Below are 60,586 nucleotides of genomic sequence, written 5' to 3' on the forward strand. Positions count from 1 at the left end.
AAAACAAATTTTCGAAAAATGTGTCAAAACTGCCAAATAAGATCGAAAAGACAGTTTTTTTGTACTTTTAATGAGCAGGTATCATCTTTGGAACATTTTTGACAATAAATAAAAATTAAAAACATATATAAAAGTTTTGTTCTTCAAGTTTAGCGAAAAAAAAAACAAAAAAGGTGGAAGACACTTTGGACCGCTCTTTAAACTGAATTTCATTTTGCTTGACCAATATTATGTGGTAACTAAATAAACAAAAACAGTAGATAGTGAAACAAAGAAGAAAAGAATTTTTAAAAATTAAAAATACGGGAAAAGTATAACAAACGGAAGGTTAAAAGTGAACCTATCTATTAGAAATAGTTTAAATCAGTAGAATCGCTCTCCGCAAAAGTGAAAAAGCATATTCCAATAAAACCGTAAAGGATTTAACGAAATTTTCTTTGAGTGAAGGATCAAAATGTATAAAAGATTAAGTTCTGATCCTCTGGAACCACTAAACCACTGGAATTTTCAACTAATGAGGCATTATCATTGATGAATGATGCTTTTCTATCGGAACACCTAAACAAGTTAAATGCAAAAATCAAGCAAGTGTAAAAGGCCAGAAATAGGGTCACGAAGAAATTTAGAGAATTATTAGCTTGAAAAACATCGAAGGTAGTATAAACACAGCTGTTTTTAATAGGCCCTTATGTTTCAAGTTTGCATCGCACAAAAAGAAGTTACTTTTTTAAATTATCTGCAGATATTTTTAAATGTGATGCCATTTTTTATGATTGTGAAGCATATTTAATTAAAATCATTGCTAAAATTTTAATTTAAAGCATGATATTGAGAAAATAAATCATGTATGTAACCTGTCAAAAACATGTGTAAAAGTTTTATTTCTTAATAAAAACTAATTATTCTGCCTCTCTTTTTTCGTGAATAGCAATAGAGTTTTTATTTATTGAGGTTTTTCAAACGTTTTTTAAAATAATTAAGTATATCCAATCATAGAATATGTTTACGGAAACATAAATTCAAAAATGCATTTTCTTCATCACTATTTTGACGCACTTTTTGCAGAAATTATAGATTTCTTTTTAAAAAATCTTTCTTTTTTATAGAATTTTATCTATTCACATTCATTTGTTTAAAACTGTTTAGAAAAAAAGTAGATTTAACGCGAGTTATTAATTTTGTCCAGCTAGATTCGTGATTGGCCACACTGTGCGGTGGTAATAAAAAACACACCTAATATATATTACATCATTAGGTGTGTTTTTTATTACCACCGGTCTTAACTGGACAAAAAAAAAACGCAGTCGGGGCTAAGCAATTTACATTTTAAGCCTGGTACGCTGCTCGCGCTAAATTTTAGCTCCCATACAAATTATCGATAACTTGTATGGGAATTTTATCTCAGCTAAAATTTAGCGCGAGCAGCGTACCAGGCTTTAAATGCAAAAACACTTTAGCCCCTTGGGCTTAGTTGTTTAGCCCGGAGAATTCTCTGAGCTGCGTTCTTTTTCTAACAATAGTCAACTATAGTTGTTATGTCAAAAAATATTGTTGATGTGTCATTGTTAGAAATTGTTGGGTTTTTTACAAATCATTTAGGAACGATTTATTGTTAGATATTGTTAAACTGTCAAACCACAAAAAAAAATTGTTTCGAGAATATTTTTATTTCCATAATTATAACAAAAATCATGTTTTTTTAGTCAAAATAAATTCTCTCTTATCATAAAATTACAAATTTCTGTTTTTATTTTCATTTTTTTCCACTTATTTCCGAAAAAAAAAACTTAAGGTTGGTTTTGTAAACAAAACATCCACTTTGACACATCAACAATCTCATGAGCAGGGATAGGATGTTGTGGAATTTGCCTTTTTTTCTTGCTCAATCGTACGACACTATAGATTAAAAACAAACACGTTTCACGTCCCCCTCGTGCCAAATATATGTATTTTATTTTGCCTTTTTTTTGCCTTTTCTTACGTTTTTGCATTTTTTTGCCTTTTCTCTTGTTATTCCCTTTTTTTGCCTTTTTCTATGTTTTTTTTTTTAATCTTTTTTAAAGTAATGCCTACACACAAAACACTCAAATACAAACAAAAAGATAACTTACTCAATATATCTATATTAAGGATCTACCTATGCAACTTGTTTGTCTGCTATTGTTACCATTCATTGCTATGTTCTTTAGCGCGGCCGGCAACCGACACGTATCATGGTTCAAAAGCTAACTTACTCAATTTAAAATATTCGATTGGAGAAGTTCTCCAGATTTTGAAAATCAAGAGAGATTTGGAAGCCGCGAAAAGGGCAGTCGCAAAAGATGTTGTTGAGAAGTACAAATCAGTTTTTTTGGGCAATAAGGGACTCGAGAGAGTTGAACAAGTAAATTGAGTAATAAATGGGAACACAAATCAAGAGCTTCCGGCAAATGTTGAAGTGGGTGATGTCGAGTGCTTTAATTAATTAATTAGTTTAATCTTTAGCTCCTTTAAAGCACTTATGACGACTTTTCACGAGTCGATTTTAGCCGCGCGATATGTCGCACGATTTGCAGCTTACGTTCACACGAGTTGAAAAGCTTGGCCGCACGGCAAAAATCAACTCGTGAAAAGTCTCCAATAAGGGACAATCAAAGGCGCTTGTTACCTGAAAATTTAAAAAATCTCATGATTGTTCAAAATTACTACAATTAATTTTTATATTACATGCTTTCTCTCAATAAATGCCTTTTTATGCCTTTTTTAAAGTTTTATTTTGCCTTTTTTTTAAGTTTTTAGGTCCACAACATCCTATCCCTGCTCATGAGTGTTCAACTCATATCATGGAGGTGAGTTGGAAATAGTTACGATTTGCAACTATTTGACACTTAAAAACGAGTTTAGGAACGATGTTCATCTGTCAAATAGTTACAAATCGTAACTATTTTGTAGTTTAGGAACGACAAAAGTTAACGATAGTTAACAATAGGTGTGTTTTTTATTACAACCGGTCTTAACTGGACAAAAAAACGCAGTCTGGGCTAAGCAATTTACATGTTAAAGCCTGGTACGCTGCTCGCGCTAAATTTTAGCTGAGATAAAATTCCCATACAAGTTATCGATAACTTGTATGGGATCCATTTTATCTCGGCTAAAAATTTTCGATAATTTGTATGGGAGCTAAAATTTAGCGCGAGCAGCGTACCAGGCTTAAGATCAGACCTAGATATTTTGCCTCGTCAGAGAATTTAAGTGGTATACCGTTAATGGAAGGGGGTTCTATATGAGGAATTTTGTATTTCCTGTATAAGAGGATAAGATCTGTTTTGTGGGGATTTACATCTAGTCCACATCGATCGGTCCATCTTGTTAGCTTGTTTAAGGCATGTTGAAAGAGATCTTTAAGCGTACTGGGGTGCCTTCCTGATACGGCAATAGCAATATCATCCGCATATGCAATCACTCTGTAACTCTCCGCCTCTAAGTTTCTCAACAGTTCATTTACTACCAAGTTCCATAAACTTAAAAAAAAAAAAAAAAAACAAAACAAAAGCATCTGCAAAAAAAATTTAACTCAAATTTAACCAGGTCCTAGAGCCCAATAAATTTTTAACAGCTGAAAATTTTTTACTCACCTCAATAGTTTCAAAAATTGTACACGGTGTTAACTATTTAACGCAATTCACACACGGCCTTAGCTCAAGCCTGGTACGCTGTTCGCTCTAAATTTTGGCCGAGATAAAATTCCCATACAAGTTATCGATAATTTGTGTGGGATCCATTTAAGCTCGGCTAAAATTTTTTGATAATTTGTATGGGAGCTAAAATTTAACGCGAGGTGCGTACCAGGCTTAAAGCCTGGTACGCTGCTCGCGCTAAATTTTAGCTGAGATAAAATTCCCATACAAGTTATCGATAGCTTGTATGGGATCCATTTTATCTCGGCTAAAAATTTTCGATAATTTGTATGGGAGCTAAAATTTAGCGCGAGCAGCGTACCAGGCTTAAGCCTTAAAGCCTGGTACGCTGTTCGAGATAAATCCATTTTAGCTCAGATAAAATATTTCGATAATTTGTATGGGAGCTAAAATTTAGCGCGAGCAGCGTACCAGGCTTAAAATTTAGCGCGAGCAGCGTTTCAGGCTTCAAGCCTGGTACAGCGTACCAGTCTTAAGCCTGGTACGCTGCTCGCGCTAAATTTTAGCCGAGATAAAATTCCCATACAAGTTATCGATAATTTGTATGGGATCCATTTTAGCGCAGATAAAATTTTTCGATAATTTGTATGGGAGCTAAAATTTAGCGCGAGCTGCGTACCAGGCTTTAAAAAAAGAGCCAACTTCTCCTATGTTGAAATTATGCTGGCACAAAAAGTACTGAGATGTAAAAGTATACCAAGTTCTAAAGTTTGGGTTCAAATTCGTATCAATAAAATTTTTATTGTTTAACTTGGCAATTTTTGAAATAACTTAAAAAATCGGTAATTAAAGAAAAATTGTCAAGAGAACAATCAAAATTTTATTGATACGAATTTGAACCCAAACTTTAGAACTTGGTACACATCTCAGTACTTTTTGTGCCAGAATAATTTTAACATAGGAGAACTTGGCTCTTTTTTTTTAACAGTAATGTTTTTGTTGTGTATATTCTACAATAGCATCTGTAAAGCTTTATAGAACCAAAATTGTTTGTCGTGATGGGCACATCAGTCTATTTAACATTACTTTGGGAGACAGACGGAAGCACCCATGTTTTGTCATTTCGCATCTCTTTCTCATTCAATAGGTGTGTTTTGTATTACAACCGGTCTTAACTAGACAAAAAAAAAACGCAGTCTGGGCTAAGCAATTTACATGTCTAATACAACAACACCTTAGCCCCTTGGGCTTAGTTGTTTAGCCCGGAGATTTCTCTGGGCTTAACTTTTTGAAGAGTTTTAAATCTGTGCTACCAAACTATTTGTTTTATAAATTGTTTAGAATTTCTTTAAAAACGTGAAAACTGACGTTTGGAAGGACAAAATGTATTTAACTAGTTTTGCTAACATACATTCTTGTATCTCTTTGTAAAACATACATGAAAAATACAAGAAAATAAGGACGAAAGCGAAAAATATGACAACTCTAAATTTTTGTTGTGTCTGCTCGGAACATTCGATATACAGTGCTGCCAAGATTTCAGGTTAAGCCCCGAGGCGTTTTTTCTGTCCAGTTAAGACCGGTGCACAGTGTGGTAATTCGCCAATCTGACTGGACAAAATAGAAAAAAAAAAGTTTAGCAACATGATTTTAAATCATGAGTTGAGCTTCTCAATACAATGGGTAACTGTAATTCATGTTTGGTTTTTTTGTTTTCATCTCGGATTAGCGTAAGCTAAGCTTGAAAGTTGGTTCTTGTCAAGAGTTGGATGGAGATAATAGAAAGTATTCTATTTTTCGCTTGAGTTTGGTTGACGATTAAAAACGCTGTGGTAGTTTTATTGTTATAATTGTTTTTTTTTTTATTGTTAATCTACATTTGGAGGTAAAGTATTATAATTTTTATTTATTAACTACCATTGCAACTATTTAAAAAAAAAAATAAATTCTATAAGAAGGCTAGGAAGTGCAAAAAAAAATATCTTTGTTTTTCAAATAGAGGTAAAGTTAATTTTTCCGCATTTTTCCGGTCTGAAATTAATTAATTAATGTATTGTGGAGTGTTGTCATTAAGATTAGCTATTTACATGTCTCGCGTTTTCTCGACCGCCATACAACTTTTTTCACTTTTCACCAAAAATGAAGTCAAGATTTTCAAAAAAACAAATTTTCGAAAAATGTGTCAAAACTGCCAAATAAGATCGAAAAGACAGTTTTTTTGTACTTTTAATGAGCAGGTATCATCTTTGGAACATTTTTGACAATAAATAAAAATTAAAAACATATATAAAAGTTTTGTTCTTCAAGTTTAGCGAAAAAAAAAACAAAAAAGGTGGAAGACACTTTGGACCGCTCTTTAAACTGAATTTCATTTTGCTTGACCAATATTATGTGGTAACTAAATAAACAAAAACAGTAGATAGTGAAACAAAGAAGAAAAGAATTTTTAAAAATTAAAAATACGGGAAAAGTATAACAAACGGAAGGTTAAAAGTGAACCTATCTATTAGAAATAGTTTAAATCAGTAGAATCGCTCTCCGCAAAAGTGAAAAAGCATATTCCAATAAAACCGTAAAGGATTTAACGAAATTTTCTTTGAGTGAAGGATCAAAATGTATAAAAGATTAAGTTCTGATCCTCTGGAACCACTAAACCACTGGAATTTTCAACTAATGAGGCATTATCATTGATGAATGATGCTTTTCTATCGGAACACCTAAACAAGTTAAATGCAAAAATCAAGCAAGTGTAAAAGGCCAGAAATAGGGTCACGAAGAAATTTAGAGAATTATTAGCTTGAAAAACATCGAAGGTAGTATAAACACAGCTGTTTTTAATAGGCCCTTATGTTTCAAGTTTGCATCGCACAAAAAGAAGTTACTTTTTTAAATTATCTGCAGATATTTTTAAATGTGATGCCATTTTTTATGATTGTGAAGCATATTTAATTAAAATCATTGCTAAAATTTTAATTTAAAGCATGATATTGAGAAAATAAATCATGTATGTAACCTGTCAAAAACATGTGTAAAAGTTTTATTTCTTAATAAAAACTAATTATTCTGCCTCTCTTTTTTCGTGAATAGCAATAGAGTTTTTATTTATTGAGGTTTTTCAAGCGTTTTTTAAAATAATTAAGTATATCCAATCATAGAATATGTTTACGGAAACATAAATTCAAAAATGCATTTTCTTCATCACTATTTTGACCCACTTTTTGCAGAAATTATAGATTTCTTTTTAAAAAATCTTTCTTTTTTATAGAATTTTATCTATTCACATTCATTTGTTTAAAACTGTTTAGAAAAAAAGTAGATTTAACGCGAGTTATTAATTTTGTCCAGCTAGATTCGTGATTGGCCACACTGTGCGGTGGTAATAAAAAACACACCTAATATATATTACATCATTAGGTGTGTTTTTTATTACCACCGGTCTTAACTGGACAAAAAAAAAACGCAGTCGGGGCTAAGCAATTTACATTTTAAGCCTGGTACGCTGCTCGCGCTAAATTTTAGCTCCCATACAAATTATCGATAACTTGTATGGGAATTTTATCTCAGCTAAAATTTAGCGCGAGCAGCGTACCAGGCTTTAAATGCAAAAACACTTTAGCCCCTTGGGCTTAGTTGTTTAGCCCGGAGAATTCTCTGAGCTGCGTTCTTTTTCTAACAATAGTCAACTATAGTTGTTATGTCAAAAAATATTGTTGATGTGTCATTGTTAGAAATTGTTGGGTTTTTTACAAATCATTTAGGAACGATTTATTGTTAGATATTGTTAAACTGTCAAACCACAAAAAAAAATTGTTTCGAGAATATTTTTATTTCCATAATTATAACAAAAATCATGTTTTTTTAGTCAAAATAAATTCTCTCTTATCATAAAATTACAAATTTCTGTTTTTATTTTCATTTTTTTCCACTTATTTCCGAAAAAAAAAACTTAAGGTTGGTTTTGTAAACAAAACATCCACTTTGACACATCAACAATCTCATGAGCAGGGATAGGATGTTGTGGAATTTGCCTTTTTTTCTTGCTCAATCGTACGACACTATAGATTAAAAACAAACACGTTTCACGTCCCCCTCGTGCCAAATATATGTATTTTATTTTGCCTTTTTTTTGCCTTTTCTTACGTTTTTGCATTTTTTTGCCTTTTCTCTTGTTATTCCCTTTTTTTGCCTTTTTCTATGTTTTTTAAAGTAATGCCTACACACAAAACACTCAAATACAAACAAAAAGATAACTTACTCAATATATCTATATTAAGGATCTACCTATGCAACTTGTTTGTCTGCTATTGTTACCATTCATTGCTATGTTCTTTAGCGCGGCCGGCAACCGACACGTATCATGGTTCAAAAGCTAACTTACTCAATTTAAAATATTCGATTGGAGAAGTTCTCCAGATTTTGAAAATCAAGAGAGATTTGGAAGCCGCGAAAAGGGCAGTCGCAAAAGATGTTGTTGAGAAGTACAAATCAGTTTTTTTGGGCAATAAGGGACTCGAGAGAGTTGAACAAGTAAATTGAGTAATAAATGGGAACACAAATCAAGAGCTTCCGGCAAATGTTGAAGTGGGTGATGTCGAGTGCTTTAATTAATTAATTAGTTTAATCTTTAGCTCCTTTAAAGCACTTATGACGACTTTTCACGAGTCGATTTTAGCCGCGCGATATGTCGCACGATTTGCAGCTTACGTTCACACGAGTTGAAAAGCTTGGCCGCACGGCAAAAATCAACTCGTGAAAAGTCTCCAATAAGGGACAATCAAAGGCGCTTGTTACCTGAAAATTTAAAAAATCTCATGATTGTTCAAAATTACTACAATTAATTTTTATATTACATGCTTTCTCTCAATAAATGCCTTTTTATGCCTTTTTTAAAGTTTTATTTTGCCTTTTTTTTAAGTTTTTAGGTCCACAACATCCTATCCCTGCTCATGAGTGTTCAACTCATATCATGGAGGTGAGTTGGAAATAGTTACGATTTGCAACTATTTGACACTTAAAAACGAGTTTAGGAACGATGTTCATCTGTCAAATAGTTACATATCGTAACTATTTTGTAGTTTTGGAACGACAAAAGTTAACGATAGTTAACAATAGGTGTGTTTTTTATTACAACCGGTCTTAACTGGACAAAAAAACGCAGTCTGGGCTAAGCAATTTACATGTTAAAGCCTGGTACGCTGCTCGCGCTAAATTTTAGCTGAGATAAAATTCCCATACAAGTTATCGATAACTTGTATGGGATCCATTTTATCTCGGCTAAAAATTTTCGATAATTTGTATGGGAGCTAAAATTTAGAGCGAGCTGCGTACCAGGCTTAAGCCTGGTACGCTGCTCGCGCTAAATTTTAACCGAGATAAAATTCTCATATAAGTTATCGATAATTTGTATGGGATCCATTTTAGCTCGGCTAAAAATTTTCGATAATTTGTATGGGAGCTAAAATTTAGCGCGAGCTGCGTACCAGGCTTTAAACACAACAACACCTTAGCCCCTTGGGCTTAGTTGTTTAGCCCGGAGATTTCTCTGTGCTTAACTTTTTGAACAGTTTTAAATCTGTGCTTAATTATTTTATAAATTGCTTAGAATTTGTTTACAAACGTGAAAACTGACGTTTGGAAAGACAAAATGTATTTAACTAGTTTTTGCTAGCATACATTTTTTATCTGTTTGTAAAACATACATGAAAAATACAAGAAAATGACGAAAGCGAAAAATATGATAACTCTAAATTTTTGTTGTGTCTGCTGTTTTCGGAACATTCAATATACAGTGCTGCCAAGATTTCAGGTTAAGCCCCGAGGCGTTTTTTTTGTCCAGTTAAGACCGGTGGTAATAAAAAACACACCTAATAGTTAACTATTGTTAGAAAAAGAACGCACCTCTGGGCTTAACTTTTTCAACAGATTTAAATCTGTGCTACCAAATTAACTTGTTCGTAAATTGTTTAGAATTTGTTTAAAAACATCAAAACTGATGTTTGGAATGACAATTATTATTTTAAATATTTATTTAATAGTTAGTTAAACTTTTTTTTTTTCAAAAACACACAAGAAAACCCAAAAGCGAAAAATATACCAACTTTATATATTTTTGTGTCAGCTCATTTCGGAACATTTAATATGCGGCGCTGTCAATTTTTCTCGCTAAGCCCCGAGGCGTTTTTTTTTAACCAGTTAAGCCTAGTCGCAGATCGGGAAAAATTTTATTTCTCATACAAATTTTTTCTCGGGACAAATTTTGTCTTGAATATTTTTCCAAGCAGTACGCAGTTCATGCGCAAAATTTAAATACTTAGAGCTGCTGTAAAGAAAAAGTCTCCACATAATTCTGAGCGGACAAATAATGTTCGAAGCATTATTCTGCCGGCAAAAATTATGACAAGGAAAAAAAAAATAAAACAAAATTGAAAATTATTCAAACAAAATTAAGGTGGACTCTTTAATAAAATACTTGGAAAGTGAAGACGAAGCAAATACAACGCACAATCAAATAAAAAAAAAAATAATTTAATTTGAAGGAAGAAAAAACTATTGTAAGGGCGTGTGCGAATTGCGTTAAAATGTTGGTTAAAATTTCTACCACGATTAAAATTTGACGTTTGGTTAAAAAAGGGATCAAATTTATTTTTTTTGCTGTGCGAATTGGGTTAAAATGTATTAAATGGGACTTTTTTCTTGGTACTACTTTGAATAAAATTCCCTCAAGATAAAACAAAATTACCCTCAAAAATGGTTTTTCTTATATTCAATTAACTATTTTTTTTAACAAAACCCAGTTGAAAATATATCAAGTTAAATATTCTAGTATGAAAATTCTCAAGAAATTCTCAATTTCACATACTTTTTTTTATTTTATCGATAAATTCCCATTTCATTATGATCAAAAAGAAATGTATTAATTCAGTCTTCTAACACTAATTCGTAGTTCACCAGCTGCCAACAAAATAGAAATATAAAAAATAAAAAACAAACAAACAATTAGTAGATTTTCAATTTTTTAAGATGAATATTAATTTGAGGAAGTACTTTGTATTAATACTTTTAACATTTCTTAAAATATCAACGCATTATAACAAAAATAATTTCAAATCTATCTTGATCTTTCTATCTTGAGAAACGTCAAATTTTAACCACTAGTGTAAAATTTTACCCTGCTCCGCAGCTGGGTAAATTTTAACCCATTTTATTCACCATGCTAGTGTCAAATTTTAACCAAATTTTAATACTTTTAACATTTCTTAAAATATCAACGCATTATAACAAAAATAATTTCAAATCTATCTTGATCTTTCTATCTTGAGAAACGTCAAATTTTAACCACTTGTGTCAAATTTTACCCTGCTCCGCAGCTGGGTAAATTTTAACCCATTTTATTCACCATGCTAGTGTCAAATTTTAACCAAACGTCATATTTTAACCAACATTTTAACGCAATTCGCACACGGCCTAAGAATAGTTTACAGCTACTATTTTTATTTTTTGTTTAAAAATTCACTCTTTCCGCCTTTTTTGGCGTATTCTTAGCAAACGAGATATTAGCTGCGTTCCTTTGGAAATATTTATCTACTTTTTAGTACTTAAAACTACTTTGATCTACTTTGCTATACTGAAAAAGTAGTTCAAAGCAGCTTTAAGTACTAAAAAGTAGATAAATATTTCCAAAGGAACGCAGCTATTGATAATTACAAAAAAAAGTATTAATAATAGTTTTATGCTATACGGAAAAAAACTGCGAACTGAAGTTGGTGCGACAGTTGCGCAGGATTAAAAAATGTTTTGTTTAAATGTTTAAAATTGTAGAGATAAAATTTGTTTTTTCCCGATCTGCGTACTAAGCCCAGTACGCAGATCGCGCTAAACTAAATTTTATCTCGACAATTTTTATCTCTACACGCGTTCGCTAAAAGACAAGATAAATTTAAATTTAAAAATAACGGCTGAGTCACAGTTTCATTTACTTATACCAGCTTACATTCAATATTACATTACATATTTTTTTTTACCTGCAGAATACCTTTTTTACGCTCTCATTTTTTTTTTATTCCTCTTCTTTTATATATTCCAAGGTTTTTTTTGCCTCTGAAGCCTGGTACGCTGCTCGCGCTAAATTTTAGCTCCCATACAAATTATCGAAACATTTTAGCTGAGCTAAAATGGATCCCATACAAATTATCGATAACTTGTATGGGAATTTTATCTCGGCTAAAATTTAGCGCGAGCAGCGTACCAGGCTTTATTCCTTGCAGCAACAACAACAACCACAAAAATGTCTAAATTTATCTGTGAAAAAATGCGCTGAGCATTATTTCGCGAGCTAAATTGAGTTTAGACTTTTTGCAAAAGTTAGATGAGAATTCGAATTTAGCGCGTGAACTGCGTACTACCTGGCTAAAAATCCTCACTAAAATTTATCTTTGGAGGAAATTTGTATGAAAGATAAATTTTAGCGCGATCTGCGTACTAGGCTCTAGGCTTTAAGCCCGGTGGTAATAAAAAACACACCTATTGTATACATATTTCTATAGTACTATCATGAAGTCGAATTTAGTGTTAGTTCAAGTCACCACTATTTTGAGGTGGCGCTCAGTGTATTTATTTCTTACAAATTCTGCTTTTTTAAGTTACCACCAGAGTTCCTGAGATCGTTTCACTTCATGATAGTACTATGGTAATATATATACAATGTATTACATATCTTTTTCTTTTTGAAATTGCTTGGAAACTCATAAAAATTGATCAGTTTCCCCGCCTTTATAGTCAAGTTCTATCTCTATGTTTGTCGCACAAGAATGATAATGTGAACCCCATATAGTAAAATATGAATCGTTCTGGCATCACCACTCTTTTACTTCAAATTTATCTCTCCACGTCTCCACAAATGCAGTGGAGAACAGTATTATTTCTTTCTGTTCGGTGTGGTGTAGTTTTGCTATATTTTCTTTTAGTTAAGGAAAATACATATCTACTGTGTGTTTGCAAAAAAATAAATAAAAAAACTACATAATAAAGTAGAAAATAAAAAGATTTTATCTTAGAAATGTCTAGTTCTATAGACACTATTGGCATTAAATTACAAACTCTAGAAGAACGATTGCAAGCCGAAAATGATTCACGTATGGTATTTCCACCACAAATGTCTGCCCCTCCTCGACAGACACTACCAACCCGCCCGCAACATTGTAAGGAATTAACAAAAAAAATCCTTTATTTAAATTATTTTAAGTAGATTTTATGATTAAAATAAATCTTTTGTCATATTCTTCACGACTATAATAAAATTCGGGTTAAAATCAATTCAATTGATTAGTTTCTAGGAAACAAGAATGACATTTCTGCAAAACGCAACTCTCCATCTACATAGTACATACAAAAATCTACTTTACTTTTTTTTCTAATTTTATCTTAGTGGAAACGACCCCAGTTCGTCCTAGGAAATCCTTGAATTTACCAGTTGTGGCACAGCATCCTGCTGCCGAAACAGAAACAGACAAAAAACTGAAAAAAATCATGAAACAAACTGGAATTCTAACAATAAATAACCAGGCATATAAGACGGACATTCAAGACTTGAAACATTTAGGTGATCTGGGCAATGGGACGAGTGGTCACGTGGTGAAGATGCAACACATTCCAAGTGGAACTGTGATTGCAGTCAAACAAATGCGCCGAACAGGCAACACCGAAGAGAACAAGCGGATACTTATGGATCTGGATGTAGTCTTGAAATCGCACGACTGCCAATACATTGTTCAGTGCCTGGGATGTTTCGTTCGTGATCCCGATGTATGGATTTGTATGGAATTGATGGCAATGTGCTTCGATAAGCTATTGAAACTATCAAAGAAACCCGTTCCAGAAAAGATTCTCGGTAAAGTAACAGTTGCGGTAAGTCAGTGTATTAACATTGTCTTTTGTTTTTTTTTATAATAAAAAGTTTGATCTTTTTTGCAGACTGTAAAAGCACTTTCTTATCTGAAAGAAAAACATGGTGTCATACATAGGGATGTTAAACCTTCAAATATTCTAATAGACGAAAGGGGGAATATAAAACTTTGTGATTTTGGAATAAGTGGTCGATTGGTTGACTCAAAAGCAAATACAAGGTCAGCGGGTTGTGCAGCATACATGGCAGTAAGTAAATTTTTGATAATTTCATATATTCTTAAGAAACAATGATTCGATTGATACAAATTAAACTTTAGAGTTTAGAAAATAAATTAGTTCGCCACAAAACTTTGAAGTTCAAATTCAGAAAACTTGAAAAAACTGAAGGGACAACAGTGAGCGATCTGCTAGGGAGGTACAAAAAATATGTATTTTTTTTTTCTATATTTGGTAGGGCCAAACGCTAGATTTGTTCTGTTCCACTTATCTATAATGTGTTTTCTATTGACGAATCTCAGAATGAGATTTGTGAATCTGACAGCTGAAAGGGGGGGGGGGGGGGTGGGCTGAAGAGGGGGAATAGTGGAAAAATCTCAGATTTTATTCTTGAGATTCAAAAAAATGACAAAAAAAATAATCTGAGATTCAAGAATCTGAATCTGGATTTTTAGCCAGATTCACGCATACAAACACACGCACTTTAACACACACTCCTCTGTTTGACATTTGTCTGAACATTTGTTGTTGTTTTATTTTTTTATACGTACAGATTTCGTACACAATTACAAAACTAGATTTTATATTCTATTTGCAGTGGAAAATCTGAAATTTTTACACAAACATCTCAAAAGTCAATAGAAAACGACATAACATTAACGAAACGTTTTGCTCTTCGTTTAACCTGCAAGAACAAGAAACATCGTACCACTTTTTATCTGTGTGACCCATTTTAAAAGAATTGAGATTTGTATACTTTCAAAAAACAATATTAAATGAAAAAAAATCAATAGATAGGTATCCTAAATGGACAAAACTAGAAAATTCTTTCCCAGTATTGCATTGAAACCATTTAAGTATCGGAAAGATTTTTTGGATGATTAAGGCGTTATATCTAGTTGTAAGTGCAAAAAAAACTTCTTTTTTGTGGATTTTTTGTGAAGAGGCATTTAATTATATAAACACAAAGAATACCATATCCATAAAGCAAATTTAATGTATTAAAAGAATTCGCTGTGTATTTACAAAAATATTGGGTTCCGTTATTTTTGTAGTAGATCTCCTAGACGACCTCCAAAAAAAAGGTGTCTGTTTATAATTAAATGCCTCTTTACAAAAAATCCACAAAAAAGAAGTTTTTTTTTGCACTTACAACTAGATATAACCCCTTAACAGATTTATATCTCATTTTTATTGCTGTGATGTATTTAGGGCCATTTTTTTCACTATTGCTCAAATTGAAGCAAACTCTCGAGTTTGCCAACTTGAGAGTTGTTTAACTCGAGAGTTGAAACGCAAGTTGTAATTTCTTTTTATTCACTAATTATTTTCTCAACTCTCCAGTTGAACATCTAAAGTTGATCAACTTCAAGTTTGAAAAATATCCCTGGGATGATTGACAAAAACTGTCAATTATTTAAATTAAAATTTGAATCTGTCATATCCATAGCATAGTTGTATTCTTTTTTGTGTTTAATTTTTCGATTTTTGTTTGCTTTTTCGATTTTGTTTGCTATGGGCCCAACTCATAGAATCCGTTGCGTCCGTTGCGTCGAAGTTTTCAACTGACAGCTCGATAAAATACACACGTTCTAATGGGAAGCGACCCATGAGCGACGATTTTATGAATTGTGCACTTTAATTGTTTATTTGTGAAGAAAATGTAACAAAAGTAACATTTAATGATATATGTAATAAATTTTATCAATTAAATACTTAAATTCTGTTGTAGAGTTCAATTTTACTATGCTAAAGTCATACCTGCAACTGATAATTATTTGTTCTAACAAATTGTTTTTAACTGAAGAGCAAGTACCTACATGAAATCTAGTCGCGCATTTTATTTTATAAAAAAAAAGAACAACAATAACACTGGTTATCAAAATTAAGCTTTTTTGGTTGCCGAAACAAAAATATACTTTTCTGAAGGTTTTCGGTGTGCTGAACTCGAATCCGTAGTCAAAAAAATTAATCAGCTCCCGTTTTTGAAATATTACCGTTACAAAATGATGTACTTTTGACTTTATTTTTGTATGTAAGGAAAATTGTTTGAGCGTATTTAGTAACGGTTTCTATAAGAACTATTTTCCATCTCTCAAGACCTGTTTAAATCTTTCCGATATCTTTTTTACTGCCCGAAATATCCTCAGTTGTTTGGCATTTAATATCAACCATAGAAATTTTATAATGCCATTATCTCCTATATTATATATGAAGCCAAACCCACTCACTTAATTTTAAGATATCTCGGGCAATAAAAAGATATTGAAAAGATTTAAACAGGTTTTGAAAGATGGAAACCGCTACTAAATATTCTAAAACAATTTTCCTCACATAAAAGAATAAGGTCCGAGGTACTCAAAAACACGATTTTTTTGCATTTTCTAACGGTAATATTTCAAAAACGGGAGCTGATTGGTTTTTTCTGACTTCGGATTCGAGTTCAGCACATCGAAAACCTTCAGAAAAGGCTTCTCTTTGTTTTGTAAATTACCGTTCAATAACTTTCATCTATTATAAAATTTTTTTTGTGTTACAATTTTTAGAGTTTAAAAGTTAGTATTCGAAGTTCAAAAAATGGCAAAAGCAGAAGGTTCAATAACCTTAGAGTTTGTTAAAACACTAGAAAAGTGTGCCCTATTTATTAACAAATTTCAACCTCATATAAAAAAAGCAGTGTAGGCATTAAAATTGTTTATTCATCAGTTTCAAGTCTGTGTCTTCCCCTTCTTTCAGATTGAGAACCTTGAGAATTTTTTTTTATAAAAGGGGTAAATAAATTGATTAACTTCAATTAATTTGTTAATAAAATACTACCCATAAAATATTCAACGTTATCTTTTTTTGAAACGGTACAGCATTTTAAAATTATTATTCCCGGGCGTTCTTCGCTCTTTATAAACTTTTTCAGATCTGACATTGAAAAAAGCTGCCATATTTTTATACTCGTAATAAATACTCTGCAAACCGATTGCTTTGAAAGTAAAGTTGCGACTGTTGATGTTGGCATTTAACATGAGAAAGTTTTTACTAGTAAATGTTCAAGTTGGTATTCAGAAACTTGAAAAATTTTCAGTAAATACTAGAAAGAAAAGTTCGTACTAGTTTTTTATGCATATCAATATAAGTATTTACTATAACAATTCATCCAAAACTAGTAAATACTATTGTTCTAGTAAATACTATATGAAAAGTAGTAAATACTATAAAAATTTACTAGTAAAAAAATTTGCTACCGTTAATGCATACGGCTCAATATTCTAATTAATTTAATTGAATTTGTATAGCCCCCAGATACTATATTCACTGAAAAAAAAAAAATTAAGTTGGCATCTTTCAGACGGTTTCAAACCAAGGCCAAAATTTTATTTATTATGTTTATGAATTATAATCTTTATATTTGTATTGAAAAAATAAAAATTTTATTATTTTATATTCTATTCTACATTCACGTTGTGAAATTTTAAGTCGCAGTCTTAAGGCGCAAGATGTTGCTGATGATAACATTTCAAAGGGTGATATGCATAAAAAAAATTAAATGCTTTTACTAGAGAATTTTCAAGTATATACTATATGCATAAAAATCAAGTAAATGCTGAAAATTAAGTAGGTATTTACTATCAGTCATAATAACTACTTTTTTGGATGAACTTTTTCAGTAAATACTTTATTCCGTATGCATAAAAACTAGTAAGTACTTTTTTTCTTTAGGAATTACTAGATTTTTTCAAGGTTACAAAATACCAACTTGTAAATCTCATAGCATATACTTTTTTTTATTTTAACACCGTATATGAAGCCGTGGAAATAATGAATAGCAGTATTAAGTCACATTTGAGGCAATCGTTTCTTGATATTTATTAAAATAGGGTTTTTTAATTTTTTTTCCAAATGGCAGAATTTGTACGTATTAAATTCCCAAAAAGTCTATAAAAATCGAAGACCGGGTTTTGAATCAAATTTTAAACAACCTGAAAAATTCTATTAGCCTCCGTTCTTGAAATATTACCATTATAAAAATGTTTTTTTTGTATAACGGTAGTATATATATTTCAAAAACGGTACTAATAGAATTTTCCTGATTTCGGATTCAACCTCAGCACACCAAAAACCTTCAGAAAAGTATATTTCGGTTATTGTGGCAAAAATCTTGTTGATCAGTGACTTAGAGCGGAATTCATAGTCGTTACTCAAGTTAAGATTTTTCTCAACTTGAGCATTGACTTCAAATTCAAATTTAGATTTATTGAGACTTATTTTTGATTACAATAAAGTACTTATGTTAGAAATACATTAGTAAATTAAAAAAAAAACTGACTTAGAATTGGTCTAGCTTTAACATTTCAATATTTAAATTAATAGACTTGTTAATTCTATAATATGTTAAGGTAAGAAACTTATATAGTAAAAGGAACAATTTTAGTGCTCTTGAGCATTGACTTGAGAAAATATTTTTCTCAATCAAACTCACAAAGAAATTTGACTAATTTACGTAATAGTCTAAGAGCCAGGAGCAGATTTCTTGCGTGAGAGGTAACCGATTCATATGAATGTCAGAGGTAGCGTGGGTCATGGTGATGATGAATACCTTAGTCTGCCTGCATTTATTTGGGGCATTGTCGAGAAAAAGCGCATCAAAAGTACCATTTTTCTGAAAATCGATTTAGTGAGGGTAACCACTTAAAATTTATTGATAACCAACGCCACATACTCACTGATAACAAATATACCAATGGCAGACATTTTAAGTGCGGCCAAAGCCCCGGCAGACTGTCCCGAAAATGCGTTTTTTTTTGGCGTTTTTAGACTTTGGGGTAACCACCTAAAATTAATCGCATCCTGTAGCGGTGGACTCCCTGATAACAAAAATACCCATGGCAGACATTTTGAGTGTGGCCAAACCCTCGGCACGCGGTTTTGAAAATGCAGTTTTTCCGAAAATTGATTTATTTAGGGTAACCACTTGAAATTAGTCGCATCCTGTAGCGGTGGACTCCCTGATAACAAAAATACCCATGGCAGACATTTTGAGTGTGGCCAAACCCTCGGCAGACGGTTTTGAAAATGCAGTTTTTCTGAAAATTGATTTATTTAGGGTAACCACTTGAAATTAGTCGCATCCTGTAGCGGTGGACTCCCTGATAACAAAAATACCCATGGCAGACATTTTGAGTGTGGCCAAACCCTCGGCAGACGCTCCCGAAAATGCAGTTTTTCTGAAAATTTATTTATTTTACTTTTTCACATAACTCGCGTATTATTGGACCTAGCAGAAAAAATTGTATGGCAATCTTAAAGATAATTGAATTTCCTACAGAATATGTTAAATAAGTTTTTTCGATTAAACCTTCGGTTTAAGAGTTAGGGTGGTTTTTTTGAAGCAAGTTAGAGGGTGATTTTCTTATTTTCGTCATATCTCTTTTATTTGAGCTTTTTTAAAAATTATTTTGGAGTAAAAGTTGTAGATCTTTTTATTACCTTCATTTATTACATTAACGGTTTTTCGATTTGACAGACCGTTTTCGATCTGTAGGAAAAAAACTTCAAAAAGTTTGCAATTTTTTAGCCAAAAAAACGCATTTTCGGGACAGTCTGCCGGGGCTTTGGCCGCACTTAAAATGTCTGCCATTGGTATATTTGTTATCAGTGAGTATGTGGCGTTGGTTATCAATAAATTTTAAGTGGTTACCCTCACTAAATCGATTTTCAGAAAAATGGTACTTTTGATGCGCTTTTTCTCGACAATGCCCCAAATAAATGCAGGCAGACTAAGGTATTCGTCATTACCATGACCCACGCTACCTCTGACATTCATATGAATCGGTTACCTCTCACGCAAGAAATCTGCTCCCGGCTCTCGGTCTATAAACTCTCATCTAAAAATGTATTTTTTTAATAATTCGGTATCGATTTGATTTTGTGTTTGACGCGATTTAACGATATTTAACATTAAAAGAAAAAAATGATAGCGAATAATTAAAAAAATATTTATTTTAGAAGATGACAGTTTAATCAAATCAGTCAAATTTCATTGTGAGTTTGATTGAGAAAAAATTATTTCTCAAGTCAATGCCCTTTAACTTAAAATAAAGTTAAGTTTGTTTTTGGCTAATTAACTTAAACTTAAGATATCTCGGGCAATAAAAAAGATATCGGAAACATTTAAACAGTTTTTGGAAAAAAAAATATAGAACCGTTAGAAATTTGTTTGGCCAAAATTACGTATTTGGTCATTTTATAACGGTAATATTTCAAAAACGAAGGCAAATCAATTTTTTCTGACTTCAGATTCGAGTCAAAAAACCTTCAAAAATTACTTTGGTTCGTGTGGTTCTTCGTTTAGTGTCGCCCCAGTTTCAGATGTGTATGTATCATCATATAATAAAACGGCAAACACTTATTTTGTGGTACAAAATACGTGGCCCACAAAAACCCAAGGGGCATAAATTATATACCGAACGATAGGAAATTTTATCTAGATGTGCAGAATGTATACTTTATTTATTTTTTTTTGCCGAAATAGATAAAAACAATAAATTAAAATTGAGGAAAAAAACAAAAACAAATGTGCTGAACCACGCCCTCTCCCTTCTGGAAGTGGAAACTTCTAAAAGCAAAGACGAGAACCTTCGAAGACATTCTCGAATTTCGAATAAAATTAAGTGTTGCATATTCTTAGTAGTAAATAAAGTGATTTATATAGTGTGCTTATATGAGCATAAATAAAAGTTACAATACAATTGGTCAGCTATTACATGAAGCCTCAAGAGGCTTGACTCTTTTTTTCGAATTTTCTTTTGATAATCATTCTGTGAGGCGCGTACTATTACACGATGCCTCTTGAGTCAAAGACTCAAATTTGACATTTCTCATTTGATTTAAGTATTGTTGTTGTTGTATTCCACCAAGAATCAAAAAGAAGAGAAAGGGAATGTTGAAAAAAGAAAGAGTGGAAAAAGAAACGTCAAAAAAGAGTCTCAGAATTTCGGCCCACGACTCTCCGGTCGGATAATTTTTTGTTTTATCTTCTTTCTCTTTTGCACTCATTAGTTTTGAAAAGAGGGGCGCCTCTTGAGGCTTCATGGCACTTGGCTGACTTGGCACTCGAATTTTGAGTGCGGGGTCGGCTAGTATATATTATTACGGTTGTCGAACACCCTTTTCCGGGACTTACACCGAACAGATTTTAATAAATTATATCTTAAAAAAAGGCGAATTTCTGCCGCCAGAATCTGGAAAAATATAAATATATAAATGTTTATAATTTTTAAGAAATCTTAATTTGTTTAAAAAATAATATTCCAGCCAAAATGAATTTTAAAATGACTTTTTACCCCTTTCCAATGAATCTGGAAATGTTTGACATGGTGTGTTCCTGTTCACATTAGGGGTGTTCGTATATCATTAGTTCGTATCATCAGGGGCGTTCATTAGGCGAGTAAATTCTCCGATTTGCTTAAAAATTCTGATGGTTAACATTTTAAGCATTATTATGTACAAACAAATTGCAGATAAGTTTGGACAAAAATATGAAACCTGTCAAATTTTAGAAGTGGGGATGAAATGCTCTCAGAGAAAGAAAAAATTGTGCAAAAGTACGCAAACTCTTTTAGGACAAAATTATCATTTATTAAAAGAAAAAAAGAAGGCACTAGCTGTTGAAAGATTTCAGACTTTTGTCCGAAGAAATTTTTGGGCAGAAATTTGCAAGAAGAGGAGCTCTCTTTTTTGTAAAAAAAAAACTACACAGTTTCAGTCTAATCAAACAGGAATTGGGTTAAAAAAAGTTGAAAAAAGGAGAATTATTTCTGTTTTAGGCAGTACCTAAACAGCCCTGTTACATGTAACATTAGTTATACATTTTTATTTCATTTTTGGCACACAAATTGAAAATGCCAACTTTTGAGGTTCTGGGTAGTCAACCTCCGTAAAAAAAAAGATCACTCAAAAGTTTTATTTTGTATTTAAGTGCCTTATATCATGTTTTCACTAAAATCCAAATGAAATATTTTCGTAAACTATTTCATTTTGAATGTCAAATGGTTAATGGTAAATTGCTAATCCTCATCGAGATAAAATGGATCGAAAGATTAATTTGAAATTAAAGGCCCCAACCCATAGAATCCGTTCCACCTGTTGTGTCAATCAATCCGTTGAAATTGAAGGATGGGACAGAAAGGGGTGACCCAAAGAATACGTGGCATGACGGATTGCTTTTTGACAGCTCACTTTAAATTCCAAGGTGTGTTCGATATTTTCTCGATGAATGTGCACTAAGGAAGTTCTGATGCAAGAAATTGTTAACTATTATCGTTGTTCTTTTTTTTTTAATAAAATAAAATACGCTATTAGACTTTATGTATGTACTTGCTCTTCAGTTAAAAACAATTTTCAATAACAGATTATCATTTGTAGATATGACTTTGGCATAGTAAAATTGAACTCTACAACAGAATTTTAGTATTTAATTGATAAAATTTATTAAATATATCATTAAATGTTACTTTTATTACATTTTCTTCACAAATAAACAACTAAAGTTCACAATTCATAAAATCAGAAAAGAAAAGAACACAGTTCTTAGTTCTGAAATTCCCCGGTGTGCACTCCGAAACAGAAAATCGAGCTGATCTATTGTTGACAACCAATGTCAAAGGATACGACAGATGAAAAAGTAGAAAGTTGGGCTATTTCTTCCGTCGAATTCGTCAAATACAAATAATTGATTTATTTTATTCATTTATCACATAATACGATATTTTGATAGGAATAATTATATTCCACATAGTGTAGTTCCGATAACCAATGAAAGATACAAAATATTTTGCTTATTTTTTACTTTGGTGTACTTAGCGTAGTTCCTTCAACATCAAGTGCGGTCCTACCTTTATTTTAATTATTCTTTCAGATCATTGAACACTTCTACATGTTTCCAAAATGATTGGAAAGTGGAAGTGTTCATCGCTTTTGACAGGATCTTTGGAATAAGTTCAGTGGGGAACTTCCAACGATTGTCAGTATAAGAAAATAGTCAAAAGAAAACAGAAAAAAAAAGAAAAAAAAAAGGAGGCGCGAATTGTGATAGAGTTTTGTGAATTTAGTTCGTGTTTTCCAAAATAAATATGTAAAATTAATTATTTTTTTTTTTTAATTAATCGGAAATAAAAACTTTAAATTTGAAAACAATCGCGAAATATAAAAGTTTTTATGGTCAAATTATTTCGAACACACAGTGTTTGTTGTAAGTGTGTGTGACAATATGTTTTTTGTTTACATTTTCCATGCCGAGATATGTCAAATTAGAAAAGGAAAAGACAAAGATAGTTTTTGGAATTTCCCTTTATGAAAAAAAAAAACACCGCCAGAAACAAATCAATAACAAACGTTTAATGTCGTTTTTAATTGGCAATCCGGAATTGTTCTTCGATTCAGAATCCCAATTGAACAGTTTTTTTTATTCCGAAGAATCTGAAGTTTAACATGTGCCACATATATGTGTAATCGCGCCAAACTTCATTTGTTTTTGTGCTGCAAACATTTTGTACTGCTAACATTTAAATCTATGAATGTGTGAGTGATTCTGCTTCTGATTCTGTTTTTAAAACCAGAAGAGAAATTCTGTTTTTTTTTTTCAGAATCAGGGCTCAACTTTCCTTTAGGGTCGCACGAATTTTAATACGCGAATAATTTTATGTGAAAGATTAATGACTAAAAGTAATAAAAATAACAATTTTAAAGTTAGGAAACGTGTATTTATATTTTTAATTAATTTTTTAAAGTTCATTTTTTCATACAAATGAATGCAAATGACGACCGCGAAGAAAAAAAAATTTTTTTTGAAGTTCTTTTTACATACCCAAACTTGTCCCCACCTCAAATCCTATAGTGAGCCCAAGCAGGGGGGTTGCAGGGGGGCAGCATGCCCCCCCATACGCATCTCAACTTTTATACGCCTCAAACTTCAAATTCTTCTTGGTCGTCATTTGCATACATTTTGTATGAAAAATTTAAATATTTATTTTTTAATCATACTTAGGGGTGTTTCCTAACCTTAATATTTTAAAGGTATTCTATTGAGACCCTAAGCTCACTGTAAAAAATAAAATCACAACTCTTTGCGTGCGACCCTAATGGAAAGTCGCCCCAGAATCAGAACTGTCAGTTTTGATTTTTGGTTTTTTGTGAAATTTTTTGAATCCAAAATGGATGAAATGCTATGGTTTTTGTTTTTTTTTTTTTGTGAAAAAATTTGTTTGCATCCATCATGGATGTAATGGCCTTCCACTGCGGAGTTAATATTAAAAAAAAACAAAAGCGACTTTTCTGACAGACAGCTGCCAAATTTTATGTACAGTGGTGCCAAATATTTGCATGGATTTCAAAAATCAATATAGATAAACAAAATAACAAGATTTTCAAGATTTTTTGTAAGTACATATATGTATGAACATATTCCGTAGGAACATTTCATCTTCCATTTGCCAGGAAAAGTCTGGGAAGTGTACCTATGTATGTACATATATAGTATATACATAATGTACATAAGAAAAAGGCCGGAATATTTGAAGGCTCCAGGGGAAAAACAGCACAAGTCCATTCTAACTCATTTCGAGAAAAATGCATTTTTAAATTTTGTTCTCCATACAACTTAGTACTTAAAGCACACAATTTATTTACTTTTTCAGCAAGGCTTAAATTTGTTTTATAAAAGTAAGGATGCCATCAGATAGTGGTCAGTAAATACTACAAAGACCTCATCATTCGTTTATTTTTGACAAAAAGTGTACATGTGCCGTTTTTCCCCTGGACCCTTCATTTGCTCTTTGCGTGCTATAGGGGCGTAAGTGTTGCACCCCTATTACGATTGTCAACTATCAATTCTTTGCCCCTGGGTAAAAAGGACTTACATAAATGATAGTTTACCAGAAAAACCGATTGAAGTTGAAAATCGATGAATTTTTGAGCATTGATCCTCTTATTGTTATAAGAAAGAGTTACTCTAAATTTATGTTTTTGATACCAAATAAAAGAGCTTATTCTCTTTTCATCAAAACCCGAAAGTGCAATTTTGTGACTTAACCTCTTTGTAGCCGGAAGCAAAGAATTTATAGTTGTTAAAAAAAAATCGATCTCTTATTTGCTTTGAAAAAAATTTGAAAACGAAGAATGATGCCAACCGTGAAATGTAACTGAAAAGATCCATTAAAAAAATGACCAGTTTTCCCCCATTTCGATTTTAAAACATCAAATTTCAGTATTTATCAACTATCAATTGATAGTTGACAATCGTAATAGGGGTGTTAGGTCCGTTTAGGTACTTCCTAGGCTAAAATATGATAAGTGGCTATTAAAAATGAAAAACTATGAAATCACGTTTCACGTAGGTAGATACGAATTTTAAAATTTCCACTTTTGAATAGCTATATAAAATTTAATGGAGTGTGAATTAAATGGGTCTAAGATAATTTTTGGAAAAGCCCAATACAACAGCAAAGAAAAATCGTCAAAGGAAAAATTGTCGTATGTAAGAATCAGACAGAAACCTTACGTTCAACAATTTTTTTATGGACGATTTAAGTTGGTGAATGCATGATTCAACATCGGTTCAAGTTCTTCAAATTGACCAAGTTTGAGATATTAGTTGCTTTGAAATAGAGTTAATTATAAAATGTATGTACAACTTAGGGAACCTAGAATTGCTAAATTTAATGTGCCATATTCATAGCTGTTTAACTTAAACTGGGGCTAATCCAATGTATTTTAAATGGGATAAACAGGAGTTTTTTAGTAATTCTCGACTTTTTAAAAACACACTCTGCATTTACATTTGTACCTACCTACCTATACTTTCTTTTTATTTAAGCATGCGAGAAGTCTCGCACGGGTAAGCTAGTTAATAAATATTTTTATAGCCTCCGCCTTAGCTTTTTTAATAGAGGGTTGCTGTGCCTTACTCATAAGTACATTATGCACTTTTAAAATTCGCACAAAAGCTAAGTGCATTTGGCTTATGTCAATAAACCTTTCGTATTGCTACTCATCTCTGCTGCTGATTTACTTTTGACTCACAAAATAGCTCGAACAGATGTTCACAAACTAAAATTTAGAAACAGTAAATTTTAATGGATTAAACCGTAAAACTTCCAAAACAATTTATTTGTAAACACTAAACGAATACAAATATTAGTATTTTATAGTATTTACTATAATTTTTGGGTGAATTCTAGTATTTACTTGGATAAATTCAGTATATACTAAAAGTATTTGCCTGCTAGCAGGTACTTTTTTTATGCATACGAAATTAAGTATATACTATGAATTTTACCTTTTACTAGAATTTATAGTATTTACTTTCATCTTTTACTTTAAGTAAGTACTACGTTTTTATGCATATCACCCAAAGTTTAGGTTTTGTTTTTGATTCTTCGCCTGAAATAGACAAAGTAGGTAAAAAATTTAATGAAACTGTTGAGTTTTACCAAACATATTTGGCTGCCGGACATTCTTCTATTCTTTCACAGAGAAAAATAGATCACATTTTCGATAGATTTTGGTATCAAGCTCTCTTGTCAAAAATGTAAGTTCATGGTTTCGACGATTCTCTGATCAAATGGATTAGAAACTTTCTTTCGAACCGCTCAATACAAGTTCCCTTTTCCTTATTTTCATCAACGACCTTTAAGGAATAACTTCAAATCCGCTTCATTGTTTTGCTGATGACAGCACTCTAAGTTTCTCATACCTATTTTCTAATTCAACCCCCAATTTCTTGGATGTGGAACTTCAACGTCAACTTATGACCAACTCATTAAATTCCAATCTTGACAGAATTGTTCAATGGGGCATTATTAACCGCGTGGAATTTAATGCTTCCAAAACTCAATGCTGCCTCGTGTCACTCAAACGCAAACAAATGACAAACAAATTTTGACAACGTTCGGAAGATATAACCTTATTATGTGTTAATCTTGAGCCACTGAGGTGCGTTCTTTTTCTAACAATAGTCAACTATCGTTGTTATGTCAAAAAATATTGTTGATGTGTCATTGTTAGAAATTGTTGGGTTTTTTACAAATCATTTAGGAACGATTTATTGTTAGATAATGTTAAACTGTCAAACACAAAAAAAAAAAAATAGTTTTGAAAATATTTTTATTTGCATAATTATAACAAAAATAATGTTTTTTTAGTCAAAATAAATTCTCTTGCATCATAAAATTGCAAAACCCTGTTTTTATTTTCATTTTATTCCGCTTATTTCCAAAAGAAAAAAATCCTTAAGTTGGTTTTGTAAACAAAACATCCACTTTGACACATCAACAATCTCATGAGTTTTCAACTCATATCATGGAGGTGAGTTGGAAATAGTTATGAATTGTAACTATTTAACACTTCAAAACGAGTTTAGGAACGATGTTCATCTGTCAAATAGTTACAAATCGTAACTATTATGTAGTTGAGGAACAACAAAAGTTAACAATAGTTAACACTAGTTAACTATTGTTAGAAAAAGAACGCACCTCTGATGTCGTTTTCTTTCACTCTATGAAGGAGTAGTGTAAACTTTTACTCCTTTTTCTGGAGTGAAAGAACATAATGAGAATATTTTTTTTTTGTAATTGTGTGTGTAACAAGGCAAAAATGGATAATTTCCTTGAAAATAAATTGCACGACTGGGGTCGCACGTACTTGCTCTTATGCTTAAAGTAACTATAATGTTAAAGCTTTTTATTCAAGAAATTAAAAATTTGATATTTTGAAGAAATTTCATAAGTAGTATAAAAAAATTAAATCTGTTTTTATAATTAATTAAACTCCGTTTTAAATTATCTTAAAAAAAAAAAAAAACAAATATGCCATTTTATTTCTTGTATAAAAAGGTATTTTTAGAAAAAAATTTTCGAAAATTGTAGGAGCCGTTTTTAAAAAAAATAGTTTTTTATATATAAAAATTTTTTAACATTTTTCAAAAAAAAAGTTGGGATGCCATTTTGAAGAAATAATTAATTTACACATTAAAACTAAATTTCAAAATTTTTCATTAATCGGTTTTCAAAAAATTGATTTTTCAAAAAAAAATTTTGAAATATTTTTTAAAAAACCAAAAATGCGTTTTTTGAAAATTTTCTAAAATTTTAATATTATCTTTACTTACACACTTTTGTATAAAAATTTTCATTTGAATCGGGTTAATGTTGTACGAGATATTCAGAAACGAAAAAAACCGTTCTATGACAGGTACCGTTAACAACGGTACAAAAAATATTTTTTTTATTTAAAAAGTTGGCTCTTATGTGTTGTACTACACACAAAAATTTTAATCAAAATCGTTAGAGCCGTTTTTGAAAAAAATTAACTTTTCTATTTCCGTTATATGGCAGGTACCGTTAGTTTTGGTCATAAAATAAAAATTTCAATTTCCCCTCTAGGGAATCACCAAAAACTGCTAACTACCAAGTTTGAAGAAAATCACTTCACTCGTTTAGGCTGCAGCTCCAGATAGAGACAGACAGACAGACAGAATTGCCGGACCCACTTTTTTGGCATTCTCCATCATCGTAATGTCATGTAAAATTGTTATCTCGAGTTCGATTTTTTTTACGAATACCTATATCGCAAGTAAAAATAGTGATAACAGGCCTAGGAAAAAAATTTTATGAATTAAAAAAAAAAAAAATTAATATTAATAACATATGAAGCATAATAAGCGTTCGTTGATTAGTCTGCTTCTACACGAAGACGCAAGGCGCAGAAATTATCTTCGAATTTACTTTTGATTTAAGTTTCGGTGCGTCGCACGTACTCTACACGTAGTATTTTTTGAAGACGCAAATTTGATAGCTATTTTCTTTGGTTTTATTTTGTTCTTATTTCTGTATGACGACTTCTACAGGAAGACGTAGACGCACAAGATCCACATAAGAACAAGGGAGAGAGAAAGATCGATTTCTACTTTGCTCTTATGTGCATCTTGTGTCGTGTAGGAGCAGACTATGTATTTTAATAAAAAAAAAAAACACCAAAATATACAAAAACAAACCTCCAGTGGGGTCTAGTGCAACGAAATTACAATAAAAACGTTACTATACACGCAAATAATACTCAACCGACGATGCAGACTGCGCGACCGACGAAATCAAATAAAGCAAACAGCAAAAAAAAAAGAACAAGATCAAAGAGAAACGTCAAAAAGAGTTACACAATTTTTTACCGGAGACTCACGGTAGAAAATCTTCCTTCCCTTTTTTTTAACTTTATTTCTCCCGTGCCCTTATGTGCGTTTCGCGCTTTGCGTCTTTACAGGCCGCCTCCACAGGAGATATTTTTCTCTAACTCAATGTCTAACATCTACAACATAACAATTTTCATTTTCTTGGCTGGGCAAATTATGTTCGGACAATTCATTTCATATGCTTCTTTCGCCAGAGGATGATGTATGATTTTTTGTGGACAAAATTTATTTTATATGGCCAATTTTGTATGATTCTTTTTTTTTTTATTTTTTTAAATTTATACATGTACCTATTGGTATTGGTTTGTTTTTTATTTTCCTTCTAAAAATAAACAATCTATTTTTATAAAAAATAATTATAATACCTGTTATATAAATTCAAAAAGTATATACCATTTCATGAAATCTAATTCAATTCAACATAAAACATGCAAAAATTCGCAAAACAAACAAATATTATTTTGTCGTCCGCTACTACGGGACAACCTTCTTCATGAGAGGACAAAAAATAATGAAAAAACTGCACTTCCAAAAGACAAACAAACACATCTGTCAAATTCGATGTTAGACAATCGTGTTCAGGTTGTCTAACATTGAATCATAACAAGAAATGGCGAACCTCCACAAGACATTCCTTGTTAAGACACGTCAACATGACAAAAATTATCTCCTGTGGAGGCGGCCTGTTATATAGAAGCGGACTCAGTTTTACTTTTGGTATATTTTTCATTATACTTCTGATCGGTTTTTTTCAGCCTAATTGACACACACCCTTAGTTTGATATTTGTAAAATAAAAATATCCCATCATCGCAGAAAAAAATGCGATTTTTTTGTTTTTATCTGGCACAGGATTCTTTTTTATTGATGAAGACCACTGGCTGAAAAACTCTTTTATTCGGTTTTCAATTTCATTTTGGAAATACATAGTGAAGAAAGAAAATAATGGAAGAAATATATATGGCGGAATATAATATAATAGGAAATATATTCATAATGGTTGTTTTTGTTAATAACAAAAGAATTTTAAAGAAACACTTTTCGCATTTTTTTCTTTTCAAACAAAATTTTAAAATGTCAAACTTCAAATTTATAAGTGTGTGCAAATCGGTGTAAATCTGACTAAAAATGTGAAGTAAATCCGGGGTACTCCATAGTACTAAAATTACTCCGGTATATTTTTTTTACACTTTTGTGGCGTCAAAGAACACAAAACCTCCAAAAGTGCAAAAATAAGTACTAAAAGGGTACACTCATTGGAGTGAAATGTCGTTTTCCAAAATTATGGGAGTGAATCACTCCTTTTTTGTGCAATTTTGGAATTTGTTCACGACGAATTTGACAAGCGGAGTGATTTGAAATCACTCCTTTTGGGAGTAATTATAAAGCTAGGAGTGACACTTCTTGAATTTTGGAAAACGACAAAAGAAAACGACATAAGTAAATAAAAACAACTGTGGTCCGTTCTTTTATTAAATAAAGTTAATTTTGGTTGTTGTGTCAAAAAAATCGTTGTATTTGTTTTTGTTAGAAAATTTCAACTTTGATTTAGGAACGACTAATGTTACATTTTGTTTATCTGTCAAAAGAAAATTTTTTGAGATTAATTTTATGAATGAATAAACAAGAAAGAATTAATTTGGTACTGAAATAATTCTTTTTAATTGAATTCTAAGCAAATTGAAACTAAAATATGCATTCAATAATTTCAAATATGGAAACAAACAAGAAATTCTCTTCTCACATCATCCCCTCTCTTCCTAATTTAGTTGTGTTTGACAGATTAACATTGAAACACAAGTCCAGGAGCTGAGTTGGAAAAAGTAACAAAATGTAACTATTTGACACTTCAACATTGGATTTAGGAACGATGTTGTACGATGTTACATTTTGTAACTTTTTTCTCATTTAGGAACGATGAAAGTTAACTATTGTTAACAATAGTTAACATCGTCGAATAAAAGAACGCACCACTGACGTGAGAAAAGTCAAATCAATAAACGAAATAAATGAATAAATTCAGTTCCATTTTAAGTACATATACATACAGATGTATACCTATTTGTTTTTTGTGGAAACACATTGTAGTTGCGATGAATTGCTATGGTTAATATTTAATTTTGTAAAGGTTTTTAATTATTACTAAGCAAGATATGAAGTTAAATCCAAAATATAAAATAGGTGGGCAAATGGCCCGATCGGCCGCTTTGTGGCAACGCTGGTCTAGGTGACAAAAAAACTGAATCGAGCTTAATATCAGTAAATACCAAGTCATAACATATTGGCTCATATGCAATTAAAATGAGCTTAAGCTCTTATCTCACTTTTTGGCACATTTTCTTGAGATCTATCTCATTTTCTTGAGATCTATCTCATTTTCTTGAGGCAGATCTCAAGAAAATGAACTGAAAAGTGAGATAAAGCTTAACCTCATTCTTTTTGCAAGCGCCCGGTGAGTCACAAAGATCATTTTATTGTAATCTGCGAGCCTATTCCTGCAGTTAATGCAACTTGCGATTTAGATTTGTTATGTGACCCTCAATAGAACTTTCACGCTCATATTGATAACAACATGAATAAAACTAATTCTAGCTTAGGGTTTGTTAAACGGTAATCCAAAAAAATCTGTGATCCTTATGGCACAAAATCCCTTTACACAACTTTTGTTAGACCACTACTTGAATATTCATTTAAGGTTTGTTCGCCTTTTACAAAGTACACATTCAACGCATCGAAGCAGTTTTGCTTTATCTGGTCTAAAGTGGGTCGGTCCTTTCTGCCTTAACCCCTATAAAGATCGTCTAAGACTTCTACATTTACAGCCCTTATTCACTCGCCGTAACAATAATTGTTACGTTGTGTTTACATATCAGCTGTTGACTGGTAGTATAGATAGCCCTTTTCTGCTTAAGAAAAATGTCATTGAATACCAACCCACGACGATTGAGATCAGGGGGGTCATTCCGTAATTTTCAAAACCTTAACTTCAAAACTATAATCGTGGACGTGATCCTGATCGTCCACAATTTCACGTAACTCAGCGAAATTCTTTTCGTCTATCTGTTATATCTTCATGCACTACAGTTAAGGAGAAGAAGATGCGTTGTTGTTTTTTTGTTTGTGTCAATATGTCAACTTTTTGCTGATGGTGGTACGAATTAGGGATGTTGCGGATGTGGATTTTTTCACATCCGCGGATGCAGATGCGGATGCGGATTTTTGAAAGTTAACATCTGCAGATGCGAATATTCCCCATCGTTTAGCCGGGAGGGGCAATTTAAAAAAAAAATTGACTTGTTTTGGAAAAAAAAATTATTAAAAATCAACGGTTGTACTTACAATAACGAGCTATACCTATTTGTAAAGCCAAAACCCTAGTCTTTTACAAAAATTTTAAACAAAGTCATTTTATAGCACAGTTTTTGAAAAATTAATGTTCAAAATCAAAATTTTGAAAAAAAAATTGGAAAAAAAAATTTCAAACTAATTTTTTTCAAAATTTATGTAATTAAGTACTAATTTAGTTTTTAAAATTCAATGCTCTTATAAAAACAGAAAACCAAATTCAAAAATATCTTATCATTTTCGAGAAATTAACAAAGAACCAAAACTACTTTTTTCTAAAAAACCTCTTTATTTTCTGTTTTTACGTGGCTGGACTTGTTGATAAATTAATTTATGAAACATTAACCATTCGCCAATTATTATATACATTCAGACTAAATAAGGATACAATAGAGTGATACAGTATTGGATTAACCCTGAATTGATCAACTTTTTTCATTGAAAACACCTGAAAACTTACCTGGGAATTTTTCTTACCATGTCTGGGGTGCTCGCAGCCCATTAATTCTAGCTTTAAGGGCTTTAAGGCAATAAAATCGCAATTTCTTAGTAAATAATAATAATGTAAATCCAAAAGATAAATCGATGATAAGAAAAGGCAAATAAGAAGGAAAAGAATTCAAATGTTATCTAGGAAAAAATGATTCTCTTGAAACCTTTAAAAATCAAAGAATATGATTTTAAAGATCCTTTTTTTTATTTTGAACTGCTTGCGCATGTATTATTTCATTGTTTTTCATTAAAATAAAACAATTTTACTGCCTTAAAGCTAGAATCCATGGGCGGCGATCACCCCAGACATAGTAAGAAAAATTCTGAGGTAAGTTTTCAGGGGGGTCATTCCGTAATTTTGAAAACGATAATCGAATCGATGATAATCGTTTTACAGTTTGAGAATCTTTAAAGCTATTTTAAGTCAATTCTGATTCAATATTTCCTAAATAGTTTATTAGTCCGGTCAAATTAGACTAAAATAAGGGGGTGAGGTTACATTAATTCCCAGCAAGCTGAAAATTGGTAGGATTGTTGGAAACACCATCATAAATTAAATCTAAAAAGTCCTCATCGATCCGAGGTGTGGAAAAAAATTTACGGGGGGTCAAAGGTCACAAAAACTGGTTTTTCACGATTTTCAGCAAAACGGTAAGTCTTATCAAAAAAATTTCAATGCAAGAATTGTAGACCAGATTATTATATATAAAAAGTGTCATGACACTTTTTTTCCTAAGACCCACCGTTTCTTAGGTATAACGATTCAAAAAATTGAAGTTGAGTCGAAATCGTCATAATCAGGCCTATTCTGAAAAAAATCTCCCAACTGAAAAGTTCCTAAAATTTCATTATTTTTTAGCTTGAATTTCGTTCTTCAATGGTTAAGAATATGGGGAAAGCAAAAAAAAATGGAAATTTTCACCATTTTTCCGATAGGGGCCCTTCTCCCGAAACCATTTCCTTGAGAATTTTTGTTTAGAATAGGTCTGAATATATACAGGGTGTACGATAGAGAATGGACAGCCCTAAAACGGTTGATAGCTACACTTATGACTGTTCTAAAAACAGATAGAAAAAAGTTCTATCGCAACCAGTTCATAAAATATTGGCTTTTTTTCGTTCAGTGTATTTTAAATTTTATCATCTTATGTTTTCGTTCACTACAACCACGAATGAATGAATTTTATTTATTTCTTTTTTTTATCATTTTCTACAATAATTGTATGAGTACATAAACGCTTTAAAAACTGCATTGCTATTGCACATTTTCGTAAAAAAAATTTTGAAATCTATTTTTTGATGCAAAATGTAAAAAAAGTATTTTATGAAAAATTTAAACACCTGTGGTATAAAATAAATCCATAGAAACCTAGGTGGCCAACTTTCTTAAAAACATTCTCGTTTAAGGGGAATATTTTTAAGAAAGTTTTTGTGACCTTTGACCCCCCGTAAATTTTTTTCCACACCTCGGATCGATGAGGACTTTTTAGATTTAATTTATGATGGTGTTTCCAACAATCCTACTAATGTAACCTCGGATGTCTAAATTGACCGGACTATATATAAATAAAAGTTTTCGTATCCTTAGAAGTCGTGTTAGTCTAGGTGATTTAGTAGTTGCCTCTTACTCGGGTGTCTGAGGTTCGATTCCCGAAATTGAAATTGTTTTTTTTTTTTTATTTTCTCAATAATCGTCAATAAATAAACGATAGCTAAATAGGTCTCGTTTTTGGAGAATTTATTCGTTTTTGGATACAATATTTGATTTTTTAAAAGTGTTTATTAATTTATTTCAATCACCGATTAATTTGCAAACTCCACAAACAAAAAAATATTAATATTTCTACAAATAACCATAATGTTAGAGTAAATTATTTTAATATGTGTATTGAAAAACTATTCGTTTTGTAATACAAGATATAGACGGAATGTATGTTGAACGGCGGCCGTTGTTTAAATTAATAGTTTCTAATACTAAAACGAACGCTTCTTTGGATAGGCCAAAGTTTTGATAAAATCTGTGAGAATTATTATCAAAATGGATTTGATTTGTCTCTAAGTTGCCTTCTTAATCATATCGTACCTATACAGGGTGTCCCAAAAGTAATGGATCAAACGAAATATGCTGATAAGCCAACTTAAGGGCTCTCGGAATTTTTCCCAAATCCTTACGGTGTTCGATTTAATGCAGTTTTTGTGAAAATTCGAAAAATCCCGACTTTGCAACAGTATTTTGCTTCCTCCGCTCATAATTGATTTTTGTTTTTTACAATTCTTTCACTAAAACATTGCCTAATAATAAGAATTAATTAATTAATAAAAATATTTTTTATTTCATACGCCATTTTGCTGCAGGGCTTTTCAGAGAAAAATAACAAACAAAAATCGAAACTTTTATTCAAAAAGAAATAAACAAACAACAGTCGAGAAAATGTGTTTATTTTTCTTTGTTATTTTTCTCTGAAAAGCGTTGTTTTGTTGCATTTAAATTGTAATATCTTTCGTTCTAATTTCAACTTTGGGAATTTTTTTGAAAACTGCAATAACACTGCAAGTTTTTAAAATAATAAACCAGTATCACACCATACAAATTTTTTTCCGGATGCTGCTCTGAAATAAAAGTAAAAAATTGAGTTTTTATAAAACATGGAACTGTTAATTAAGTTGCAGCAAAATGGCGTATGAAATAAAAAATATTTTTATTAATTAATTAATTCTTATTATTAGGCAATGTTTTAGTGAAAGAATTGTAAAAAACAAAAATCAATTATGAGCGGAGGAAGCAAAATACTGTTGCAAAGTCGGGATTTTTCGAATTTTCACAAAAACTGCATTAAATCGAAAACCGTAAGGATTTGGGATGAACAAGTTACCAAATTCTGAGAGCCCTTAAGTTGGCTTATCAGCATATTTCGTTTGATCCATTACTTTTGGGACACCCTGTATAATTTTTGAAAATTTTTATTTTCCAAAATTAATGCGTTTAAACGTCGAAAAATTTTGCTATAGCTGGATCAATATGAATTTTTTAATGACCCAAAAGTCAAAACTTACATACATTGAATATAATTTTGGAAAATGCATGCAGAAGTATCCCCAAAACTTTAAACTGGATCCTCCAAGTTAATTAGTTTTTGTAATGTATCTAGTTTTGAATTTAGTTTTCGGCGGTCGTTACACAAATTGCCGAGACCCTAAATCACCATAAAGAACCAATTTTCTCTCATCAATCCAGAGAATACTCAAAAGAATAAAGAGGGTTTAATATTAAGTTTTGGGGATACTTCTGCTACTATGGACTTGGCCTTATATCTTGTATCAAAAGTATAATTATACAGCTCTGGCACCTGAATAGTTTGCAAAACATTATGCTACTATTACTCCGACACAAAATGAAGCTTAAATGGGTCTTCCAACAGGATAATAACTCAAAACACACTAGCAGAGCAGTCAGGCAATGGTTTCAAGATACTAAAATTGGGGTCATAAAGTGACCTGCCTAGTCTTTCAGACCTCAATCCCTTCTAGACACTTTGGGGGGATATAAAAGGAGATGTGTCTAAAGCCAAAACCTAAAAAAACGGGAGTTATGAATCGTTGTTGAGTTGGTTTGGTGATCTATAACACCTCAAAGATCTCAATGACTTTACGACTTCATGAAAAATAAGAGTCATGGGAGCAAATACTACCTTTTCTCTAATAAAATACCGTTTAATTGAACTTTTTTCGCCCTTGTTTTATTTAAATTTAATAGAAAAGAAAATCACTGCTATTATTTTGCTTAAATTTGAGGCTTATTTTGTTTTTGGATTATTTCTTAGCGAATAGAAATAAATTAAATTCCATTTTTATTAAATTCAAATTTTAATAAAACTTAAAAAAATTTCAAAATCAAAGCTCTTTTAATGTTTAATGCTTTATTTAATATATTTTTCAAATCAACTGTACATAAAATTTTGAAAAAAACTAGTTTGAATTTTTTTTTTTTCAATTTTTTTCTTTCAAAATTTTGATTTTGAACATTAATTTTTCAAAAACTGTGCTATAAAATGGCTTTGCTTAAAATTTTTGTAAAAGACTAGGGTTTTGGCTTTACAAAAAGGTATAGCACGTTATTGTAAGTACAACCGTTGATTTTTAATAACACTGCACAACAAGGTTTTGGCGGAATAAACTATACAATACTTTTCCAAGGATTTTTGGTGTGCTGAACTCGAAATATTCTATCAGCTCTAGTTTTTGAAATATTGCCATTAGAAAATGCAAAAACACGTTTTTTGGCTGATAGCTCTGGTCAACAAAATTTGACTATTTTTATTATGAATAAACCAAAGTATACTTTTCCAATAGTTTTTGGTATGCTTAACTCGAATATGAAGTCAGAAATGTTCTTTCAATCTTAGTTCTTGAAAAATTGCCGTAAGAATTTGCGAAAAAAACGTGTTTTGGCTGTTTTTGAGGTTATGCTTTGATGTGATGTACCTTATTTCAACACAATTTTTAACGGTTTCCATAAGAACTGTTTTCCTTCTTTGAAAATCTGTTTAAATCTTTCCGATATCTGTTTTATTATCCGAGATGTCTGAAGTTTAAATACGTGTGTTTTGGCTTATTTTATCAATAACGTTATATCAAACTGCAGTAACTTCAAATTAAAATATCTCGGATTATAAAAAAGATATCGCAAAGATTTAAACAGATTTTTAAAGAAGAAAAGCAATTCTTTATAGAAACCTTCCAAAAGAGTGTTGAAAAAAATTACCTCATTGCAGCATAACTTCAGAATCAGGTGTTTTTGCATTTTCTAACGGTAATATTTTAAAAACGGGAGCTGATAGAATATTTTTTGAGTTCGGATTCATCATACAAAAACTTTAATTTTGTTGTGCAGTGTAATTTTTTTTTCCAAAATAAGTCAGCTAAACGAGAGGGAATAGACCCTCCTCTTACGATTTTTTTCTTGTCTCGACCTAACCTCTAGCTTTTTGGCACATTACTCCTTAATCACCCTGTATACAAAATTAATATAAATGAATTAAAATAATGATACAGTTATAAATTACATTTTTTTTATTTGTATTTAATGAGAGAAATTAAAAATAGGTGCATTAGACTTAATAAAAAATAATACCGCCACCTTCTCTGCATCAAGTCGGTTACACAGAGGTTGGTTAATTAAACCCCACTACTAAATAATTGTACCCTAGGAAGACTGGCTTGTGGAGTGGGTAGAAATTGTCGTTAAGTTCTTTACTGGCACTTTTTTTTTTGTCCGGAAAGAAAGATCTTTATTAGTAGCCTGTTTTCACCCCAAATTTTATAATTTCGTAAATTAGGTCAGTAATTCCTAATTCTAAAAATTTCCTATACAATTTAAAATTCGACTTAAGGCTCTAGGGAAATCGGACTATATTTAAGACTTTTGCATTTTTTCTGTGTTTTGCCCTTAGTGGATATAATATATGGAGTGCTTGTTCCTATACCTAATACATTGTAACGCCATATACATGGATAGGGGTGCGAGTCCGGTTCCGCAGCTGTAAATAAACACTCTTGTTGATGACAGCCATCTAATGAAAATAAAATGGAGGCATGCACTCACCGAAAAACTTAAAGAAACTAGAGCCCTCTATAAAAGCTTCACGGAACTAACAGCACAAGCACTCCATATATTATATCCTCTAAGGTTTTGCCTAAAAAAATCAGTAACAGACGTATTGCTCGGTGTGACTCCCACTAGTACGCGCCGTTCGCTGGCTCCACCCAACTTCTTTCCTTTTCGCATCTTCTTTGCATCCGCATGAAAATTGAAAAAAAATGCAAAATAAATAATGTTTTCATTTTCGTGTTTTTTTATGCGCAGTATAATACATACATCTGTAAGGACAAACTCAAGTCATTTTACTACAATCTTTTAACAACAACAATAACAACAACAACATCTTGAAGGTGCTTCTACCTATCTAGAGTTACAGCACTGTTTCACTGATGCCAATCGGATCATCAGGCTCCTTTATTCCAATTTTTTTCTTAGAATATACCCAATAATCATCCCCAAAATACTCTTATCTCATTCTGGGACACCCTGTATACACTGCCGGTCAATAGAATAGGTTCATTATATAAACGACAAATAATCGAATAAAAAAAAGGCTTTTTACGGATGCATATTCAAGGATTGCCTTTTTTATGACTTATTTATAAATAAGAAACAGTTTCAAACCTATTAAAAACACATTAATATAAAAAAAGGTTAACATATCTTATATGGAGAAATGAGAAGCAAATGACTCAATTATAAACGTAACACAGTTTCTATCGAAAATTTAACTGAATAAATATTTAGATAAAAACTGTAAAAAAAGAAAAAACTATTAGGCTTCGAGTAGCAAAACTCTTTCAAGTACCTAATTTAATTTTTTGTATCTTTTATTGGATTTTTTAATCAAATATTTTTTATTTTAAATTGAATTGACGAAATTTATCAATAAGCTTAAGGACGGGAGAGTAGGAAGACTGTTTCAACATTGCGAAGTCTTAATCGTTTATCCAGAGTGAAACTGTTCTGACGGTGCGAAAAGCTCGTTATCCTGGGGAAAAGTCTACTTAATCGGTGAATAAATCAGACGGAAAATCTGTGTGGAACTTACCAACTGTAAAAACAGTTCGTCCGTTCTCAAATCCCAAGAATTTTTTCCTCCGAAAGAGCAGACAAGCTGCAAATCTTCTTTTTAAATATGTGACACTTATAGAAATTCAACTTATTTTCTCTTCTTTGAGGTCTTAACGGAGTTTCCTCGAAAAAATGTTAGACAGCAACAGTATTATCAACCTATAAAAAGTATAAAAAATCTAATAACTTAAGCTGTGAAAACCTGATTTGTATTTTATTTTGTTTTGTTTTATTTTTTTAAGAATAAAAAAGGGAAAAAATAGAAAAAAGTGAAAGTTCTTTCCAATTATTTTATTGCCTCCTCTAGCGCATATTGCAAAGTGGATTGATTTTTGATGGTGTTATTGTAAAATATTCTCCGACTCTTCAGCTGGAGGGGGATTTCGGTGGCGAAAGCGTCTCTTAATTCTAGGGTTGATTGAAACCGCATGCTGCTCAAGTATATTAGTCTCCTATCCTTGAGTCCTTAAAACAGGTCTAAAAAATCTCACTTAGTTACTCAATACTTGTTGCAAATCATATGATATACATTTAAACTGCCTCTAAAAAGTTCTTGTGTTGACTGAGAAACTTCATAAAATCACTTCCCAAATCTTCATCAAAAACATTTCATTTCCATTGAATTTAAGTTGACTCCTATCTCATCTGAGTAAAGAACCATGATACTATAATATGAAGAATGATAGATATGAAGTAATAATAAGTTATTCTATAGAATAAATAAGATGTACGATAAATTTGAGCAGGAGTGTATAAGTATTACTTAAACGAAATTTGTTTCATGTATGTTATAATATAATGTTTATTATATCTTTTAGCCTGAACGAATCGATCCCAAAAAACCAAAATACGATATTCGAGCCGATGTTTGGTCTCTTGGAATAACGCTTGTTGAACTAGCAACAGCGCGCTCTCCTTACGAAGGTTGTAATACTGATTTTGAAGTGCTAACAAAAGTCTTGGATTCCGACCCTCCCAGCCTTCCACGAGATAAAGGTTTTAGCTCAGATTTCCACGATTTTGTTACAAAATGGTAAAGAAAACATTTTTCCACAAAATTTTGTTTTTGTTTAGAAATATGTATTACTTTTTTGCAGTTTGACAAAAAACCATCAAGAACGACCAAAATATCCGGAACTCTTAGAACAACCATTTATTAAATCTTACGAGCTAGCGTTTGTTGATATACCACTCTGGTTTAGATCAGTTGTTGAAACATCTGGAATCAGAACACATAATAGGTAAGAAATTACATATTCTTAACTGACACAAAACGTTCTATAATGTCGCGCTATCACTATAATAAATAAAGTTAAAGGTGAGAATACAGTTTCGTGATATCGTCTTTACATATCTTGACTTTTTTTTATCTTAACTGCATGTTGATCAAATCTTTTATTTTATTTTGAAAAACTTAATTATTAACCGTTTTGTAGGATTTTTTTAACGTTTTGTTTGTCATTAAAAAATTGATTTATTTTTTGTTTAATTTAAATTTGATATCCATAATTATTTATAACACTTGTCCTTGTTTTGTTCTTTACTACTGATTGATTTTTTTTTTTAAATTTATTTGTAGGTTACTTAATTCCTAATCTTTTGTCCCAGTAAGTATATTTGATTTTTAATTTCTGTTGGTCAAGTTTTTATTTTTTTTTTCCTTTTTTGTGTAAAAAATAAAATAATTTTCATACAACCCATATCCTAATAACTACTCGCACTGCATGTTTTTTTTTAATATGTATTTTTAAATAGGATAATATTTTTTTTTAAATTTTTATTTAATAGTAATAAGAGTAATGAATTTTCAAAGAAATAAAATATGTATACATACAGTCACACTTGAATTTCTTAGTTATTTCTGTACGTAGTTTAAAATTGTTCTTGATGTTGTCTTGTGTGAAATGTGAGAAGCTAGCTCACATTTCAGCTCATATTAGGTTGTTAATATATATATATTATAAATATTAGGTGTTTAATGAAAAAAATCTAGGACAGAATAGATCAGAGCAGCACAAGTTTGTAAGTACTGTTAGAAACAAGAAAGAACAGAAAACTTCAACTTCGTATTTAACAAGATTGACAGTTGTCTATATAAGTTGCAAAATTTTAATTTAAAAAATCATTTCTTGAAATGATTTTTGTTTTGTTATTAATCAAAAACTCTTATGAAATTCACTTTTAAAAATCTTATTTTCTCTTATTTTTATCACAATCAAACAAATAGCTGACAATTGACACTTTTCATTTGTTTTTTCATGAAACACAAAAACTTGTACCTTTCGGATCTCTTCTGTTCTTTTCTGTGCGGATCAGATTCGTCAAACAGATTATTTTTTTTTTTCAAACCTAAGAGACATTCGTGATATATGACATCTGCGCTGGTACCAGACTTAAAAAAATATAATTCTTATACAAAACTAGATAACAATTATTTACAAAAATGTACTTGAAAATGTATCAATTTTTTCAAAAAGTGCAACATTTGGTAAAAACTGTAACGACCTCGAAAAAAATATAGTTTTCCTTTATGCTTGTATAGGTATGTCCTTTTTTATTTTAACAAAGTTCAAATAAACTCGTTCTGCTGCAACGGACATGGGTATTAAAGTTTATATTTGTTTGGCAAGTTTCATAACATTTCAAACAGTTTGTCTTTTTGAGTTATTTTTAAAGAATTAAATACAGTCGAAGCGTTTCATGAAAAATAAATAAAACAAATTGTAAATCCGTTCGAAAAAAAAAAAAAAAACAAAATATTAGCTACATGAAAATTGGTTAGATTCGTTCCACAATGTCATTGATTAGTCCATTGAAATGTTACAAAAATTTGACCGAACCTTGCATTTTGGGTAGGACAAGATTTTTTTGTTTTGATCTATAGGGGAGGTTAATGTGAGTATACAATCCAGTTTTCGGGGTTGAAAGCCCCCCCATTTGGCCGCCATCTTGGAAAAAGGGGTGTTAACTGTTTCTTATCGATATCTTGCGAACCGTAAGTCCCACAAAAAGAATGTCTGAAGGAATTTTGAATTTTGATTAAGGTACTTTTTTCTGTAAAATTGAAAATAAGAAAGATATACTTGAAAATAGATGTACATTTTCAAGAAAAAATTCTTTGAAAGGCCATAGCTTTTTTTCTACAACTTTTAGTGAAAAAATACTCATGACAGTTTTTAAAGATCATTTAATTTTCAACAATTTTATGTGCTCATTTTGCAGATTTTGTTTATATAAAGCTGCTGCAATGGTTTTACAAAAAAAGGTAACAAATTAAATTTTCAAAATGCATTGCTGTAATGTGTTTTCAAACAAAAACAGAAAACCGGATGCAAAAAAGTCTAGTCGTTTTCGAGAAATTAAAAAGAAAACATAACTACTTTTTTCTAATAACCCCATTATTGTTTGTTTTACTTTAAAAAAGTATGTAATTATTCAATAAATTTTGTATAGTTTGTATTTATTTTTATTTTTCCTTCACAAAATACTATTCCATAAAACAGGTTTTCTTTTTAATTTCTCGAAAACGACAAGACTTTTTTGCATCCGGTTTTCTGTTTTTGTTTGAAAACACATTACAGCAATGCATTTTGAAAATTTAATTAGTGCTTAATTATATAAAATTTTGAAAAAAATTAGTTCAAAATATTTTTTTCGTATTTTTTTTCAAAGTTTTTATTTTGAAAATTATTTTTTTGAAAAGCTATTCCATAAAACAGGTTTAATTAAAAATAATATAAAAGAAAAGGTTTTCGGCTTTACAAAAAAATATAACACGTTAAAATGGGTGTAACCGTTGATTTTTAGTAATTTTTTTTTCAAAAGTAAGACATTTTTTTTTTTGAAAATTGCCCTCCTCACTAAACGGTACGGAATGGACCCCCCGTACTTTGATTTTTTTCTTATTTCAACACAACCTACATATCTTTTTGAATCAGTCTGTATTGAAGTAAAAAAAATAAAATAAACATATAAAAGTACGAAAATAATTTGTTACCTTTTTTTTGTAAAACCATTGCAGCAGCTTTATATAAACGAAATCTGCAAAATGAGCACATAAAATTGTTGGAAATTAAATGATCTTTAAAAACTGTCATGAGTATTTTTTCACTAAAAGTTGTAGAAAAAAAGCTATGGCCTTTCAAAGAATTTTTTCTTGAAAATGTACATCTATTTTCAAGTATATCTTTCTTATTTTCAATTTTACAGAAAAAAGTACCTTAATCAAAATTGTAGAGAAATAAATTATCTACAAAATTCCTTCAGACATTTTTTTTGTGGGACTTACGGTTCGCAAGATATCGATAAAAAACAGTTAACACCCCTTTTTCCAAGATGGCGGCCAAATGGGGGGGCTTTCAACCCCGAAAACTGAATTGTATACTCACATTAACCTCCCCTACAGATCAAAACAAAAAAATCTTGTCCTACCCAAAATGCAAGGTTAATGTAACATTTCAATGGACTAGATTGGATTCGTTTGAAAAGATAAAGTGCATGATCTATGTTGGTTTCCGATGAAAACAGCCAAACCATATATTAACAAACTGATTGTAACTCAAGTGTAAGTAAGCGAAGAATACATTCTTTTAAAATGTTGGCTTCCCTGGCGGTTTTTTTTGAAATTTTTTTTTCGTTTCATATGACGAATAAATAAAAAAAAAAAACAATGTTGGATCACTTACATTTCATCACATTAATTGGCAAAAACATCGCATGTTTAACAAAATGAAAAGACAAAATTCAAGCGGATACATCTTCTTATACACTCGAACTGCACTTGAAGCTTATATGAACAGTTAACATGCTAACAAATAACGAAAAAAATTATATAGAGAATTAATCCTAACTACTTAAATTTATAATTATAATATAATTTATAATATCATTAGATATAGATTATTATCATTAGTACAGAATGTACTCATTTAATTGTTATGCTTTGACTTTCAGACATTAAAAAAACAAAAAAAGAACCTTAGAAACATAATCCGTGATATTTACCCAAAAAGTGAACAAGAAATTGAACAAAAAAATGATTTTTCCAAACAGTGCACAGTGGGTCCCGCCATAGGTCAAAAATAAAAAAAGTAAATGTCAATTTTTTAAAATCCAATGATTAAACAACGTTCTACAATCTCCCATCGAACCAAAACAAAAAAAAAATTTGACGGTTACCCCTTTTTTCATTTCTTAATAGCCATTCAAAGTCGGTATATAAAAAAATGTACAGTTTTCTTATCGCTGCAGTTATAAGGTGTCAACTTGCGATAGTGATAGCGGGTGTTAAAAATTGTGAACAGTATTAAATTGTTATGGATATTAAACGAGAAGTTTAATACTTTCTAAAAACATAAATTATATTGTTAAATAACATTAAGGGTAATTGTAATGGGGCTCGTTAGCGAAGCAATTTTAACCCCTTTTCGAGTAATACGAGTTTAAATGACGATACACGGAGAAAAAAAAATTACAACGTAAAACTAAAAAAATTCCTTTTTGGCACTATTATTTTTATAAAAGACTGAACTAGAGGGTAAGGGTAAAGTGCTCGACTGTTAGGCAGGTCCATTTCCGGCATTAACCATTTTTTACTTGTTTATATTTTCAAAAAAAAATTTTTTTTTACCTTTTTTTATTTTTCTTGAAAATAACCAAAATTTTAAAAAACTGACTTGATGCATTTTTTTGCAATAATAAATCATATAAAATGATAATACAGGTGTTTCATTAAAAAAAAAATGGTCATTATATTTTTGACCGCACTTTGTATGGGAGGTGACCCACTGTGCAGTGCTTGTGTTAATAACGTAAAAAGAGGCCGATTTATGCAAGAAGTGTAACGAAACAAACTATTTGTTCAACATTTGTTGGTAGTAAACGATTACGTTTATCTTCGTAGACTATTCCTGCTTCGAAAAATAGTCTTTCGCTGTAAACACTTGTTCCAGGGGGAGAAAGGTAGACTTTAGCAAATGTTGTCAAAATATGAAATTTTGTAGTATGTGTTGACCACCACTTGTATGGGTCTTCCGTTCGATCTTGGCGAACAGTCCTCATATATAATTCGATTTTAGATGTCTACCTTTGCAGTAGTAGATAGTGTGTTCAGACATTTATCTTAAAAGTAGTGCAGTTATTCATCGTTACAATACGATGTTGTTGGGAATTTTTTTAAGCCACATCTATTCTTGAGACAAAGTATAAAATTTTTGAAATTACCAACGTTTTTATCTGAGTGTCCTTGGCCGAATATTCGGTATTCGGCCGAGGAGCATGGCCGAATATTCGGTATTCGGCCAAATCAATGTTCGCGGCAACTCTAGAAAAGAGCTTTCCTACAGATTCTGATTCGATAACAATGATTTCAATAGAAGTATGTTTTATTTAATTTATTTATTAACACAACTAAATACTAGCTTCATTTAAATAGATGTATAAAGAAATTAAATTTAAAAAATATATACACAATTTGGGTAGAATTTAGATGAGATATTCTTTGAATGGCCAAATAAAATTAGAAATAGAAATAGGCAACTCTAGAAAAGAGCTTTCCTACAGATTCTGATTCGATAACAATGATTTCAATAGAAGTATGTTTTATTTAATTTATTTATTAACACACCTAAATACTAGCTTCATTTAAATAGATGTATAAAGAAATTAAATTTAAAAAATATATACATAATTTGGGTAGAATTTAGATGAGATATTCTTTTAATGGCCAAATAAAATTAGAAATAGAAAATTATTTAGGAAAACTATTGAATATGATAAAATTAGTTAATATGTATTGCAATTTATTTTAAAGGTGAAGTTATTAAAAATGTTAAATGCAAATTTAAAACTAAATCTATACGAAAAATTTTGAGTCTTTTAAAAAATCTATTAAGTATAGGTTTTGTGACAAAACAACAATAACAATCAATTAAATCAAGGACATAACGCAAATCACTCTGACAGTAGAGTTTTTTCAACCAAAATCAAAACATAATTCAAGAAAATTACCAATATTGGCGTCCAAGCTGGGAGATAAATAAAAGAATGCTGTCTAAGATAGGGCTCGAACCAACACCTCAAAATTAGCAGTCAAGCACTACAACCACTGCACCATTGCCACCCGATTTCTTACAGAATTTAAATCAAACTCAGATGATCTGATTTATTTTCCCGTATTGGGAAATGTTAAAAAAAAACAAATATTTTTTAATCGATTTTTCCGTAAATGACAGTAATATTGACCAGTCAGATTTTGTAATAGAAACCTAATAATAATTTTTGGACTTTGATCTTCTGAACTTAATTTGAATCTAGTATCAGAATTGCTCTTATACGCGAAGTTTTTGAGATATCGAATTTTTAACTTCCAAAAATACTATTTTTGTGATATTTTGAGTAAAGAAAGTTATCAATTTCAGAAACATGACCTTTTTTCACAAAACTTAATTTATTAATTGGGTCAGTTCCGCAACGTAACTTTTAAAGTATTTTAACTTTTTTAAACTAAGCATGTTCTCATGTACTGAGTTGGATTTACATTGAAGGAGTGAACCAAGTTGTACAATCAAGATCTAGAAGCTAGAATTATAGCGGTGTTTAAACGGTGCTTACTAGTTGTTTTTTTTTTATTTTTTTTTGATCAAGTTTATGATTCGTAAAAAAAATCGAACTCGAGAAAACAATCAGACATGACATTACGATGATAGAGAATGCCAAAAAAGTGGGTCCGGCAATTCTGTCTGTCTGTCTTTTAACCAGTGTAATTCTAAAAGTTACAGTTAGAATTATTAACAACCAAGTAGAAAATGTGTTTTATTTTGGAATAAGCGGACGTTAAATGAAAATAAAGATGAAAGATATGAGAATATAATATTGCATATTTTTAATTGTTCTTTCATGGTTAATAAGCTGTTTTAATTGTAAACAATTTTATTGGTGCTAAATTACATAAACAGTTTTTATAAAATTGACGAAATTTGTATAAAGGGTTACTTTGGTTTACAAATAATTCAGGACGATAACTATTTAGCTATCGTCCAATTTATAGTCAAAGTGTCATGATAATCTCCACGTTCGAAAAAAATGCTAATAAATTTTACTAGATTGTAAGTATTCTTTTGGAAAACAGAAATATCTTTGACGAGTGAGTGATGCCTGAAGCCTTCGTATCAATACCAGCAAGATTATCAATGGAATTTGACAACAGCCAAATAATTATTGAATAAAAAGTGTAATCACTAGTTTTATTATAGTTATTGTAATCGAAATTTTATTTGGTACATATTTATTCATATGTTTTCCTTAAAAACTGCACATTAATAATAATCACTGTTTATAATTAGACTTATTAGTACAATAGTGCATACGTAAAAAGGAATTTAAAGCTATAAAAAAAAAACAAAGCAATATAAATTTACTTTAATTTCAGAGTTTTAAGTGCAAGTAACTCCGCAGCATCAGCAGTTCTAACAACAACAACAAAAACAACAACACCAACAGCAAAAACAATAATTTCCAGCTCAGAATTACTTCGCAAGCCTGTCAAAATAACTCAAATACCTAGCTATCAGCACTACTTGATAACAAATACAACAACTATAACAACAACAACACCAACAAATACAACAACAATAAAACCAAAAACTTTTCCCCAGTACAATAATCATCAGGAATTGCGACCACAACAATCATCATCTATACCCGAACCCATATCTTCAAATAGAATAAATATCTCTCAAACACCAAATATTGAACAAAATATTGTTAACGATATGAGTACATTCTATAGAAAATCACCGTTTATGCAAAGAAAAATAGGATCTAATCAAAAATATTGTGAAAGTCCTCGAAAAGAATCAATGTTTAGTAGTATTGGTATGTTTATATTTTTTTGCGTTAAATTTTATTAATTGATTAATCATATTTTAAAGGACAATCTATTATGCGTAACCTAACGACGTCACCCTTTAGTCAAAAAAGAAATCCAATTCCACCAAATAGCCAGATTGATTCCACTTGGAAAATGTCAAATTGCCATGAACCACCTCTATTCGACAGAACTGATAGCTATGGCTCAGAACTGATGCAGAATACACCTGCGATGTTACCTAAAAGGTTTGATATGCCATTGAATTCTACAAATAAACCCGAAAGCCAGTCATTTCAATTCCCTCTACAAAAACAAGGAAATCAAAGCCCTATTGGTAAATAGTTTTTATTTTATTATAATTCATGAATATTCCACTAAACCCTCATATATTTTTTTTTAAATAGTTCTTCAACGGTTTTATCATCAACAAAATCAATATCGGGATAAAGAACGCTTTAACTCCGATGGAGTTACCAATCCTTTTTTGAATAGTTATGTTCCAAACTATCAAACATCTCAAATACCGATTTCAACGAACCAATCGACTCCGTCAACATCTAGTCAATCTTCAAAATCTAGCTCTGCACACATGGATAGTAATGGTTATTCTTCGCTTAGCAATCAATACTTACCTATCAATAGTTTAAGGGCGAGTCGAGCGCCTTCTTCTCCAACTAATGATTGTTCGAATCTGCCTTATTCAAACTTTTTAGAGACTCCCAACTGTGAGGCTGTGAAAACAAATAAATTATATGAAAACTTCGTGTCCGGTCGTCACACCGGTTCAGCATCTCCTGTATTAAAAGAGAACGCTCCTAGAGATGATCTTGGTAAGTATTTCGGTTTCACGCCATTTTCTTGAATATCAATTAACTTTGTCTTATTTTTTCACAACGTCACATAACATCAGAAGTGCCTTCATAAGTTAATTTGTTTTGTTTGCTTGAACATGAATTTTATTTGTAGGCTGAGTATACAGAAGGGGTGGGGTAAAGTAACGCGAGTTTTGAGTTTTGGCATCAGTTCAAATATTAAAAATTTGATTTAAATTGAACTAAGCCTATATACATTAATTAATTTATAATTAGAAAACTTGTATTGATTTTTTCCCTGAAAATCATATAAATTCGAAAATTAAAGCTGCCAAATTTTTTAATTCGATTTTAAGACACATAAAGCTATAAAACAGAGTACTCATTCGTTATAGGTTAGGTTAGGTTAACGTGGCTATCAGCAGGAGAGCTGATACACTTAGACCATGATTGGTCCGTTGTGATACCACTCATTCGTTATGCCTCAACTTTCAAATTTTTTTGTTATTTCGCATTGAACTTATTTTTATTATTTTTTTTTTCATTAAAACTGAAAACGAAATAACCTGAAACCTGAAAAACAAGAAAAAAAAGGGAATTGAATTTTAGCAAAACAAATCACACTTGTAATAGAAATATGAAAAAAATATATAGGGGAGACAAGGAAAAATATTTGAAAAACCATATAAAAGTTACGTACTAATTCCGTTATGTCACACTATACATTGTTAAACGAAGCTCAAATGATCAGAAATTCAGATTTCACTGTGACACCGAACGAGTTAAACTCAAACTAAACTATGGTTCAGCTGAACTCAAGTTTAGGCCCTGGTTGTGAAACTGGGCCTTGTTTGTATATACACTTTTAATATGAATTATGTATTTGTATATACATAGTTTGTCAGTGGTGGATTTCTACATTTTTATCAACATATATTAGCACACATTCATTTTTATACATAAACTGATGTGACCAATGGGTGGTAAAACAAAATTTAAGTTTGTGTTCACGGGTCGAAAAATCATCTGCGTTATTTGTTCTTCCGTCTGACAATAAAACGAAAAACGTCGTCTACCACAATGTGCTTCTCTAAAGAGTGCAATCCATTCACCTTCTAAATAAATTGCCATGAAAGAATCATTAAAAAACATGATTTTGAGGATGATGAGGAATTTTTTACTCGAAATATATTGGTTAAAAATTTAATTAATAAGACATTTTATTGATCTTGTGGAAGCGATACAAGGATATAATATAAAACAAAACTAACCGAAGTCCGTCCAGTTGAGAAAAAAAAAAAAATAATATATCGATCTTAAGTTTTATGAATTAATCAAAATTATGATAGAAAGCCTTCCCAAGTATTTAGATCCTTGGTCTTACTTTAAGCAGACTATTTCGAATCGCTTATTTCGGTATATTGTGCAAAAATCTTGTGATTTACTGTAAATGTGCAATATTTTGCTTGATAAATGTAGTGCATTTAGTCAGACTGTTCCATTTAATTCTAATGTATACAGGGTGTCCCAAAAGTTAACGTCGAAACGAAAACGGTAGATAGGGTAGGTGGTGACAGTTATCAGAAAAATAATTTTAAAAAATCGCAGCCATATATTTTGGGAGTTATGGGCATTTGAAAAAAAGTCGAAAAAATGGTCATCCTGTGACGGTTTTTCATGTGCCGTGACTACAAATCTTAATTTTTCTCATTTTTTTCTTTTGTTACGGAACCTTGAATAACCCTACTATCAAATGCAAAAATTTTAACTCAGCTGTATCAGTTTTAAAGAAAATATTACTTTTTTACCCAACTTATTACTAAAAAATTTTACATGACTCTAATTCAATGAGCCGTAGTGAAAAAAAATGCACTACAATGTTTCGGCAAGTTGCCTTAAAAGTTAGTGTGTTCAATTCTCTTTTCAAAATGGTATAACATTGTTGGGAATATTCCATAAATAACCGAGATAAATTTTTTTTTCTTAAGAAATCCGACTTTTTTATGAGGTAATTTTTATTGGATTTCAGAATGAGTGAATCCTTGAGTGAAACCAATCGAAAACGAAATTCAACAAATTCTTTAGACCCGCAAATGCCTCACTTCTCCGATCGTTTCTGTTATTTTATACTCAGATTAGGCGTTATGCTCTTTTCTTTTATTATATTTATCTACTTACTTTTGCTTGCTTGTTGTTTGAATCTCATGCCTACATGTGCTTTTTTCTTCCATCACCACTTTCATCAAAATCTCTTAAATTTTTTAGGATGGTTTAATATTCTTACAGGTGCAATGAAACGTCAGTTTTCTTCTTACGTTAAGCTGCAATTAAATTCTTCATGTCGAGAAAGTGGAGATAATCGAACAAATCCTGTTGATAATTGTGGAAGTTTTTATCGTAAATCTGAACCTTGTAGCAGTGGGAAATCATCTCTGTTAAATCCCAGTAGTTCAATACCAAATTCAACGGAAATGATGACTGATCAAACGTTGTGTAGTGTTGATCATCATTTAAATAAAACAACCGATGGAATACAGCGATGTTATGTCCAGTCTCCAAGCCCACATATATTGACAGGCATCGATCGAAGACATCGTAGCCCAGACCCCCCTCCGAGATATAACCGCGGACAATCACCTCTTCTTTTAAGAAAAAACTTACTAGAACTAAGTGGACAGCCACCGGGGTCACCGTTATTAAATAGACGGTAATATTTTTTTTTTTTAAATAAAAGACGTTATTTAGTATAGATTTATTTAAAAAAAAATAAAATACCTTTCAGCTTCATAAATGCTTCTCCCCCACTCCCGCCACCCAGACGTGGTTCTGAAAGTGTTCCTGGATCACCGCAACATTTTCGAACTCGCGTTCATTATACTCCAGAGCCACAGAGACGAATATATCGGACAATAGATCAATGAGTAGCACTTCAAATCATGATCATGTGATATTTGTATGGATTCGATGATGACGGTAGTGGACTGAATTATTCGGAAGCCAACATCGATGAGGATGTCTAACGCACATGCAATTCACTAGATGTTTCTTTTGGATGTAAAGCTGACTTATAATTCAAAATCGAGAAACTATTAGTGCAATATTCCTATGTAATTTTCTTTTTGTATAGCCTCAGATTAGAAGATCATTCAGTGACTTACGTCTACATACAGCACTTTCCTCATAATAATATATATTCTCATACGTGTTTTAGTTATTAAGTTTTGGCATAGTTGCTGCTAAATACAGTTACTAAAGTTGTTTCTATTTCGGGACACTAAAAGATAATAATTTTAATTTATGCATTATGTAAGACTGTATCCAATAAAAAACTTAAAAAAATCTTCCTATAACGAAAAAGATTTAATTGATTTAAACATAAATTATTATTATTATTATCTATGAATGTACGAGTACATTTTTATTCATTATTAAAAAAAAAAAATTAAATACATAGTTGACAATTTTAATTGCGACAAACATAAAACTTTCATAATACAACTTTTCTCACTTATGTTAATGCTACAAACAAAATTCTTTTCCTATTTGATTATATATACATATGTCATGTTCAATAGGCAAATCAAATCTACTACGTCATGATGCAATTATAAACGCAATACACGACTAAAAGTTGTGTTTAGATGTACGTAAAAACATAATTACAAAAATTGCAGCGGAAATTTTGGTTAGTTGAAATATACATTTTTCAACTTCTAATTTACTGTAAAGTTTTTTTTTTTTTTTATCCACAAGTTAAAAGTTATAGAATTTACTCGGCAAAAATTGTTCGTTAGTCCATCAATATTCAATTGCCTTAGAAATGCTTAATAAGAAGTGAAAATAAACATACAAATGTCCATTGGTAACCTTTATTGATTTTGATGATGCGAGTCCCTCTGTTATTAAATATTCACGGGTCATATGACAAAAAAAAAAAAAAACATGAAAAGAGCCTTGACATTATGTCGAACAGTATAAATACTGGTCAATAGTTATTTTTTATGAATCAATCAATACGAAGGAGTAGGTACATATATATATAATCATTGTAAAATTATAATAATATGTGTTTATTTCTTAATGAGGTAACTTGTCTTATAAAAGTGTAAGCAGATCGCAGGAAAACAAAACAAATTAACTATTTTGGTATGATTCAACTGCCTAATTTTGTTTCTCAATTGAATCATTTATTTGCAAAACATGATAAGTCCACTTTTTTTCAAAATTCGTTTTTTTGACTAAATTTGTACTCCAGGGATAACCACGTCTGTCTTTAAAATATGAAGTATCTACTCCATCTATATCCGATTTTACAGGTACGCGAAATATTTTTTTAGTAACAAAAACAGAATAAGTCCCGGACTTATCATCTTTTGAAAATAAACAACAGCTTCTTTTTTTGTAAATGGTATATTATATTAATGGCTGAAAATCTTAAGTTTAAAGCTACTTTAAAGTTAAATAAGCAGTCCGGACATTGTATTTTATTCTCAAATACAATTGTTTGATAGACTGGGGCTAAAAGCAAAATTGCATATCCATTTAAAAACTAATTTCACATCCGTTTATTTTCAAAGTATGATAAGTCCAAAAGCGTTTTTATTTTTTATCTTTTGAGCTATCGCTCCAAAAATTAAAAACGAAACGGTATTTTGTAGCTAGGCAAGAGTTCTACAGAATTTATTTTTTATAAATTTTTCTACGCATATCAAAAGAAAATAGAACGTTTTTTTTTTCTCCTGAAAAAATTGAAATCATGGACTTATCATGTTTTCCAAATAAATGATTCAATTGTGGATGCAAACAAAATGGAATGTAAGCCTATGTCGCACGAACTTGCAACTTGAAGTCTAAGTTCAAGTTGCTAAGGTTTTTTAGAAATTTGGTATTTGTGGGTACATAAAAACAAAAAATTAAAAAATAAACATAAAATTCGTTTTTCAAAGGAATAAACAACATCTGAAATAAAATTGAGCTCCAAAACAAGTATGCAATTTGATTTCTCTTAATAAGGCCCAATTTATTCACTCTCCATTATTTTTAAAGGCTCCATTAAAAATTATAAAACTGTCAAATCGCATACAAATTTTAAAATTTCCCTTTTTTAATGGCGACTTTAAATTTAATGGAGTGTGAATAAATTGGACCTAAGATACAATTTTTAAAAAATTCCAATCGTTGGAACAGTTTTTTAAAAAACTAATTTTTTATAAATATTTCTTTGGAAAAAAGTTTTAAAATAAAACTGGTATGCCATTTTGTATAAATCACTAATCAACATCTAAAACCAAAATTTCATATAAATGGTTTTGTATAAAATATTTCGTTAAAATTGAATTTGTAGTTTTGCCGAAAATCAAATTAATAATGATTTTGGAAAAATAAAATTTTCATGAAAAGATAGATTTTGCCCAAAAACTATCATATTATTTTTTACTTGCCATATAGGGATTATATATTAAGTTATGCATTCGTACAAAAAAAAGTTGAGATAACATTTTTCCATGATATTACTATGGTAGAGAATGCCAAAAACGTGGGAAGTCCGTCTGTCTGTCTGTATAAGGAGCTACATCCTTAACGGATGGACCGACTGACTTCAAACTTGGTATCTAGCAGTTTTTGGAGACTCTCCAGAGGGGTTTTTGGAATTAATTTTTTTTGGACCAAAAAGGGCTCCAACCATTTTGTTAAAAAAATTCAAATGTAAGTTTTAAGACAAGGTCTACCTTCTTATGAAAAAATTTTTTTTTGAATAAAACCTGCCATAAAACCGTTTTTTTTTTTTTAAATCCGATTTTCTCCAAAACGGCTTATTCGATTTCAACGAAACTTTTTGTGAAGAAGCATTTATATAATTAAAAATTTATAAAATTTTGAATTTTTTTTTTGAAAATCAAATTTTAGAAAACGGGACATTGTATTTTTTTGAAATTTTGTTTTTAGATGTTGATTATTGATTTCTACAAAATGGTATACCAATTTTATTTTAAAACTTTTTGTTTGAAAAAATTATTTATAAAAATTTAGTTTTTTAAAAAACGGCTCTAACGATTTTGAAATTTTTTTTTCTAAAAATGCATCTTTATATATCAATCAAAACTGCATACATGTTTTTGAGGGCAATTCCATTTCTGATTTTGATTTTGTTTTATTATTTTTTAAAACGAATTTAATTTTTGTTGTACCTACATTTTCCAAATTTCTATATAAAAAGTCTGAAAAATTTAAGCAACTTGAACTCTAAGATCAAGTTCGTGCGACCCAGTCGTGCATTTTATTTTTTAACAAAATCGTTGGAGGCGAATTCGAAAAAATTAATCTTTTCCGAAGTTTTTATACAACAGGAACCGTTAATTTTGGTTCAAAAACCCTTTTAGAGAGTCTCCAAAAAATGCTATATACCAAATTTGATATCAATCGGTATAGACAGACGAAATTCCGGGACCCACTTTTTTGCAATCTCTATCATAGAAATGTCATGTCTGGTTGTTATCTCTACTCTTTTTTTACTAGAATGCATAACTTGATGTAGTACCTATATCGCAAGTAAATAGTGATTACTGATTACTGATATTCGTGAAAAAGCAATGTAAATAAAAGAATAATTTGATAGTATCTATACTTTTATTGTTGTTTTCTTTCGGTTTGTCTACACTTTTTGAAGACAAACTACACAAGACTAAATATATTTATTGATATAATATGTATTTGGAATCTGATACAGACATAAACACATGTGTATTGCTATCATTTTACAATCATAATATTGATAACTATTCATGCAACAAAAACAAACAATTAATGTCCCCTGCAACTATTTATCTGTGAAAAAAAAGTGGAAGAAGATCTTAAAGTATGTATACCCAAGGGAAAACGTTGGGAAGGGTATGACATTTTTTGTGAAACCTGTTGTCAAATCTTGTTTCTACATCTTAGAACATGACTTTATTCTGACATTTTTGATATGTGTTTATACTTTTTGAGATAAAGTGTGGAGGCACCTTTAAGGAAAATAAAAACATTATTTAAACAAAAATTATACTAAGAAAGCTGCTTATACATATATATAATTCAAATAATTAATAATAAACTTAATAAACCGTTTACTTATATAAGAAGTAGAGTTCCGAAGTTAGGTAAAATAGTCGATTTTCGTAATGGGCAATAATGCTATACGCAACAAAAGAATTTACTATCAGTTTTTATTTACTAAAAAATGAGGGGTTTGCTCCTGACATACATATGTATATACTAGTTACTTGAAATTGAAAAGAATGCATAGATATGTAACCTAATATAAAATACATATAATATAAATACTTATTAAATGAATTTAGTTTATGTAAATATTTTGTTTAATATTGTCTGTTAATAGGTCAAGTAGTTCAATTTATATTATTAATACGTTCAACACAAGTCATAAATGCAAAACAAAAATTCAATAGTTGGTTTATTCCTTTCTTATATAATGTAGCAGCGTAATTCGAAAATTATATTATGTATATCCAAAACTCTAAACTGTAAACATTGTTAAAACAAAAGTTTAATGGTGAGAAAAGAATTGATGACTGAAATCTATTGTACAGAAAATTGTTAATTTATTAACAACAGAACTCACTTTTATATACATATATGCGTGAAAAAGTTCAATTTTAATATTGTATATCGTCAAATAGTGATTGAGATAAAAATTTATAAACTTATAATTATTACAAATAAGTCAAAAGGTATTAAATTTTGAATTAGACTTAAGACATAATAATATTTATTAAAAATATTAATAATAATATAATTTTGTGTTTTTATTTGGGGGGCATTTTAGGCTTATCTTCTTCTTCCTTTTACTGGGCGCTGTTATGATTTCAATGTCGTGGGGATCATAACTATTTAATGGGTCTGCTTTACAGACTTCACCCGTTGAACCTACCAGGTTCAACGGGTTGACCTCATAAATCTGCGGCAAGCCTCCCGGTTTTGTATTCTTCCACATCTGAGGCCAACGGCATTTTGGTGTTTTTGCATTTGCTTGTACCATTAGTTTTAAGGCCTACCTTTATTCTTACTTCGTATGATAATCGGCCCTATTCTGCTATTCGATTCACGTGAAAGTCTAAAATAAGAAGGGTTTAAATGAGGGTTAAAATTGAACTTAAGCAAATTTTTTTTTAAACAGACGGAAGCAACTTTTTGCTTTCGAAAGTTAGAGGTTTTTCAAAGCCAGTTTGACGTGATAAAGAAACGAAATTTTTCGATTCACGTGAATCAAATAGCAGAATAGGGCTGAATGTCTTTTTTACGGGGTTCTCAGGATCTCTTTTTTGAACATGGTGGAGATTTGTCCGATTTAAAGGAAACGGAGAGTTTTTACCAACGAGAGCCGACAAAATGTAGGCCAAAAAACGCCATATTAAAAATTAAATATAAACGATGATATTAGTGTTAATTAAAAGGTATTTTCTTACTGAGGAAAAGTATGAAGAAATTTTGATTTTTTTGTTTGCCATAAATGATAACGTCTTATAAATCGATGAAACCCGGCAGCATCTACGAAAAATCCACGCCATTGTCTCCTGTTAAGGATTGACCACACCGAAAAGTTATGCGGTAGCGGTACGGGTAATTGTATGAAAAAACTTCCAAACTGGAACGTCAACGTTGAGGTGTGGAATTTTTATTATACATTTACCGCAACGGCATACCTTTCCGGTGTGGCCAAACTTTTACGCCTAATTTGGTATGTATTTCATTTAAGAATTAAAAATAAACTATTAGCGATACAAAAAAATCTTTTATAGCTTTTTTTGAAAATTTATAACCTTAAGATGAAGACAAATAAAGGATTTTTAAAAATTCAAACATTAAATAGGGTAAATGGGGGCAAAAGGAAGTGGTGAAAACAATTATTTTCTAAAGGATAGATTGTAGAGAGTTGATTTTTTTTGAATCGATAGATGAATTTGATACAACAATGGCATATGCAATGAACAAATTCTATCTAAAACGAATAATGAAAAAGACCTTTAACAAAGTTGTTATTATAGATAGGGAAAGATGCAACTAAATGGATAGTGAAAAAAAATAGGCGTCTAACACGGATTTATTTTAAAGCTCTAAATTTCGAAATATGATTTTATTTCGTATTCTAATAATATGATGTACCTTCAGGGTGATTCAGGAGCAATGTTCCAAAAAGCTAGAGCGTATAGGTTGGGTCTAGACAAGAAAGAAATCGTATTGGAGGGGGGTCTATTCCCCTTCGTTTAGCGGGGAGGGGCGATTTAAAAAAATGAAAAATGAATTTGGAAAAAAAAATATTAAAAATCTACGTTTACACCTACAATAACGTGTTATACCTTTTTGTAATGCCAAAACCCTAGTCTTTTATTTTTTAAACATTCATTTATTTAAAGATACAATAAAGTGATACAGTATTGGATTAACCCTGAATTGATCAACTTTTTTCATTAATAACACCTGAAAACTTACCTGAGAAGTTTTCTTATTTTGTCTGGACTGCTCACCGCCCATGGATTCTAGCTGTAAGGGCCTTAAGACCATTTTCATTTTTTTTCTCACATAACTTTTACGGCATTTGCGACAAGTCGTTCCCGAGATATGAGAGTTAAGCGTGTATCAAAATCCCCACATATCAAAACACTACGCAAACTGATAGACCGAGAGCTGGCATCAGATTTCTTGCGCTAGAGCTAACCGATTTATATTCATAAAGCAAGGACGCAAGGAGGTCCATTTATAGCGATAACAAACATGTAAGTCTGTCGGCTTGTATTGGCGCCGTTTGTGATAAAAAGTGCAACAACAGTCCAGTTTTTTCAAATGATTATGATACCAAAAAAATTACTTGTCTCTTTAATAGCATACGTGATATAAAAAATATAATTTATTAAATTTTAAACGAATCCATCTGTCCACAATATGCATTTAAATTCTCTTGAGTTTTCAGATTTCAAATGCATTTTTCGGACAGAAGGTAATGAGTAAACTCACTTAAACCAATTTTTTTTGGTTTCAGGGGATGATAAACTGTTGTAATGCCAAACTTTTTTTTGGTTTCATAATCATTTAAAAAAACTGCAGTGTTACTGCACTTTTTCTCCGAATCGGCGCCGATACAAGCCAGCAGGCTTACATGTTTGTTATCGCTATAAATGGACCTCCTTGCCCTATTAATATAAATCGGTTACCTCTCGCAAAAAATCTGCTGCTGGCTCTTTGACTGAGATTTATACTCAGAATTCAATTTTTTTTAATAAAAGAAAAACTCTCAATACTAATTGTTTTTTTTTTTTTTTTTTATTCAGTTTTATTGGTTTGCCATTTGTTGTACATACACAAGTACAATAATATAATTAACATATTATATAAAAATTATTAACTATTTATAGTTAAGATAATGTATCACCATTGGCAAAATAGGAATATAGAATAATAATTTTCGTAAGCATCATATAATTTTCATTCATGAGTACAAAACAATTTGTTTCTTTTTGTAAAAAATGAAAATTACAATAAAAAATAATATAAATGACGATTACATCAATATTCAAAGTACATAATTATAAATTCGCCAAAGATAAAACACTAAAATATATTCTTAGTTTTAATATTACAAAATAAATACTTAAATTTTTGTTGTTAATTATTATTATAGATCAATATTTACATGAAAACTTTTTTTAGGACAGGTTTAAAATTTAATATTTATGTATACGGAATTTGTATATATATAATTTAAGTACAATGACATATTTTGTTCGAATCTTCTTACCAACTTAAAGATAAGTTTAATAATAGTTTTATAGAAACATAGAAATTCGATCTAATTGTAAAAAAAAAAAACTTAAAATGGGTTTACACTCCAACCAAGGAACTTCACCTTATTTCAAAATGTGTATGTAACTATTTATTTAAAAAAAATCGGTATAAAGTATAATTGAAATGCTGTCAATATAAGGAAAAGTATTTGTTGAGAAATTTTCAAAAAATTAAATTATTGATATTTTTTTTCAGTATTATGACTTTGAATGACTTTGCAGTTGGGTGGAGCCAAAGTATTTCGGCTTTAAAAAATCTAAAAATTAGGTTTAAAACCAATGTTCCAAGATTTAATTTCCGTCATGCAACGTTCGATCGAGGGTAACTTGTTGACAATGGATAGAAATATTTAATCAGCATATCATAATAATAACAATAGTATTTCATTTTGGAATTGGAAATCAACCGTGAAATGGCAAAGTATACACCTTATTTGCAATTCTTAGGTCTTGCAGACATCCTAAAAAAATGAATCAGAAAAAGTGAAATTTTTCGAACTTGAACAACTTTTCGCCTGGAATACACACTAAATAACGGAAAATTGAAATTCAATTTTTAACGTGAAACTCAAAATACCAAATTTTCAGAT

At 30.7% G+C, this 60,586-nt stretch overlaps 1 protein-coding gene and 1 long non-coding RNA gene across 3 annotated transcripts; one reads left to right on the top strand and one right to left on the bottom strand.

The window, feature by feature from the left end:
• The first annotated feature begins 12,529 nt into the window (after positions 1-12,529).
• On the top strand, positions 12,530-52,349 carry LOC129917676 (dual specificity mitogen-activated protein kinase kinase hemipterous). Of its 2 annotated transcripts, none has more exons than XM_055997721.1 (10): positions 12,530-12,814; positions 13,042-13,520; positions 13,587-13,766; positions 40,296-40,510; positions 40,575-40,718; positions 47,906-48,351; positions 48,408-48,680; positions 48,751-49,176; positions 51,424-51,865; positions 51,941-52,349. In XM_055997721.1, the coding sequence occupies exons 1-10, from the start codon at positions 12,673-12,675 to the stop codon at positions 52,077-52,079; spliced, it is 2,886 nt and encodes a 961-aa protein (XP_055853696.1). In that variant the 5' UTR covers positions 12,530-12,672; the 3' UTR covers positions 52,080-52,349. The 2 variants fall into 2 exon arrangements, with proteins under 2 accessions (XP_055853696.1, XP_055853697.1); XM_055997722.1 differs by having other exon boundaries at positions 12,531-12,814; positions 51,445-51,865.
• LOC129917677 (uncharacterized) lies at positions 39,209-40,245 on the bottom strand. Its single transcript, XR_008772840.1, has 2 exons — positions 39,455-40,245; positions 39,209-39,406 (listed from the first exon to the last, which is right to left on the bottom strand). It is a non-coding gene; the product is annotated as an uncharacterized LOC129917677 (long non-coding RNA).
• Positions 52,350-60,586: the final 8,237 nt, after the last annotated feature.

The sequence above is a fragment of the Episyrphus balteatus genome, chromosome 4 (genome assembly GCF_945859705.1).
Source record: "Episyrphus balteatus chromosome 4, idEpiBalt1.1, whole genome shotgun sequence".
NCBI lineage: Eukaryota > Metazoa > Arthropoda > Insecta > Diptera > Syrphidae > Episyrphus > Episyrphus balteatus.

Excerpts from the sequence above, each read along its gene's own strand:
- LOC129917676 (XM_055997721.1), top strand. The coding sequence starts at position 12,673 with ATGTCTAGTTCTATAGACACTATTGGCATTAAATTACAAACTCTAGAA. Across the intron at positions 13,521-13,586 it reads TCGGTAAAGTAACAGTTGCG|ACTGTAAAAGCACTTTCTTA; the intron begins GTAAGTCAGTGT and ends TCTTTTTTGCAG. Across the intron at positions 48,681-48,750 it reads AGGAAATCAAAGCCCTATTG|TTCTTCAACGGTTTTATCAT; the intron begins GTAAATAGTTTT and ends TTTTTTAAATAG.